Raw genomic sequence first — 72,089 nt, 5'->3', positions numbered from 1 at the left:
TATTGGAGTGGCAATCACAAAGCCCTGACTTCAATCCTATAGAAAATATGTGGCCAGAACTGAAAAAGTGTGTGCGAGCAAGGAGGCCTACAAACCTGACTCAGTTACACCAGCTCTGTCAGGAAGGATGGGCCAAAATTCCCCCAACTTATTGTGGGAAGCTTGTGGAAGGCTACCCGAAACGTTTGACCCAGGTTAAACTATTTAAAGGCAATGCTACCAAATACTAATTGAGTGTATGTAAACTTCTGACCCACTGGGAATGTGATGAATGAAATAAAAGCTGAAATAAATAATTCTCTCTACTATTATTCTGACATTTCACATTCTTAAAATAAAGTGGTGATCCTAACTGACCTAAGACAATGAATGTTTACTAGGATTAAATGTCAGGAATTGTGAAAAACTGAGTTTAAATGTATTTGGCTAAGGTGTATGTAAACTTCCGACTTCAATTGTAGGTAGGGGTAAAGTGACTATGCATAGATATATGTCAAATATTCCAGTATCCCTGCACATTGTACATTTGGTACTGGCACTGACTCTCTCTTATTTCTCATTTTTTCCTTTCTTTTTTTCTTCTATTAGTTGTACTATTTTGATATTGAATACTGCACTATTGGGTAGGGCTTATAACTTAAGCATTTCACTCTACTTGTGCATGTGACAAATACAATTTGAAACTTGAAGCCAGTGGAGTGTGCGGAGGAGTGGGGTGACATGGGAGAATTTGGGATGGTTGAACACCAGGTGGGCTGTAGCATTCTGGATTAGTTGCAGGGGATTGATGGCCAAAGCAGGGATCCAAGCCAACAGAGAGTTGCAGTAGTCTAGATGGGAGGTGACAAGAGCCTGGATTAGGGCCTGTGCCACTTCCTGTGTGAGGAAGGGTTGTACTTTATGGATGTTGTAGAGCATGATCCTGCAGGAACGAGTCACTGCTTTGATGTTTGCAGAGAATAACAGGGTGTTGTCCAGGGTCACACCAAGATTCTTTGCACTCTGGGAGGAGGACACTGTGGAGTTGTCAACCGTGATGGAGAGGTCTTGCAGCGGCCAGGCCTTCCCCGGGAGGAAGAGGAGCTCCGTCTTGTCAAGGTTAGGCTCAAGGTGGTGGGCCAATGTCTGAGATATCTGCTAGGCACGCAGAGATGCATGTCACCACCTGGGTGTCAGAAAGGGGGAAGGAGAAAAGTAGTTGAGTCCGCATAGGAATGATAGGAGAGACCACGTGAGGATATGACAGAGCCGAGTGACTTGGTGTATAAAGAAAAAAGGGGAAGGCCTAGAACCGAGCCGTAAGGGACACCAGTAGTGAGAGCAGATCCTCTCCAAGTCACCTGGTAGGAGCATCCTGCCAGAAAGGATGGGGCGGTGGCCGGGGCTTCACCATTGGAATCGTATTAACGCCCATTGTGTACGTTGACCATACTACATCAATAGGATGCGTGGTGCATTCTGGGCGTTTCTGAGACAAGGAGAGCTCTCCTTCAAGGAGTGAATGGGAGTCAATTGGGCGCTAGCTCAAAAGCCCAACATTAGCATAATACTTCAACAATAAGTACAACATTACGAATCTTTTCCGAGATGTGAGATAATTAACTTGTAATCTGTAATAGTGTATAGCTTTGGAACCATGACATTAAGTATTTTCGAGGAAAATAGGCATGTTTCTCGACATACCCTGAATTTGAGAAGGGATTGCGTGACAATTAGTTTAGCAACCGCGTGACGCAGCATGACAACGTGAACATGATTGGTCGACAGTCTGCTGGGTGTGGGCAATATACGTTCCTCCATTCGTTGCCCAATGGGAATCCTATCTCCTCCTTCCTAAATTGGCTATGCAAGGCGTAGGGTAGTACTGTGAGCGTGAGACCAGTAGACTCAATAGGCTGAGTGAATGAGGAACTAATATCATCAACCTTCTTTTCAGCACTGCATCTGTTCCTATAGGTCCTCATATTTAGCCAAAGCATCTGTCAGTATAGACACTAGTGCCATTTTGCATTTGCTTCCGCTGCCTGTCATTTGGAATATAATTGGCATTGCATAAGTTATCACCATTAGAGAAAGAAATAAGAGTAAATTGCTCAGCTTTAATGAGGGGTTATCCACAGGTCAACTCCACTCTCAACACTGTTCTCTGCAACTGTCGAGAGAGTGGCGCCAACGGCACCTGACCAGTAACATGCAAACAAACAACAACCAACCAACGTTCCTAGAAATGTCCCCCCTGTTTAAATCTTGACACTGTCCCACCAGAGGTTATAGCTCCAGAGGTTCACCAATATGAAAAAAAAAGAAAGGCTTAATGGATACAAATTCTATTGTACAAAAGGGCAAAGGAAAATCCAATCAAAACCTTGATACGCTATCATATGGCCCGCTACAGTTTGCAGTGATAGACAGATTAACATCAATCCAATTATCATAAAGTGCAGAACCCAAAGCCTAACTGCCTTATCCTTCCAACCGTCTGCTAACTGTCTGCTGCTATTGTGCAATAAATTCTGCAGTACTGTAACCTTTAAACCTTTAACCTTGCTTCGGTCAACTTCAAAATGTCATAACTCTTCAAATTCACACACAAAAAAAATGCATCTCTGCCACTATTTTATGAGACCGTAAATAGCAGGCAAAGCCAGAGAAGGAGCAGGTCCTTGCCTGTTTATGTCTTTGTGTTGCCTCTATTTTGGTGATGTGGTCTCCTCTCCACCTCACCTTAGGGCTATGAGTACACAGCCTGCCAAACAGATGGCAACAAAAATGTATCAAGACTGTCAATTAAAATAAGGAGGGATAAGGTTATCCACAGGTGACGTTGAACCTAGTGCGGGGGGGGGGGAGTTTACATACACCTTAGCCAAATACATTTCAACTCAGTTTTTCACAATTCCTGACATTTAATCCTAGTAAACATTCCCTGTTTTAGGTCAGTTAGGATCACCACTTTATTTTAAGAATGTGAAATGTCAGAATAATAGTATAGAGAATTATTTATTTCAGCTTTTATTTCTTTCATCACATTCCCAGTGGGTCAGAAGTTTACATACACTCAATTAGTATTTGGTAGCATTGCCTTTAAATAGTTTAACCTGGGTCAAACGTTTCGGGTAGCCTTCCACAAGCTTCCCACATTAAGTTGGGTGAATTTTGGCCCATCCCTCCTGACAGAGCTGGTGTAACTGAGTCAGGTTTGTAGGCCTCCTTGCTCGCACACACTTTTTCAGTTCTGGCCACATACAGTGGGGAAAAAAAGTATTTAGTCAGCCACCAATTGTGCAAGTTCTCCCACTTAAAAAGATGAGAGAGGCCTGTAATTTTCATCATAGGTACACGTCAATTATGACAGACAAATTGATAAAAAAAATTCTCCAGAAAATCACATTGTAGGATTTTTTATGAATTTATTTGCAAATTATGGTGGAAAATAAGTATTTGGTCACCTACAAACAAGCAAGATTTCTGGCTCTCACAGACAGAGAAAGAAGACTTATAGAAAACGTTTGACCTGTGTCATTGCCAACAAAGGGTATATAACAAAGTATTGAGAAACTTTTGTTATTGACCAAATACTTATTTTCCACCATAATTTGCAAAGAAATTCATTAACAATCCTACAATGTGATTTTCTGGATTTCTTTTTCTCATTTTGTCTGTCATAGTTGACGTGTACCTATGATGAAAAATACAGGCCTCCCTCATCTTTTTAAGTGGGAGAACTTGCACAATTGGTGGCTGACTAAATACTTTTTTCCCCCACTGTTGACCTTGCTTATCATGTCAGAGATATATTTGACAATCTAAAGTTTAGTAAGACACGATTCCTCTCAAACTCATAAAACACAACAAGCAGAGTTAGGCTTTATCTAGCCTCTGAGCCCACCTAGTTTGACGTTAGTGGTTGGCATGTGGTGTGGATCTGCAATGAGATGTTTATCTGATCCCTCCCTCGACCATGGTGTGGGCTTGTTAGCTCTCCTAGCACAGCTGCTAATGTAGCCAGAGTCTGTCAGTAACAGCTTATACAGATCTGTCTCTCTCTGGCCCTTCACACGCTAGCCCTCCCTCTACAAGGGCCACACCACCAGGGCCTATAGGAGAATAAAGAGAGGGAAATGATTGATACCCATTCTAAACGCTTTAGCTGTCTGTTATCACTCACCCTGTTATGACGCGGCCCCCATTCAACACTGAGGATTTTTTCTTCTCTAGAGAGGCTAAATCGTTTCCCTGATCTACCTCTCTCTCTGCACTTTACAGCAGCCTCACCTACAGTACAGTGCTGCTGCCTTCTTGGCAGCGGTTTCACCCCTTCCCCCCTTTTTATTTTTGTCTAAACATGAAAGAGGAGCCAAACACCGTACTCACGCAGAGGGCTTGCACGAGATGTACCGCTTAACCGCCATACCACAGTGCCCCTCCAGCATCCCCTGCTACCCTCCACCTCTCCACCCCACTATGGTTTCCTCCAGGTCGGGCAGAGGTGGACCTGTTTCTCCCTATGACTGGTTTAAACCAGAAAGCCCTGGAACCCTCTGCGCTGAAAGACTAATTGGCTTCTGAGATGCAACTGTAAAAAAAAAAAAAAATGGAATGCTGTTGTGTCAGTCAAGTGTATTTTTATACTTGTCACCTTTTCACCTATGCAAACAGCCAGGAGTACTTTTCTTTCTTTCTTTCTTTCTTTCTTTCTTTCTTTCTTTCTTTCTTTCTTTCTTTCTTTCTTTCCTTCCGTTCGTCGCAATGGGTTTTCAATTCCTACTCATTACCAATGGCTAGGTGCCCTTCGTCTGACTCAGTGACCATCTAGAGAAGATGTTAGTCATCTTACCTGGAGAAGTCAGTCATCCAGTATAGCCGACACAAGACCATATCCTACTCTTTTTAAATTGCAATGGGACCTAATCTCTTCATCAAGGACCACACACATGCAGCAACATAATCCTAACACTTTGCATGGTGCAATGCTATCCCTTCAATCAACACCCTTTACTGCACATTTACGTAAGTTTACTACATACTCCCTATGATCTGTTCGTGCCCATAAATAATCTTTACAATCTCCATCTTCCCCATCCATCACACAGTGGCAGGCTGGCGCCTCAAATAACTGCTTTCTAATTGCAGACTGACAGCACAGTCAATCGTCAGCGAGGGTTCATTCCTCTGATGTTAAATGAAACCGTTAAAACAAGGGAGGAGTGCTAATTGTTTAGCATTTGACTCCTTGACCGTGTGTGGTGGAGTTTTTATGTACTTCGTTGCAGTATTTCTGCAAGGTTAAGCTTTGACTGCTCTATTTAGAGTAGACTACCTTTGGGAGATGTACAGACACCATGTTCTTCTTCAACTGTAAATAACCTTCTCCCTTTGTTAATTGAAATTGTGGGTTTTGATACATTTTTGTTGCCACCTGCTTAACAGAGATCATGTACTATAGTTGACAGGTGAGGAGACCACATTACCAAAATATAAACTTCTTCCAGCCAACAACAGGCAAGGGCATGCTCCCTCTAAAACAGTTTGGTACTTTTCACTTGGGAGGGCATGAAAAAACTTGAACTTTGTTTACTGCTATCTACACATCATTACACTATATCAAAGCATTGTAAAAGCTCTTGTAAGCTGACTGTCACGATCGTCTGAAGGAGGAGACCAATGCGCAGCGTTGTGAGTGAACATGATGACTTTATTATTAAAGCAACCACGAAAAAACAACAAAAGACGATACGTGAAGTTCTATACTGAATACGACTAACAGCAACAAAGAAACAATAACCCACAACACAAAGGAGAAAACATACAGAATATATATGGCTCCCAATCAGAGATAACGAGCCGACAGCTGACACTCGTTACCTCCGATTGGGAGTCATCGACCAATCACCACATGACACAAACAAAATGAAACTCACCCATCCCCAACACCACCAAATGAAATACACCCAAACACATGAAAATGAACAACCCTGGCTCAATATAAACGTCCATAGAGCCAGAGTGTCACAGTACCCCCCCCTAAAGGTGCGAACTCCGGGCGCACCAACATCAGGACTAGGGGAGGGTCTGGGTGGGCGTCTGTCCATGGTGGCGGCTCTGGCCCCGGTCGTGATCCCCACCCCACCACAGTCACAACCTGCTTCGGTAGCCTCCTCCCAATGACCACCCTCCACCTAACCCCACCTGGACTAAGGGGCAACCCCGGACTAAGGGGCAGCACCGGGCTAAGGGGCAGCACCGGGATAAGGGACAGCACCGGACTAAGGGGCAGCACCGGACTACGGGGCAGTACCGGACTAAAGGGCAGTACAGGACTAAGGGGCAGCACCGGGCTAAGGGGCCGTACCGGACTACGGGGCAGCACCGGGCTAAAGGGCAGCACCGGACTAAGGGGCAGCACCGGGCTAAGGGACAGCACCTGACTAGATGGCGGATCCTGGCTGGCTGGCTCTGGCGGATCCTGGCGGGACAGCTCTGGCGGATCCTGGCGGGACGGCTCTGGCGGATCCTGGCGGGACGGCTCTGGCGGATCCAGGCTGGACGGCTCTGGCGGATCCTGGCGGGACGGCTCTGGCGGATCCTGGCTGGACGGCTCTGGCGGATCCTGGCTGGACGGCTCTGGCGGATCCTGGCTGGACGGCTCTGGCGGATCCTGGCTGGACGGCTCTGGCGGATCCTGGCTGGACGGCTCTGGCGGATCCTGGCTGGACGGCTCTGGCGGATCCTGGCTGGACGGCTCTGGCGGATCCTGGCTGGACGGCTCTGGCGGATCCTTGCTGGACGGCTCTGGCGGATCCTGGCTGGACGGCTCTAGCGGATCCTGGCTAGACGGTTCTGGCGGATCCTGGCTAGACGGTTCTGGCGGATCCTGGCTGGACAGCTCTGGCGGATCCTGGCTGGCTGACGGATCTGGCGGATCCTGGCTGGCTGACGGATCTGGCTGCTCATGGCTGGCTGACGGATCTGGCTGCTCATGGCTGGCTGACGGATCTGGCTGCTCATGGCTGGCTGACGGATCTGGCTGCTCATGGCTGGCTGACGGATCTGGCTGCTCATGGCTGGCTGACGGGTCTGGCTGCTCATGGCTGGCTGACGGATCTGGTTGCTCATGGCTGGCTGACGGATCTGGCTGCTCATGGCTGGCTGACGGATCTGGCTGCTCATGGCTGGCTGACGGATCTGGCTGCTCATGGCTGGCTGACGGATCTGGCTGCTCATGGCTGGCTGACGGATCTGGCTGCTCATGGCTGGCTGACGGGTCTGGCTGCTCATGGCTGGCTGACGGATCTGGCTGCTCATGGCTGGCTGACGGATCTGGCTGCTCATGGCTGGTTGACAGATCTGGCTGCTCATGGCTGGCTGATGGTGCTGGCTGGGAGACTGGCGGTGGAGGCGGACCCCAGCCTCGGATTGCAGTCATCACCTCCAGCAGGGCGGCTCCCATCTGCAGGAGCTGCTCTTTCTGGTCCCGAACCTGGGCTTCCAGTCTAGTATGGGTTGCGTCGGCTCCTGCTGATTCCATAGCAGGTGTATGATTCTGTCTGGCGGAAGGCTCTAGCGGCTCCTGTCTGGCGGAAGGCTCTAGCGGCTCCGATCTGGCGGACGGCTCTGAAGGCTCATGGCAGACGGGCGGCTTTGCAGGCTCAGTACAGACGGACGGCTTATGCAGCGCTTGACAGACGGGCAGTTCAGACGCCATAGGGCCGACGGGCAGTTCAGGCGCCGTTGGGCAGACGGCCAGTTCAGGCGCCGTTGGGCAGACGGCCGACTCTGGCCGACTGGTGACGCACCCCGTAGGATTCGTGCGTGGAGCAGGAACAGGCCGGGCTGGGCTGGCGACGCGCACCTTATCCCTGGTGCGAGTGGCCGGAACAGGCCGGGCCGGGCTGGCGACGCACATCGTGGACCTGGTGCGTGGAGTAGGAACAGACCGGTCCGTACCGGGAACACCCACCACTGGCCTTAACTGGGGATCAAGAACGGACCGGACCAGACTGGTAACACACTTCAGTCTCTCATGCCGTGCCACAACAACTTCCCTCCCTCTACTCGCCAATGGCTCCCGTAATCCGATAGCCTTCTCTCCAGCTCTACCTGTGGCAGCCTCCTGCTGCCCAGGCGCCCAAGCCATGTGCCCCCCCCCAAAAAATTTTTGGGGAGTAACCACGGGCTTCCAGCCTCGACTCCGCGCTTCCTCTTCATACCACCTCCTCTCGGCTGCAGCTGCCTCCAGTTCTTCACGAGGGCGGTGATATTCCTCCTCATACCACCTCCTCTCGGCTGCAGCTGCCTCCAGTTCTTCACGAGGGCGGTGATATTCCTCCGGTTGTGCCCAAGGACCCTTTCCAGCCCGAATCTCCTCCCATGTCCAAAATCCTTAGGAGGCGTCCATAAATCCTGCGTAGGTAGGTCCTGTTGCCGCTTGTTACGCCGCTTGGTCCTCTTGTGGTGGGTTATTCTGTCACGATCGTCTGAAGGAGGAGACCAATGCGCAGCGTTGCGAGTGAACATGATGACTTTATTAACTTAAAGCAACCACGAAGAAAACAACAAATGACGATACGTGAAGTTCTAAACTGAAATACGACTAACAGCAACAAAGAAACAATAACCCACAACACAAAGGAGAAAACACACAGAATATATATGGCTCCCAATCAGAGATAACGAGCCGACAGCTGACACTCGTTACCTCCGATTGGGAGTCATCGACCAATCACCACATGACACAAACAAAATGAAACTCACCCATCCCCAACACCACCAAATGAAATACACCCAAACACATGAAAATGAACAACCCTGGCTCAATATAAACGTCCATAGAGCCAGAGTGTCACACTGACCTTGCGAGTACTTATAGTACCAGTCAAAAATTTGGACACACCTACTCATTCAAGTGTTTTTCTTATTTTTACTATTTTCTACATTGTAGAATAATAGTGAAGACATCAAAACTATGAAATAACACATATGGAATCATGTAGAAACCAAGCAAGTATTAAGCAAATCAAAATATATTTTATATTTGAGATTCTTCAAATAGCCACCCTTTGCCTTGATGAAAGCTTTGCACACTCTTGGCATTCCCTCAACCAGCTTCACCTGGAATGCTTTTCCAACAGTCTTGAAGGAGTTCCCACATATGCTGAGCACTTGTTGGCTGCTTTTCCTTCACTCTGCCGTCCGACTCATCCCAAACCATCTCAATTGGGTTGAGGTCGGGGGATTGTGGAGGCCAGGTCGTCTGATACAGCACTCCATCACTCTCCTTCTTGGTAAAATAGCCCTTACACAGCCTGGAGGTGTGCTTGGTCATTGTCCTGTTGACAAACAAATGATAGTCCCACTAAGCCCAAACCAGATGGGATGGCGTATCGCTGCAGAATGCTGTGGTAGCCATGCTGGTTAAGTGTGCCTTGAATTCTAAATAAATCACAGACAGTGCCACCAGCAAAGCACCCCCACACCATAACACCTCCCCCTCCATGCTTTATAGTGGGAACTACACATGCGTCTCACAAAGACACCGCAGTTGAAACCAAAAATCTCAAATTTGGATTCCAGACCAAATAACAAATTTCCACCAGTCTAATGTCCATTGCTCGTGTTTCTTGGCCCAAGCAGGTCTCTTCTTCTTATTGGTGTCATTTAGTAGTGGTTTATTTGAAGCAATTCAACCAAGAAGGCCTGATTCACACGGTCCCCTCTGAACAGTTGATCTTAAGATGTGTCTGTGACTTTAAAATCTGTGAAGCATTTATTTGGCCTGCAATTCCTGAGGCTGGTAACTCTAATGAACCTATCTTCTGCAGCAGAGGTAACTCTGGGTCTTCCATTCCTGTGGTGGTCCTCATGAGAGGCAGTTTCATCATAGTGCTTGATGGTTTTTGCGACTGCACTTGAAGAAACATTCAAAGTTCTTGAAATGTTCCGTATTGACCTTCATGTCTTAAATAAATGATGGACTGTCGTTTCTCTTTGTTTATTTGTTCTTGCCATAATATGGACTTGGTCTTTTACCAAATAGGGCTATCTTCTGTATACCCCCCCTACCTTGTCACAACACAACTGATTGGCTCAAACAAATTAAGAAGGAAAGAAATTCCACAAATTAACTTTTAAGAAGGCACACCTGTTAATTGAAATGCATTCCAGGTGACTACCTCATGAAGCTCGTTGAGAGAATGCCAAGAGTGGGCAAAGCTGTCATCAAGGCAATTTGTCATCAAGGCAAAGGGTGGCTATTTGAAGAATATCAAATATAAAACATATTTTGATTTGTTTAACACTTTTCTTGGTTACTACATGATTCCATATGTGTTATTTCATAGTTTTGATGTCTTCACTATTATTCTACAATGTAAAAATAAAGAAAAACCCTTGAATGAGTAGGTGTGTCCAAACTTTTGACTGGTAGCGTATATTATAATGTAAGAAAATACAACACTTGGCTCAAAGACATCCAGAAGAGGTCTTATAAAGATCAGTGCTTGCCTTAAAAAGTGTTCTTAAAAACCAATACTTTTGGTTTTGGAATGCATTATCATCTAAAAGAACAACAACACCTGTTTCTATATACTGCGAACATAGTTACAAAATAGGATTCCAAATGTGCACAACAAAGTAGGACTGGGACCAATATGAAGAAACAGCCTCTATTGTAAGTCGTTATTATTACCAAGAGCACACAGACACACGTTTGTGCAAAACCATAAAGCTCCAGTCGAACATGAGGCACTGGAAAGGTGGTTTGAAAACAGTGCTGTCAAAACACTAATTATTGGCCGATGGAATATGTCATTAAGAACATGAAGGAATGTCTGGAATCACCCTGGAATTCCGAGTTCTATTTTGAGCCTTGCTTTTAGTCGAACTCCCCTCAGTGAAGTGATTCAGTGATCTTAATGCTCTCAGCCACGTAATCTTCGGCAAAACATTAGAACATCTACCCAAATTATCAACAGCGTCTCATGAAAAACCTTTTTTGTTGCTCAGAGGGATAGAGACACAACCCCTTGAGCTGAAGCTGTGCAGACTTACTGCTTGGCAGGTATAAGATCCTCAGATTAGGATATTTTTAGACAGGGCTGGGCAATTGGCTGAGACAGTTTACATTACTGAAATACTTATAAAGTCAACACTTTGAAAGGCTTTTCTAACTTTAACAGATGTTTCTAGATGGCCTGTGATAAACAAAATATACTGAATTTTCTAGTAAAAAACAATTATTTTACTCAAATTTTAACTGTGTAGCCTGTACAGTTCAATTACAAGATCCATTGGCATGAAAATACATTACGTGCTTATGTCTAATACATTTAGACCTAAGCATGTATGGGTATCACACATGTATTATGCCTTACCACACAATTACAGTCCACTTCCTAACATTGTATAATGGAAATGGACCAATCTCAATGGCCAATGGCCCAGACAAACAGTAACTGGCACAAGAGATTTATGTGGGGCCATTTAAAGCTCATGTTTTATTTGACCATATCCCATATCTGGGCCTCTTTATCCTCAACAAACACATAAATCCATCACTGTATTGTATTAACACTCAAATACATTTGAACCATTTGAATAGTCTAAAAATGTTCCTGTATGTTTGTTTGAAGAGCAATCACCATGTCTCAGAATTTGAAAGCAATGCACCTGTCTGTGACTGTGATGACCACACTATCTGTAAATATAGATAAAACAATTTGTAAAATAGCCACCCTTATGCCAGTTTCAAGCAAACAATACTTCACTCATTATTTCATTCCCATTGCACTGGTTGGCACATATGTCAAAAAGTACTACAACTGATCAAGAAAATTCAGGGGTTGATCATATTGACAGAACAAATTACAACATATATCTGCTTTTCAAGGAAGCAGTGTAAGAGAAATCATTCTTTCACCGACCATACATCTTGTCCTCTATACTTTCATCCCCTCCTAATTTCTGTGTAAAACCTGCAATCTGCTGAGAGTATAGTTGTTTATGTTTGGGCACTCCAATCCATACCCCAAATGACCAAGGCCCACTTTGTCTTTGGAAACAAACACAAAGACAGAGGGAAGGAATTAGAGGGAAAATGTCTGTGACTATTCCTCTTTATATGATTTACCGCTGAACCCAGTCAGAGTAGAGTTCTGCTGTAAACCAAACTAGGTTGTTTATTTGACTGTGATACTGAATGGTGAGGGGTTTTAGTTGGGTACTGTATGGGGCATTGATACAGGTATTTAATCATGTCTTAACACATCAGCGTTTTCTATTACAGAATTAAATCCTGCTGACCCAGACATACAAACAAATCTCTAACTTTTTACCTGAACATGCTGTACAGTGATGAAACAGATTGCAGCTAGCTACACTACCGGTCAAAAGTTTTAGAACACCTACTCATTCAAGGGTTTTTCTTTATTTTTACTATTTTCTACATTGTAGAATAATAGTGAAGACAAAACTATGAAATAACACATATGGAATCATGTAGTAACCAAAAAAGTGTTAATCAAATCAAAATATATTTTATATTTGAGATTCTTCAAATAGCCACCCTTTACCTTTACCTATTATTTCTCAAGTTCCTGGGGAGTTCAACAACACCATTCATGCATACACAAACACACAACAAACTCAGTCCCGGAGATAATGTTTGTGCTACTGAAGGATTATCCAAGATGGCCACCGCCACAACCCATCAGTTGCTCATCTCCCATTGGTACATTTGTTTATTTGTTCGTTCGTCGGTAGTTGTTTGGTAGTCATTCCTCGTCATCTGTGGCACCCAGCCCATGGTCCGGTCCAATGCAGTCGACAAAGGGGGGCGAGGAAACAGCAGTTCGACATGCTCTTCCTCCTCCAGCAGCAGCTCCAGAGTGAACTGCAAGCTCTACTTTAAGGAGCTAAGGAGCTAGTCAATGAGGCCCAGGTGTGGCAGATCTGGGCCAATTCTCATCTCCAAGGAGATCATCCAAGGGGGAGGAGTCTACAATTAGAAAACACGAGGGAGAAACACAGCAAACCATAATCATGCGAAATTAGAATAAGGCACACATAATATATACAGTGGGGAAAACAAGTATTTAGTCAGCCACCTATTGTGCAAGTTCTTCCACTTAAGAAGATGAGAGAGGCCTATAATTTTCATCATAGGTACACGTCATCTATGACAGACAAATTGAGAAAAAAAAATCCAGAAAATCACATTGTAGGATTTTTTATGAATTTATTTGCAAATGATGGTGGAAAATAAGTATTTGGTCACCTACAAACAAGCAAGATTTCTGGCTCTCACAGACCTGTAACTTCTTCTTTAAGAGGCTCCTCTGTCCTCCACTCGTTACCTGTATTAATGGCACCTGTTTGAACTTGTTATCAGTATAAAAGACACCTGTCCACAACCTCAAACAGTCACACTCCAAACTCCACTATGGCCAAGACCAAAGAGCTGTCAAAGGACACCAGAAACAAAATTGTAGACCTGCACCAGGCTGGGAAGACTGAATCTGCAATAGGTAAGCAGCTTGGTTTGAAGAAATCAACTGTGGGAGCAATTATTAGGAAATGGAAGACATACAAGACCACTGATAATCTCCCTCGATCTGGGGCTCCACGCAAGATCTCACCCCGTGGGGTCAAAATGGTCACAAGAACGGTGAGCAAAAATCCCAGAACCACACGGGGGGACCTAGTGAATGACCTGCAGAGAGCTGGGACCAAAGTAACAAAGCCTACCATCAGTAACACACTACACCGCCAGGGACTCAAATCCTGCAGTGCAAGACGTGTCCCCCTGCTTAAGCCAGTACATGTCCAGGCCCGTCTGAAGTTTGCTAGAGTGCATTTGGATGATCCAGAAGAGGATTGGGAGAATGTCATATGGTCAGATGAAACCAAAATATAACTTTTTGGTAAAAACTCAACTCGTCGTGTTTGGAGGACAAAGAATGCTGAGTTGCATCCAAAGAACACCAAACCTACTGTGAAGCATGGGGGTGGAAACATCATGCTTTGGGGCTGTTTTTCTGCAAAGGGACCAGGACGACTGATCCGTGTAAAGGAAAGAATGAATGGGGCCATGTATCGTGAGATTTTGAGTGAAAACCTCCTTCCATCAGCAAGGGCATTGAAGATGAAACGTGGCTGGGTCTTTCAGCATGAAAATGATCCCAAACACACCGCCCGGGCAACGAAGGAGTGGCTTCGTAAGAAGCATTTCAAGGTCCTGGAGTGGCCTAGCCAGTCTCCAGATCTCAACCCCATAGAAAATCTTTGGAGGGAGTTGAAAGTCTGTGTTGCCCAGCGACAGCCCCAAAACAGCACTGCTCTAGAGGAGATCTGCATGGAGGAATGGGCCAAAATATCATCAACAGTGTGTGAAAACCTTGTGAAGACTTACAGAAAACGTTTGACCTGTGTCATTGCCAACAAAGGGTATATAACAAAGTATTAAGAAACTTTTGTTATTGACCAAATACTTATTTTCCACCATCATTTGCAAATAAATTCATTAAAAATCCTACTTTTTTCTCATTTTGTCTGTCATAGTTGACGTGTACCTATGATGAAAATTACAGGCCTCTCTCATCTTTTTAAGTGGGAGAACTTGCACAATTGGTGGCTGACTAAATACTTTTTTCCCCCACTGTATATATATACAGTGAGGGAAAAAAGTATTTGATCCCCTGCTGATTTTGTACATTTGCCCACTGACAAAGAAATGTTATAAATTGATTTGTATTTTAATGAGGGAAATAAGTATTTGACCCCTTTGCAAAACATGACTTAGTACTTGGTGGCAAAACACTTGTTGGCAATCACAGAGGTCAGATGTTTCTTGTAGTTGGCCACCAGGTTTGCACACATCTCAGGAGGGATTTTGTCCCACTCCTCTTTGCAGATCTTCTCCAAGTCATTAAGGTTTTGAGGCTGACGTTTGGCAACTCGAACCTTCAGCTCCCTCCACAGATTTTCTATGGGATTAAGGTCTGGAGACTGGCTAGGCCACTCCAGGACCTTAATGTGCTTCTTCTTGACCCACTCCTTTGTTGCATTGGCCGGGTGTTTTGGGTCATTGTCATGCTGGAATACCCATCCACAACGGATTTTCAATGCCCTGGCTGAGGGAAGGAGGTTCTCACCCAAGATTTGACGGTACATGGCCCAGTCCATCGTCCCTTTGATGCGGTGAAGTTGTCCTGTCCCCTTAGCAGAAAAACACCCCCAAAGCATAATGTTTCCACCTCTATGTTTGACGGTGGGGATGGTGTTCTTGGGGTCATCGACAGCATTCCTCCTCCTCCAAACACGGCGAGTTGAGCTGATGCCAAAGAGCTCCATTTTGGTCTCATCTGACCACAACCCTTTCACCCAGTTCTCCTCTGAATCATTCAGATGTTCATTGGCAAACTTCAGACGGGCATGTATATGTGCTTTCTTGAGCAGGGGGACCTTGCGGGCGCTGCAGGATTTCAGTCCTTCACGGCGTAGTGTGTTACCAACAGTGGGCAAACGTACAAAATCAGCAGGGGATCAAATACTTTTTTCCCTCACTGTATATATATATATATAAATATATATACACAGTGGGGAGAACAAGTATTTGATACACTGCCGATTTTGCAGGTTTTCCTACTTACAAAGCATGTAGAGGTCTGTAATTTTTATCATAGGTACACTTCAACTGTGAGAGACGGAATCTAAACAAAAATCCAGAAAATCACATTGTATGATTTTTAAGTAATTAATTTGCATTTTATTGAATGACATAAGTATTTGATCACCTACCAACCAGTAAGAATTCCGGCTCTCACAGACCTGTTAGTTTTTATTTTTTCTTTAAGGCCCTCCTGTTCTCCACTCATTACCTGTATTAACTGCACCTGTTTGAACTCGTTACCTGTATAAAGACACCTGTCCACACACTCAATCAAACAGACTCCAACCTCTCCACAATGGCCAAGACCAGAGAGCTGTGTAAGGACATCAGGGATAAAATTGTAGACCTGCACAAGGCTGGGATGGGCTACAGGACAATAGGCAAGCAGCTTGGTGAGAAGGCAACAACTGTTGGCGCAATTATCAGAAAATGGAAGAAGTTCAAGATGACGGTCAATCACCCTCGGTCTGGGGCTCCATGCAAGATCTCACCTCGTGGGGCATCAATGATCATGAGGAAGGTGAGGGATCAGCCCAGAACTACACGGCAGGACCTGGTCAATGACCTGAAGAGAGCTGGGACCACAGTCTCAAAAAAAAACATTAGTAACGCACTACGCCGTCATGGATTAAAATCCTGCAGCGCACGCAAGGTCCCCCTGCTCAAGCCAGCGCATGTCCAGGCCCATCTGAAGTTTGCCAATGACCATCTGGATGATCCAGAGGAGGAATGGGAGAAGGTCATGTGGTCTGATGAGACAAAAATAGAGCTTTTTGGTCTAAACTCCACTCGCCGTGTTTGGAAGAAGAAGAAGGATGAGTACAACCCCAAGAACACCATCCCAACTATGAAGCATGGAGGTGGAAACATCATTCTTTGGGGATGCTTTTCTGCAAAGGGGACAGGACGACTGCACCGTATTGAGGGGAGGATGGATGGGGCCATGTATCACGAGATCTTGGCCAACAACCTCCTTCCCTCAGTAAGAGCATTGAAGATGGGTCGTGGCTGGGTCTTCCAGCATGACAACGACCCGAAACACACAGCCAGGGCAACTAAGGAGTGGCTCCGTAAGAAGCATCTCAAGGTCCTGGAGTGGCCTAGCCAGTCTCCAGACCTGAACCCAATAGAAAATATTTGGAGGGAGCTGAAAATCTGTATTGCCCAGCGACAGCCCCGAAACCTGAAGGATCTGGAGAAGGTCTGTATGGAGGAGTGGGCCAAAATCCCTGCTGCAGTGTGTGCAAACCTGGTCAAGACCTACAGGAAACATATGATCTCTGTAATTGCAAACAAAGGTTTCTTTACCAAATATTAAGTTCTGCTCTTCTGATGTATCAAATAATTATGTCATACAATGTGATTTTCTGGGTTTTTGTTTTAGATTCCGTCTCTCACAGTTGAAGTGTACCTATGATAAAACGTACAGACCTCTACATGCTTTGTAAGTAGGAAAACCTGCAAAATTGGCAGTGTATCAAATACTTGTTCTCCCCACTGTATATATATAAAATAACAATAATAATAATGGTCACTGCTTTGGGAAAAATACAAAGGAGGGCAACATGTGACATTTACCCCCCCTAAATTATGGTCGTCCCATCCACCTAAAATGCTACTGGTCATTCTACAAACCCTAAACCAGTCTGGGTGGGGTGCTGGGATCCTGCCGACTACGCCAAGTGTCAAAAACTGGTTTCTTTAATCCCAGGCTAGCACACTGACAAGGTTATTCAGGTTTTTAAATGTTCTTCATCTCAAGTTCTTGGGGATTACAAGTTCAACAACAACATTCACACATACGCACACACACATCAAACTCAGTTCCGGAGATAATGTCTGTGCTGCTGGAGGATTGTTCGTCGGTAGTCATTTGGCAGTCATTCCTCATCGTCCATTGTCCTCAATCGTCTGTGGCACCCAGCCCATGGTCCGGTCCAATGCAGTCGACAGAGGGGGGACAGGAAAACATGTATGAGCAAGGAGCCATTCTGAACAGAAGTATTCGACCAAACTCACACATGTATGGTCCACCTCTGGTTGCAAGGTAATTGGCAGAGGGGTGTGACATGGTCCCGGTGATGGTAGTGATGGTAGCGATGGTATCAGCGGTAGCGGCAGTGGCGACAGCAGAATCAACGTGGTCTTCCTCCTCCAGCAGCAGCTTCAGAGTAACCTGCAAGTGTAGCACACAGAGATTTGTGAAACTTACTCCTTAGCCTTAAGTGTTCCGCTTATGTCACCTCATTAGCTAGCTTTTGATATGGCGCAATCGGCTAAGGCGCTTGAGGGAGGACAGTCACGTGTGCTAGCAAAGCAGAGGTCTTGGGTTCTTGTCTCGGTGTTAGCCAAATCAGGAGGAAGTGGTACTCGCTAAGCAAGCAGCGTGACGTCCTTTACAATGGTGTCTAATGACTCTGACCTACAGTTGCACTCAGTTCAACACTGGGGTCACTGTTGAGTAAGTTTGAGGGGTGAAAGTAGCACATGGAGATTTGTGAAACTTACTCCTTAGCCTTAAGTGTCCCGCTTGCGTCGCCTCATTAGCTAGCTTTTGAGGTGGCGCAATCAGCTAAGACACGTGTGCTAGCAAGGCAGAGGTCAGAGTATGGGCCGAATCGGGGGGAAGCGGTACTCACTAAGCAAGCAGTGTGACATCCTTTACACAAGCTCCATTTTAAGGAGCACAGGTAGCTCGTTAGTCAATGAGGCTCATGCAAAATTACAATAAGGCACAAAAATTATATATAATAAAGGTCACTGCAAACTCAAATAAGTAAATACACACAAAATGTCCTGGTCTCCAATTTGGGGGAAATAGAAAGGAGGGCAACATGTGACAATAGCAGGTAGAAGAACCACCAGTAAATCACAGGTTTATTAAATAAATCAAAGGGTCAGACACCATGTGACTGGGGAGGGTGAAAGGGGACAACCATGACAAATTGTTGATGCTCTCCTTTCGTCGTCAGCTTACACAACAATTCAAACCCAAACACCCATACAGAGGCTAACAATTGTATAACCATGGCTACATTCATATTGACAACTAGGCTAACACACCGAGTCGTCCTGGTTTTCTATAGTGGCACTGTTCTATTCTATTCCATCACTGTGACTTTCACCTGCAATCTGACGTAGGTCGCAATGTGATATCTCATCATTACGGATCTATGTTGGGCTTACCCATCTGCCTTGCTCACTACCTCTCTCCAGTCCCACCTGCTGTAGCATGTCAGCCAAGCTATTATTAAGAGGATCAAGACAAGTATGAGTGCCTTCAGAAATTATTAATGCCCCTTGACTTATTCCACATTTTGTTGCTACAATCTGAGTTCAAAAATGTATTAAGTTGATTTTTTTCTCTCACCCATCTTCAAACAATAAATATCATATTATGATACAGTGAAAAAATGTTTTTAGAAATGTTTGCTAATTTATTGAAAATGAATTACAGACATATCTCATTTACATAAGCATACCCCTGAGTCAATACTTTGTAGAAACACCTTTGACAGTGATTACAGATGTGAGTCTTTCTGGGTAAGTCTCTAAGAGCTTTCCACACCGGGGTTGTGCAACATTTGCCCATTATTCTTTTCAAAATTCTTCAAGCTCTGTCAAATTGGTTGTTGATCATTGCTAAACAACCATTTTCAGGTCTTGCCATAGATTTACTGAACAAAAAAATTAACGCAACATGTAAAGTGTTGGTCCCATGTTTCATGAGTTGAAATAAAAGATCCCAGAAATGTTCCATACACACAAAAATATTATTTCTCTATTTATATAGTAGTATGTGCCAGGTGCACCGGCCACTAAAATGTGCAGTTTTGTCACACAATACAATGCCACAGATGTCTTAAGTTTCGAAGGAGTGTGCAATCTGTGTGCTGACTGCAGGAATGTCCATCAGATTTGTTGCCAGAAAACTGAATGTTAATTTCTCTACCATAAGCCACCTCCAACATTATTTCAGATAATTTGGCAGTACATCCAACTGGCCTAACAACCGCAGACCACGTGTAACCATGCCAGCCCAGGACCTCAACATCTGGCTGATGAAACTGTGGGTTTGCACAACCAATGAATTTCTCTACAAACTGTCAGAGACCGTCTCAGGGAAGCTCATCTGCATGCGCGACATCCTCACCAGGGTCTTGACCTGACTGCAGTTTGGCGTTGTGAGCGATTTCAGTAGGCAAACGCTCACCATCGAAGGCCACTGGCACACTGGAGAAGTTTGCTCTTCACAGATGAATCCCGGTTTCAACTGTACCGGACAGATGGCAGACAGTGTGTATGGCGTTGTGTGGGTGAGCGGTTTGCTGATGGCAACGTTGTGAACAAAGAGCCCCATGGTGGCAGTGGGGTTATGGTATTGGCAGGCTTAAGCTATTTTATCGATGGCAATTTGAATGCACAGAGATACTGTGACGAGATCCTGAGGCTCATTGTCGTGTCATTCATCTGCTGCCATCACCTCATGTTTCAGCTTGATAATGCACGGCCCCATGTCCCAAGGATCTGTACACAATTCCTGGAAGCTGAAAATGTACCAGTTCTTCCATGGCCTGCATACTCACCAGACATGTCACCCATTGAGCAGGTTTGGGATGCTCTGGAGCGACGTGTACGACAGCGTGTTTCAGTTCCCGCTAATATCCAGCAACTTCGCACAGCCATTGAAGAGGAGAAGGACAACATTCCACAGGGCACAATCAACAGCCTGATCAACTCTAGGTGAAGGTGTCACGATCGTTAACGGAAGCGGACCAAGGCACAGCGTGATAAGCGTACATTATTTTATTAAGTACACACACGAACAAAACAATAAACGATACGTGAAGTCCTAGGGTTAAACACAAACCTTACGGATCAAGATCCCACAATAAACATGTGCCAACAGGCTGCCTAAGTATGGCCCCCAATCAGAGACAACAAGCTACAGCTGTCTCTGATTGGGAACCACCCTGGCCAACATAGAAACTAAACAATCTAGAACACAACATAGAAAACTATAACATAGAAACTAACACCCTGGCTCAACATTAACGAGTCCCCAGAGCCAGGGCGTGACAGTACCCCCCCCCCCCCCAAAGGCGCGGACTGCGACCGCGCCAACCAAACACCACAGGGGAGGGGCCGGGTGGGCATTCCGCCTCGGAGGCGGATCCGGCTCTGGGCGTGACCACCACTCTCTCTCTCGCCCTCGTGGTCTGGCCCTGCTGGCCGGAGCTGGACTGAACACCGGTGGAGCGGATTGCTCTGGCTCCGGCGTGGAGCAGCTGACCGGTGCCAGACCAGGCACAGGTGGAACAGGCACGGATCGTGCCGGACTGACGACGCGCACCACTGGCTTGGTGCGGGGAGTGGGAACGGGCCGGACCGGGCTGACGACGCACACCACTGGCTTGGTGCGGGGAGCAGGAACAGGCCGGACCGGGCTGGCGACGCGCACCACAGGCTTGGTGCGGGGAGCAGGAACAGGCCGGACCGGGCTGGCGACGCGCACCACTGGCTTGGTGCGGGGAGCAGAAACAGGCCGGACCGGGCTGGCGACGCGCACCACTGGCTTGGTGCGGGGAGCAGGAACAGGCCGGACCGGGCTGGCGACGCGCACCACTGGCTTGGTGCGGGGAGCAGGAACAGGCCGGACCGGGCTGGCGACGCACACCACTGGCTTGGTGCGGGGAGCAGGAACAGGCCGGACCGGGCTGGCGACGCGCACCACAGGCTTAGTGCGGGGAGCAGGAACAGGCCGGACCGGGCTGGCGACGCGCACCACTGGCTTGGTGCGGGGAGCAGAAACAGGCCGGACCGGGCTGGCGACGCGCACCACTGGCTTGGTGCGGGGAGCAGGAACAGGCCGGACCGGGCTGGCGACGCGCACCACTGGCTTGGTGCGGGGAGCAGGAACAGGCCGGACCGGGCTGGCGACAAGCACCACTGGCTTGGTGCGGGGAACAGGAACAGGCCGAACCGGGCTGGCGACGCAAACCACTGGCTTGGTGCGGGGAGCAGGAACAGGCCGGACCGGGCTGGCGACGCGCACCACTGGCTTGGTGCGGGGAGCAGGAACAGGCCGGACCGTACTGGGAACACACACCACTGGCCTTGTGCGGGGATCAGGAACGGGCCGGACCGGACTGGTAACACACCCCAGTACCTCTCGCCGTGCCTCTACACTCTCCTTCTCCCTCGTGACCAGTGGCCCCCGTAACCTGGCGGCCTCCTCTGCAAACCTGCCGAACCGCTCTATCGCGGCCTCCCGCTGCCTCGCCGTCCACGGTGTGAGCCCCCCCCTAAAAATGTATTGGGCTTGTCTCTTCCCCGTGAACATGGCCTCCATGGCTCTCGCCAGACTCTCACTCTTCTCCTCCCAAGTCCATCCTCTCTCCTCTTCACACTGCTTGATCCAGTCATGGTGGGATCTTCTGTTACGATCGTTAACGGAAGCGGACCAAGGCGCAGCGTGATAAGCGTACATTATTTTATTAAGTACACACACGAACAAAACAATAAACGATACGTGAAGTCCTAGGGTTAAACACAAACCTTACGGATCAAGATCCCACAATAAACATGTGCCAACAGGCTGCCTAAGTATGGCCCCCAATCAGAGACAACAAGCTACAGCTGTCTCTGATTGGGAACCACCCTGGCCAACATAGAAACTAAACGATCTAGAACACAACATAGAAAACTATAACATAGAAACTAACACCCTGGCTCAACATTAACGAGTCCCCAGAGCCAGGGTGTCACGATCGTCGTTAAGAGAGGAGGACCAAGGCGCAGCGTGATGAACGAACATGTTTATTTATCATTAGCGATAAACACGGACAGTAAACAAAAACAACAAACGACTCGTAACGTCCTAGGTAACATAGACCAACACGGAACAAGAACCCACAAACACAAAGGGAAAAACAGACAGTTTAAATATGGCTCCCAATCAGAGACAACCAGCCAAAAGCTGACACTCGTTGCCTCTGATTGGGAGTCACTCAGGCCAACATAGAAATAAACAAACTAGAACTCCCAACATAGAAATACACCACATAGAAAGAACACACCCTGGCTCAACATATAGAGTCCCAGAGCCAGGGTGTTACAGTACCCCCCCCTAAAAGCGCGGACTGCGACCGCGCCTCAACTAGAGCAAAACAGGGGAGGGCTGGGTGGGCATTCCTCCTCGGCGGCGGTTCTGGCTCCGGCCTTGCCCACCACCCTCCAATAAACCCCCCATAGCGCCCCTGGTCCGGTCTGGCCCTGCTGGCTGGAGCTGAACTGGACGTAGCAGGAGCGGTTAGCTTCAGCTCCGTAGTGGAGCAGTTGACCGGTACCTTACCAGGCACCGGTGACCCAGGCACGGGTTGTGCTGGACTGACGACGCGCACCCCTGGCTTGGTGCGTGGAGCCGGAACGGGCCGGACCGGGCTGACGACTCGCACCCCTGGCTTGGTGCGTGGAGTAGGAACGGGCCGGACCGGGCTGACGATGCGCACCCCTGGCTTGGTGCGTGGAGTAGGAACAGGCCGGACCGGGCTGGCGACGCACACCGTAGGCTTGGTGCGAGGAGCAGGGACAGGCCGGACTGTGCTGGCGACGCACACCGTAGGCTTGGTGCGTGGAGCAGGGACAGGCCGGACCGGGCTGGCGACGCACACCGTAGGCTTGGTGAGAGGAGCAGGGACAGGCCGGACCGGGCTGGCGACGCACACCGTAGGCTTGGTGCGAGGAGCAGGGACAGGCCGGACCAGGCTGACGACTCGCACCCCTGGCTTGGTGCGAGTGGCAGGAACAGGCCGGGCCGGGCTGGCGACGCGCACCGTAGACTTGGTGCGAGTGGCAGGAACAGGCCGGGCCGGGCTGGCGACGCGCACCGTAGGCTTGGTGCAAGTGGCAGGAACAGGCCGGACCGGGCTGGCGACGCACACCGTAGGCTTGGTGCGAGGAGCAGGGACAGGCCGGACCGGGCTGGCGACGCACACCGTAGGCTTGGTGCGTGGAGCAGGGACAGGCCGGACCGGGCTGGCGACGCACACCGTAGGCTTGGTGCGTGGAGCAGGGACAGGCCGGACCGGGCTGGCGACGCACACCGTAGGCTTGGTGCGTGGAGCAGAGACAGGCCGGACCGGGCTCGCGACGCACACCGTAGGCTTGGTGCGAGGAGCAGGGACAGGCCGGACCGGGCTGGCGACGCACACCGTAGGCTTGGTGCGTGGAGCAGGGACAGGCCGGGCCGGGCTGGCGACGCACACCGTAGGCTTGGTGCGAGGAGCAGGGACAGGCCGGACCGGGCTGGCGACGCACACCGTAGGCTTGGTGCGAGGAACAGGGACAGGCCGGACCGGGCTGGCGACGCACACCGTAGGCTTGGTGCGTGGAGCAGGGACAGGCCGGGCCGGGCTGTGGAGACGGATAGGAGACCTGGAGTGAAGAGCTGCCACAACCCGTCCTGGCTGAATGCCTACCTTCACACACTCTGTGTGAGGCATCAGCACAGGACGTACAGGGCTGTGTACCCGTACTGGCATAACATTTACATTTAAGTCATTTAGCAGACGCTCTTATCCAGAGCGACTTACAAATTGGCGAAAGTCCTCAATGGCACTGCCAATGCTAAAACAGGCTTTTGGGCACTAGAGTCCTCAATCTCTATAGGTGAGACAGAGATATGAGCCAAGCACGTGACACTGGCGCAGGATATCCGGGACCGAGGAGAGGCACTGGAGACCACGAGCGCTGAGCCGGCACACTCCGTCCTGGCTGCATGCCCACCTTCGCACAACACGTGCGGGGTGCTCGCACAGGACGTACCGGACTATGCCGGACCACTCGTGGCACAGTACGCAGCTCCGCATACCCCGGAACCTGACCAGTCTCATGCTGACATGCCTGAGTATGGGGAGTTGGCTCTGCTCTCCATCCAGGCTCCGCCAACCTGCCTTCTGGCCCCCCAAACCCGGTGGCCTCCTCTCCAAATCGCCCTGTGGCAGCCTCCTGCTGCCCAGCCGCCCATGCCGTGTGCCCCCCCAAAAAAATTTTTTGGGGTTGCCTCTCGTCCGTCCGACGATGACACTGCTGACGCCGCTGCTCCTCTCTCGCCAGGGCCTTAATCCTAGCCCATGGCCCTTTGCCCCCGAGCATGTCCTCCCAGGACTACGATTTGCCCACCTGGGCCATCGCCAACCTCTCCATCTCCTTCCCCGGCGCTTCCTCCCATGTCCAGTCTGCCTGCTCCTGGACACGCTGCTTGGTCCTTGTATGGTGGGTTCTTCTGTCACGATCGTCGTTAAGAGAGGAGGACCAAGGCGCAGCGTGATGAACGAACATGTTTATTTATCATTAGCGATAAACACGGACAGTAAACAAAAACAACAAACGACTCGTAACGTCCTAGGTAACATAGACCAACACGGAACAAGAACCCACAAACACAAAGGGAAAAACAGACTGTTTAAATATGGCTCCCAATCAGAGACAACCAGCCAAAAGCTGACACTCGTTGCCTCTGATTGGGAGTCACTCAGGCCAACATAGAAATAAACAAACTAGAACTCCCTACATAGAAATACACCACATAGAAAGAACACACCCTGGCTCAACATATAGAGTCCCAGAGCCAGGGTGTTACACAGGGCGTGACAGAAGGAGATATGTCGCGCTGCATGAGGCAAATGGTGGTCACACCAGATACTAAATGGTTTTCTGATTCACGCCCCTACCTTTTTTTTTAAAGGTATCTATCACCAACAGATGAATATCTGTACTCAAAGTCATGTGAAATCCATAGATTAGGGCATAATGAATTTATTTCAATTGACTGATTTCCTTATATGAACTGTAACTCAGTCAAATCTTTGAAATTGTTGCATGTTGCGTTTATATTTTTGTTCAGTAGATTTAAGTCAAAACTGTAACTCTGAAATTCAGGAACATTCACTGTCTTCTTGGTAAGCAGCTCCAGTGTAGATTTGTCTTTGTCTTTTAGGTTATTGTCCTGATGAAAGGTGAATTAATTTCTCAGTGTCTGATGGAAAGCAGACTGAACCAGGTTTTCCTCTAGGTATTTGCCTGTGCTTAGCTCCATTCTGTTTCTTTTTTATCCTGACAAACTCCCCAGTCCTTAAAGATTACAAGCATACTCATAACATGATGCAGCCACCACTATGCTTGAAAATATGGAGAGTGGCACTAAGTAAAATGTTGTATTGGATTTGCCCCAAACATAACACTTTGTATTCAGGACCAAAAGTGAATTGCTTAGGTGCCCTTCTTTGTGAGGCATTGGAAAACCTCCCTGGTCTTTGTGGTTGAATCTGTGTTTGAAATTCACTGCTCAACTGAGAGACCTTGCAGATAATTATATATGTGTGGTACAGAGATGAGGTAGTCATTCAAAAATCATGCTAAACACTATTATTGCACACAGAGTGAGTCCATGCAACTTATTATGCGACTTGTTAAGCAAATGTTTACTCCATAACTTATTTAGGCTTGCCATAACAAAGGGGTTGAATACTTACTTACTGACTCAAGACATTTCAGCTTTTCATGTTTTATTAATTTGTAAACATTTCTAAAAACACAATTTCACTCTGACATTATGGGGTATTGTGTGTAGGCCAGTGACAAAACATCTTAATTTAATCCATTTTAAATTCAGGCTGTATGTAACACAAAAAAATGTGGAAAAGGTCAAGGGGTGTGAATACCCACATAAACACACACTAACACAAGCCTTTACATGTGAGGACGAGAAATCATACATACCACCTGAGCCTTAGGCGGTTGGATTACAGAAACCTATAGTCAACACAATCTCTTTAAAAACAGTGACTTCACACAGGATTGGGTATCACAGACAGCACAAACAGATTATCACACTGAATCTGCTCTGAAAACACACGGACACAGACTATGACACACACACACGTTGACATTTGTAGTGCTTCTTGCATAAACAAAGGGTGGAGGGCTTTGTGTCTGGAAGAACATGCGGGCATGTGTTGGTCCTTATGATGTCAACAAGAAATGGGAGAATTGTATTAATTTGCATAACTATGCATTCAATTTTGCCTTACTTAAATGCACTGTTGTCATTGAGTCTACTTTGAGAGATGGTTGCCAACCAATAAAACTATTGGCACAGGAGGTGTCTGCTGTACTCCTGTTATAGAGTGCCAACGATACAGGGCACAATAAAGGGCAACCGATGGGTTATCTGACTGCCACGTGAACCCGGCAGCGGCCCGTGCCGTGTGGTGCGGGGGAGGAGAATATTTCACATACATCTGGAGTAAACATAACAGGGATTCTGAGCTGAGGTGTGGTGGTGCTAAAGGAGACTCATAGCATAGGCATTAGCCATAGGAGGAATCACATTGTAAGTCAAGTTAACTCTGCTCTGCTAGAGCATGCCCTCAGTCTGCTATGTCCCGTTGGAAGAGGTTGGAGGAGGTTGATAGGGCATAGAGTGATCAACTGCCATGCCCTTTGATATGCCCTAGCATATCTCCAACCTCAAACCAACGACACTTTCTTTCTTGAAGCACTACCAATAGAATTCAGCATCCTCAAGACATCCATGGCAGTTCAGCTACATACAGTAAATACAGTCATATTCTAGGGTGTACAGTATGCGGCGGCTGGCTATTGTTCAGTACCATGATAAACAATACAAAATCTTCATGATGTGAGTCAGTTTCACAACCAGTGTTTTGCTAACCTTTTGGCGGTCATCCCCTGGATTAGGTGGCCTAACCAAACCCTGAAAACAACACCAGAGACAGAGACAGACAAATGCTTTTTCACGGTGACAAAACCAACAGTGTGATCTTCCTTCTCTTTTGCTAAACTGTGCATGATTCTGAGATTAATGCTTACCCAGCGAGCATTGGGCTTGCCTCGCTCGCTCTTTGCATATCTTCCAGAAACCTGTTCTATCATGGCTTCTAGCCAGACGCTCTGTTTTCACAGTTGTAGTGTCACCTTGGTATTATATCTGCATAACTTCCCTGTTCCTTAAAGTCATCAGAACCCTCAAGGGTATTTATTTAAAGATTAATTAATTAATACAAATGAGTGATTAATCAAAACAGCCTGCCAGTCAGTCCCTCAGCAACAAGGGTGAACAGGAATACACATGTAAATAGTCTAGCTCAGGGATGGCCAACTGGCGGCCTTTTGAAGGCCCTCTGATATTTAATAATTTTTGTTTAGGAACTTAGTCTGGGTCTTAACTTACTCTTGCGAGTTAGAATAGTAAAATACACACGGTGCAATTTAGAAATTTGGTCGTGCATCAGCAGTTTTTCCTCATTGATTTTGTTAGTCAGTCTCACTCAGGTGTCATATTGAAAACTGCAAACATTTCTCTCCACCCTATGGCAAAATGTGCAAAATTGCAGGAAATGTGCTGTAAAACAGCTCCTTTTCCTCTCCGCCCCATGGCCAGAATGAGGGGGGTACACAGACCCGCGAGCAACTGCAGCCCGTCATGATGAGTTATGATTTTTTGTGGCCCCCACACCGATCAAAGTTGCCCATCCCTGGTCTAGCTGATGCTGTTTGGGAAAGAAAAACTCAACAACACAACAACATTGGTCTTCTATGGGTGTGCTCAAGTTGGCATGAACATGCTTTCAGCTGCACCAAAACAAAGTGTGTTAATGTGGGATCATGAGAACACTTGAAAGCGTCACTTTGCACAATGAGACTATTTGTTTTTACTTTTTCTTTGTCGCCCTGACATTCACTAGTGTGAATGTTCTTCTTCAAGACATAACAACTTAACAAGACTCACCACTAAGAATTCACAATTAGTCCCCCACTGACCATAATACCCGCCTTGTGATTTCCTCTCTACACTAACCATAGTATGGAAATCGCACACACCTTCATAGGAAAACTGAATGTTCACTATTCATAATAGCATTCGTTATCAGTGGAGTCTTTTACAGTAACATGAGATGACCCCATGGTTGACACCTGAGATAGCTTTCATGTGTTTGATAGGATGCTGTTATCATTCACAGACTTATAGAGAATGCAAAGAGTAAAGAAACTGTGGGAAAATAATAATAATATTTAATTTGTAGAGCGCATTTCTCACGCTCAAATGTGCATAAGGTATAAAACTACAAAAGTAAAAAACAGCATCAATACTAGAAAAAGTAGAAAAAGTTATCACAATACATCAAAACATTACCTACTAATGCAAAATATAGACTTTAGGCAAATTAAGCAATCAAACATTTAGTTGTGTTTTAAATGAGGAAATTGAGGCTTCCTCCTTGACATGTACAGGTAGAGTGTTCCAGAGCTAAGGGGCCATATGTGAGAAGGTCCTGTCATCCATGCTGTGCAGGGTTGTGGCTGGTATGACCAGACTGTTTGAGTCTGATGATTATAGGGAGTGTGCTTTGCTGCTATAACAGCCTCCACTCTTCTGGGAAGGCTTTCCACTAGATGTGGGAACATTGCAGCGGGGACTTCCATTCAGCCACAAGAGCATTAGTGAGGTCGGGCACTGATGTTAGGTGACTAGGCCTGGCTCGCAGTCGGCATTCCAATTCATCCCAAAAGAGTTCGATGGGGTTGAGGTCAGGGCTCTGTGCATGCCAGTCAAGTTCTTCCACACCAATCTCAACAAACCATTTCTGTATGGACCTCACTTTGTGCACGGGGGCATTGTCATGCTGAAACAGGAAAGGGCCTTCCCCAAACTGTTGCCACAAATTTGGAAGCATAGAATCGTCTAGAATGTAATTGTATGCTGTAACATTAAGATTTCCCGTAACTGGAACTAAGGGGCCTCGCCCGAACCATGAAAAACACTCCCAGACCATTATTCCTCCTCCACCAAACTTTACAGTTGGCACCTTACATTTGGGCAGGTAGCGTTCTCCTGGCATCTGCCAAACCCAGATTCGTCCGTCGGACTGCCAGATGGTGAAGCGTGATTCATCACTCCAGAGAACGTGTGGCGGCACTGCTCAAGAGTCCAATGGCGGCAAGCTCTGCACCACTCCAGCTGACCCTTGGCATTGCGCATTGTGATCTTAGGCTTGTGTGTGGCTCCATTTCATGAAGCTCCCGACGAACAGTTATTGTGCTGACGTTGCCTCCAGATGCAGTTTGGAACTCGGTAGTGAGTGTTGCAACCAAGGACTAATTATTTTTACGCACTACACACTTCAGGACTCAGCGGTCCCATTCTGTGAGCTTGTGTGGCCTATCACTTAGCGGCTGCATTGTTGTTGCTGCTAGACATTTCCACTTCACAATAACATCACTTATAGTTGACCGGGGCAGCTCTAGCAGGGCAGAAATTTTATGAACTGACTTGTTGGAAAGGTGGCATCCTATGACGGTGCCACGTTAAAAGTCACTGAGCTCTTCAGTATGGGCCATTCTGCTGCCAATGTTTGGCTATGGAGATTGCATGGATGTGTGCTCGGTTTTATACACCTGTCAGCAATGGGTGTGGCTGAAATAGCCGAATCCACTAATTTGAAGGGGTTTCCAGATACTTTTGGCTATGTAATGTAATACATTCACTGCATAGCATCTTTATTCAAATATATATCATTTTTATCAGTGGTGGCTGCTTGTATCAAATTAATATAATAGGGTATTATTCCAGGTATCTGCAGACATATAATGGCCAAACTGAAGTATTTAAAGAATTCATATGCTATAAAAGATGATAAATCAGGTATAACTCTCCATAATGATTGTATCATGCGAGACAGAACGGATGGAACGGAAACGCACGCCACCTGTTGTCTCAGGTGAAGTACTCCAGCGGTGTCTACCTCCACAGCGAGATCGAGTTACACAGGTAAGAAATTTAGCCTATTCCTACTTGTCTTGTTATGCTGAAAACGGGAGGGTGAAAGGGCTATTCAACGCAATTCCATTGTCAAACAAATATTGAAATAAAAATAGATCATGACTGTTGTGATTTATGATGTGTCATAAACATTGAGGGTGCATGATATTCAGTTGTTCCAAAATATCCATGTAATTATCAAGCCCCGCCTCGTTGGGTTGGTCCTGAGGTGAGCCTGTTGCTATAAACAGCTCACCAGACAGACAGAAGGTGAGACGAGCTCTAGTGCTCCCAAAGGTATAATCAAGGTGACTTCATCGGGTACTTATACGATATTTTGACTGCAAGCGTTCTGCGCTTTGACACCTTTACCTTTTCCTCTGAGGCTTCAGCTCTTCTGACGACGTGCCTGTTTTTGCTTGGGCATCCGACAAACTTTGGATAGAAAACTCGCAGTAAAGGAGAAATAATAACAGACAACATGAAACTTGAAGTATTCTGTGGAAACCACCACTATGAGGTGAAATCTGTTGAGCTGTGCAGCGATGCCGAGAACAGCGTCCGCTCGCCTGTCTCCGGTGAGGAGGAGTTGGGTTCGGATGGGGACTGTGTAGCGCACAGCCCGCCACCTGTCACACCGGGCGCAGATGGCAAAGGCAAACCGTACACGCGGAGACCAAAACCTCCATACTCTTACATCGCACTGATTGCCATGGCTATCCGTGACTCAACGTCGGGGCGTCTGACTCTGGCGGAGATCAATGACTATCTGATGAAAAAGTTTCCCTTTTTCCGGGGCAACTACACCGGTTGGAGGAATTCGGTGCGCCACAACTTGTCACTGAACGACTGTTTTCTGAAGATCCTCCGGGACCCGTCTAGACCATGGGGAAAGGACAACTACTGGATGCTGAATCCTCACAGCGAGTACACCTTCGCTGACGGAGTGTTCCGACGCAGGAGAAAGCGAATAAACAAAAAGACAGGCAAAGAGCAAGACCTGTCTGACCATGCTACCGACGAGGACGCGCAACTCACCACAATACCCACACCACCAGCCAACAGTGCCAAGTTCTCCAGTTCCTTCGCCATAGACAGTATCCTCAGCAAACCGTTCAAGAGACAGGAATGGGCAGAGGATTCTCCCACCGTTGGTGCATTACCGTGGCCCAGTTACACTCAGCTGATGCCACACATTGTGAGAGGACCACCTGTCTCCTTACCACTTCACGCCCAGTCGATGTTCCATGTTGACTCATACGCTGCGCATGTCCTGAGGGCATATGGTGGTGGATTGTACTGAGATGGTAATCGAAAAGACAGTTTCGCAGCTCTGAAATTTACATAAAAGGGCTCATACATTTACCAGATCATCCCAGCAGTTGCAGCGCTGGCTACTCCAGGATCTGACGTTTACCACCCATTCAAAATAGACAGCATGCTGTCGTAATGAACTCGAGGGGTGTGGCAAATGGAATGAAAACACTGGGTTGGCATTTGTGTACTTTGACAGTTATTGTGTACCAACAAAATGCATTTTATTTCATTGCCTTATATTTCGACAAAATCACAGAGCATGGTATTTTTTATATAATCTGGAATTTTTTGTATGGAATCGACGCACCCTGTGGGGAGGAGTAGGCTTTATTTCGTTGCTTTGAGGTTCTATGGTAATTTCCCATTAAACAATAGCATTTTTGTGCTATACAGTGTACATACAGTTGATGATGTATAGATTATAGGCTATTTATGTTGTTGGTTTGTTGAAAATGTTGTTAGTGAATTTTCGAATCACTTGACCTTCAAATCATGCTGTTTAGGGTAACTTGGGGTTAAACAACCCCTCCTGTAATTCTCACAGAAACCACTTTATGTCACAAAAAAAAGTAAACACTTTCCCTGGATGCCAGTAGTCTTGCTCAACTAAAAATGTAATGTCTCATCAACTTTTTTAGTCACTCCAACAAAACGATTTTGAGTTTTATTTAATTCTGCCCGCTTATTTCCCTTCAAAATGTGTTTGCCTAAGGATAGCCAATATGCAAATATCTAAATATTACCAAAACTTTGCTTTTTTTCTGTCAGAAAATAGACATTTCCATTAAGGGGGTGTTTCCCTCCAAGTTACCCTACAATACTTGTGATCAAGTCGAGCAGTTTGTATATGTTTTATTTTTTTTAAACACAATACATATTTTTAATAAAGAGTAACTTTTACATTGAAATTGTGATGTGTTTTTATCTTTACATATATTTTGCATTGAATTCATATCGTATAGAATAGATTGTGAACAAACAAGATATCTGCGCTACAAGTTTTATTCAAGACAAACTGCAAAATGCCAATATATCATCACAAACACTGACAGGTGTATGGTGTAGGCCTGCAGGTGTCTGATCACTCATTACATTCCCCAATATCTAACCGCCTCTTGTAGCCTACTACTTATGCTACTGAATTAAAAATTGCCTTATCAACTTGGTGTAATATCCAACTCATTTCAAAACACTGCTTTACTATTACTACCAAGGTGACATATAGGCAGGCCTATTAGGCGCTTCTTATTCTCGCGCTTTCACGTTGAAATTGATTGGGACATGCACGTGCGGTGATGCGTAAAGATTCGTTGGCGAGAGCTGTCAGTCAAAACGTGTATGTCTATCATTGTGAGCACTCAAATAGTGGATGTGCTGAATGAAGCACGTTGATAATGTTGTAAATATTCTTAATATTCAATTTACAGTATAGGCTAGTATCGTCTCTCCTAGACTATATCTGTATTAAATAGCCTAACCAAAACCAAAGGGGATGAGAAAGGAAGTAATGGAGGAAGAGGCCAGACAAGGGAAAGAAAGAAAGAGGGCAGGATAAAGGTAAGAAGAAGGGACTGACGTGACGAAAAAGGTTGCGAAAAGGGAATGGTATATATCACATCTCACATTGATCAAATGAGAAGGCCTATAGGCCTAACACTAAATATAATCCAATAGCATTAGTTTTATGCATTCAAATGTTTCACATTTGTCACACACGTTATTCTAGATTTAAGATAACATTGTTACCTAAAGGTCCATTAGTAGCCTACTCTCTCAAGATGAATATATTGTAATCAATATTAACTGCAACTCTACAAATAGGCTATCACAGTAGGCCACTTCATATTTAGGCCTACTACTGCGTTACAATAATTGTTAATAACCATCGTTATTGGCAAAATTGCTTGGAATAATAATAATAAAGCCATAATGTTGTAATAGAAATGATGTGTATCACAATTAGTGTGGCATATATCTAATTATAAATTGGTCCCTGTATTGGGGCAGAAATACGGCATTTATTTTTCTGTGTCTGAGAAGCTCGCTGTGAGCGGATGCAGACATTCAGTATTTATATTTTCTGTCTGGAGCTACAAATAGCCGTCGCCTCAAGTCGAGACACATGAGCAGGGGAGAGATAATCACGAAATAGACTATACAAGTGGATTTCAGTCCACATTAAAAGCTAAAAAAAATAACAAAAAATAAAGACGTTATGACAGGATCTCTGGTTCTGTGTGTAATATTTTCAAAGCCTTCCAAGCATTCTTCTGTGGCTGAGAAAATAAAAGTCCTTTAAACCAGCTGTGCATCCTGAAGGCAGCGGGGTTATTAGTTTTGATGTTGCCGGAAATTCTGAGGAGATTATGTTCTTTACCTTTGTTTTTATAAGGGAAAATGATTTTATCTCGACATCCTTGTTTGGTTAAGAGTTTGAGCTTGTCGTTTATAATCGTTGCATCAAAGCCATTGGGTTAAAATACCTTACTGTTATTACACATTCAACGGGTACGTAAAATTGGTAAAACCACGTCTCTAAATAGCTTCAATTTCGTCATTAAATCTTTGACTTGATTGTTTTTGTGATTTTCCTTGTATTGCCTTATAGCAGCAAGTAATTAATGAAATGCAGAGTTGGGTGAATTTAAAAAAATCAATATATTTGTATTTTATACATGTCTCAGTTTCCCTCGATTATTTGTATTTAGTTTATCTCCTGAACTGACTTAATTTGAAATGAGACTTATCCTGATCAAGAATTGGGAGAGGCTACACTTGCAACGAGTTTTCGTTAGACCTTTTGTTTTCCAAAACATCATCGCCTTACAAGCATTATGCATGCATTACGCATGGCACAATGTTTCTGCTTTTACATTATAAGAAGTAAACAAATTTGTTTAGCTTCTGAATAATAATAAACTCAAAACGGCAGAGAACAATAACAACAAAATAACATCAGAATCATCATCATAAGCTACTATAAATATGATAAAATTGACATGTTTTTCTAAGACCTCATTTGGATCTGTGTAATTAATTCAGCTCTCGAGGGTATGATCCATGGTTCGAGGCGGTAAACTGACACTCGCGCGCTGTGTGTGGTATGCTGGCAGCGCCTGATGGAAAAATCATGTTTCCACTCGTGTCAAAGTACTATCCTGAACTGCCCCCAACAAATGAACACGACAACTATGGACTGTTATTTCTCCATTACCTCTGCTAGACAAAACCACAAGCTCTAAGAAGCGCTGACTATTCAGCATAATACCGTTATCTTTAGTTATCTAATCTCCATTGATTTTTTCCATCCTCAAGTACATCATAGGCTGTATACATCATGGCCTGTATATATAAATATACAGCACCAGTCAAACGTTTGGACACACCTACTCATTCAAGGGGTTTTCATTATTTTTACTATTTTCTACATTTTAGAATAATAGTGAAGACATCAAAACTATGAAATAACACATATAGAATCATGTCGTAACCAAAAAAGTGTTAAATAAATCAAAATATGTTTTAGATTTTAAACTCTTCAAAGTAGCCACCCTTTGCCTTGATGACAGCTTGCACAGCCTTGGCATTCGCTCAACCAGCTTCATGAGGAATGCTTTTCAAACAGTCTTGAAGGAGTTTCCACATATGCTGAGCACTTGTTAGCTGCTTTTCCTTCACTCCCAAACCATCTCAATTGGGGTGAGGTCGGATGATTGTGGAGGCCAGGTCATCTGATGCAGCACTCCATCATACTCCTTGGTCAAATAGCCCTTACACAGCCTGTAGGTGTGTTTTGGGTCATTGTCCTGTTGAAAATTAAATGATAGTCCCACTAAGCGCAAACCAAATGGGATGGCATATCACTGCAGAATGCTGTGGTAGCCATGCTGGTTAAGCGTCAGTTGTCAGAGCACCTTACCGATCACTGCACCTGTACACAGCCCATCTGAAATTAGCCCGCCCAACTACCTCATCCCTATATTGTTATTTATTTTGCTCATTTGTACCCCAGTATCTCTATTTGCACATCATCTCTTGCACATATATCATTCCAGTGTTAATACTAATTGTAATTATTTTGCACTATAGCCTATTTTATTGCCTTACCTCCATAACTTGCTAAATTTGCACACACTGTATATTATATGTATTTCTGTTGTATTTTTGACTTTGTTTCGTTTTACCCCATATGTAACTCTCTGTTGTTGTTTTTATCGCACTGCTTTGCTTTATCTTGGCCAGGTCGCAGTTGTAAATGAGAACTTGTTCTCAACTGGTTTACCTGGTTAAATAAAGGTGAAATAAAAAAATATATATAAAAAAAAGTGTGCCTTGAATTCTAAATCACAGACAGTGTCACCAGCAAAGAACCCCCACACCATCACACCTCCTCCTCCATGCTTCACGGTGGGAACCACACATGTGGAGATCATCCGTTCACCTACTCTGCATCTCCCAAAGACATGGCGGTTGGAACCAAAAATCTCAAATGAAGACTCATCAGACCAAAGGACAGATTTCCACCGGTCTAATGTCCAATGTCCAAAGTCTCTTCTTCTTATTGGTGTCCTTTTATTAGTGGTTTCTTTGCAGCAATTCGACCATGAAGGCCTGATTCACGCAGTCTCTTCTGAAAAGTTGATGTTGAGATGTGTCTGTTCCTTGAACTCTGTGAAGTATTTATTTGGGCTGCAATCTGAGGTGCAGTTAACTCTAATGAACTCATTCTCTGCAGCAGAGGTAAATCTGGGTCTTCCATTGCTGTGGCGGTCCTCATGAGAGCCAGTTTCATCAGAGCACTTGATGGTTTTTGCGACTCCACTTGAATAAACTTTTAAAGTTCTTGAAATGTTCCATATTGACTGACCTTCATGTCTTAAGGTAATGATGGACTGTCGTTTCTCTTTGCTTATTTGAGCTGTTCTTGCCATAATATGGACTTGGTCTTTTAGCAAATAGGGCTATCTTCTGTATACCACCCCTACCTTGTCACAACACAACTGATTGGCTCAAACGTATTAAGAAGGGGAGAAATTCCACAAATTAACTTTTAACAAGGCACACCTGTTAATTGAAATGCATTCCAGGTGACTACCTCGTGAAGCTGGTTGAGAGAATGCCAAGAGTGTGCAAAGCTGTCATCAAGGCAAATGGTGGCTACTTTGAAGAATCTCAAATAGAAAATAGATTTTGATTTGTTTAACACTTTTATGGTTACTACATGATTCCATATGTGTTATTTCATAGTTTTGATGTCTTCACTATTATTCTACAAAGTAGAAAACAGTAAAAAAAAAGAAAAACCCTTGAATGAGTAGGTGTGTCCAAACTTTTGACTGGTACTGTATAAATATACCTAAAACTAGAATTCTACTAAATAGAACAGGCCTACGTTGTGTTTATGTCTCACTCATATATAAGCAAGTGTCATGGTTAATTTGGAACCATTGCCTTCATCGTTTGGCGTGTTGCACTGTTGACTTGAGTGTCTAAATGAGTTTGATAAATGGTGTAATTGCGTGTATTAGAGTTGTGAGGAGTGGGTGGGAGGAGGTCTCTGTTAGTCTTCTACGCTGTGCTGTGATGTGTATGTGTGCCTCTTGCTAGAATTATGTTTGGACCGGGGCCAGATCTGGGAGGGGGTGGGTCTCGAGTTCCTGGCGATTTCTTGGAGGGATTTAGCCGGGATCTAGGGGGCAGAGAGAGATTTAAGAATTGATAGGTGGTCGAGTTTTGTTTGGCCGAGTGGATATGCGCAAGAAAGTCGAGGAGCTTTATGTTTCCCCTCTTAAAGGATCATTGCCAGCGATGGCCACAGTGAGACGGAGGAGGAGCAGCTGTCACACCGATACTCAGCTGGGGTTCCTGATTAGAACAGCAATAAACGCGCAGTGAATCGCCACTGGACACTAACCTCTCCAATTATCACATTTGGAAACATCTTTTTAGAACGTCTGAAGGAGTTATGCTGACTAATTGACTGAGGTATTGGGTGTAGGATACTGCTCTCATTAGACATTTCAGGTCAGTACAAAAAGAGTCGAGTAAAGCGTTGGTCATACTCTTGGTTATAGGCTACAGATACTCCTCTGTGTCCCATCTCTAATTTGGGCGCAAACATGACAACTGAGAACTCACAGCAACATCTGGAGTCGTCTCATCCTCTGAGATCCAGCCCAGCAGCCGGAGTAATGCACGCCACTCTGATGAGCGCACAGCCAGTGGCGGAGAGCTCACCAAACGGGTCAACCAAAGGGAAAAAGGGCAACTCTGGCTTGAGGCGTCCTGAGAAGCCGCCCTATTCATACATCGCCCTTATTGTAATGGCTATCCAAAGCTCCCCGACAAAGAGGCTTACTCTGGCTGAAATCTATCAGTTCCTTCAGGCCCGTTTCCCGTTCTTTAGGGGTTCTTACCAGGGATGGAAAAACTCTGTGAGGCACAACCTGTCTCTAAACGAATGCTTCATAAAACTGCCCAAGGGACTCGGCAGACCAGGCAAGGGACACTACTGGACCATAGACCCGGGCAGCGAGTTTATGTTCGAAGAGGGGTCCTTCCGTCGCAGACCTCGCGGATTCCGTAGGAAATGCCAAGCACTGAAACCCATGTATCGAATGATGAATGGCATCGGCTTTGGCACGTCGATACTGCCCCAAAACTTCGATTTCCAGAACCCCTCCGCGTCCTTGGCATGTCATAATGGTTACAACTTGGACGTGATGGGGAACACGGTGCCAGGGAGCTACGACGGGCTGGGTGGAGGGCATCATGTTCCTCACATGTCGCCAAGCCCCGGGTCCACCTACATGGCGGCCTGTCAAGTGTCCTCTAATGGAGAATACTGCCCAGACAACAGTAGTAGCCCTCTGCACTCCTCGCCGGCGGCGATGGCAGCAGGCACCTTGGACTGTCACTCTCCCTATGCCAGTGCCCCCTCACACTGGGCATCACCAGGTGTCTCCCCATACATCAAGCAGCAATCCCTGGCCTCAAACAGTCCCACATCCTCCGCCTTGCACTCGAGCATATCCCCTTACTCTCTGGAGCAAAGCTATCTCCATCACAACGGAAGAGACTCATCTGATATTTCAAGTAGGCCTGTTTACTTTCCTAATAGGCAAACACAATCTTTAATTGCATGGGCACACTATATGGCCAATTATAACATATGCAACCCATTAATAAATATTCTGCTCTGATGTAAAGTTTGCATTAAATAGTGCGTATTTATATCTACTATTTTATTTGGAAGTAGGCCTAGTCGAGATGGGCAGTTGCTGATTGCGAATCATAGGGAAGAGGACATTGGGACTAGTTAGGCAACACTGACATTGTTCTGCTTGTCCATTTATGAATAAAATACAATTGTAGAACTATGACAATATAACTAAAAACATAAATAATTAAGTAATTTTAATATTAAAGCAAATTCTACTGCCAAGATGAACATAATAATTCTCAAGGAAGTTAAAAAAAACTGTAGCCTAGATTTTATTTTCAAGGCTATAGGCCAGCTCAGCCATAGACCGAGTTACAAACACCGATATGTGGCATGACAATAATTTGTCAACACCTAATTATGTGTATAATAATACACAAAAATATACAAACTTCCTTTTGATTGTTTTGGGGGGGACTATCTGTTGTTCCATGTACTGAAGCTGTTATTCGATGCGTTTGTATGGGCTAATAGCAGTAAGGCCAAAAACTGTAGCCTAGATTTTATTTTCAAGGCTATAGGCCTAATTGAAAATGCGCCAAACACCAATATGTGGCATGACAATAATATGTCAACACCTAATTATGTGTATAATAATACACAAACATACATCAGTAATGTCAACACCCAATTATGTTTCCCTATCCATAAATATGGTTTATTCTGGGCATTGTGAAGATAGAACTGCCTGTGACCTTTGTGCGCAATGGTCTCCATAAGAAAACACATAAATGCTAACAATAATTTTACTGAATGAAATAGTTTAATTAGAAATACAACTGCTGTTTCGAAAATAATTCAACACTAAATAGAAAGCAAAGTATTAATGACAAATATCAAGGACACATTTCCAGGAGAACATTCAAAACATTTGGAAATTATAGCCTTATATTTACAAAATGGTCTATTATTTTCACATTGTAAAAGTGATGTAGCCTATATATATATATCTACAGTACCAGTCAAATTTTGGACACACCTACTCATTCAAGGGTTTTTCTTTATTTTTACTATTTTCTACATTGTAGAATAATAGTGAAGACATCAAAACTATGAAATAACACATACGGAATCATGTAGTAACCAAAAAAAGTGTTAAACAAATCAAAATATATTTTCTATTTGAGATTCTTCAAAGTAGCCACGCTTTGCCTTGATGACAGCTTTGCACACTCTTGGCATTCTCACAACCAGCTTCATGAGGAATGCTTTTCCAACAGTCTTGAAGGAGTTCCCACATATGCTGAGCACTTGTTGGCTGCTTTTCCTTCACTCTGCGGTCCAACTCATCCTAAACCATCTCAATTGGGTTGAGGTCGGGTAATTGTGGAGGCCAAGTAATCTGATGCAGCACTCCATCTTTCTCCTTCTTGGTCAAATAGCCCTTACACAGCCTGGAGGTGTGTTTTAGGTCATTGTCCTGTTGAAAAACAAATGATAGTCCCACTAAGTGCAAACCAGATGGGATGGCGTATCGCTGCAGAATGCTGTGGTAGCCATGCTGGTAAAGTGTGCCTTGAATTCTAAATAAATCACAGACAGTGTCACCAGCAATGCTCCCCCACACCATCACACCTCCTCCTCCATGCTTCACGGTGAGAACCATACATGCAGAGATCATCCGTTCACCTACTCTGCGTCTCACAAAGACACAGTGGTTGGAACCAAAAATCTCAAATGTGGACTCATAATGTCCTTTGCTCAAGCAAGTCTCTTCTTATTGGTGTCCTTTAGTAGTGGTTTCTTTGCAGCAATTCGACCATGAAGGCCTGATTCACACAGTCTTCTCTGAACAGTTGATGTTTACATGTGTCTGTTACTTGAACTCTGTGAAGCATTTATTTGGGCTGCAATCTGAGGTGCAGTTAACTCTAATGATCTTATCTTCTGCAGCAGAGGTAACTCTGGGTCTTCCCTTCCTGTGGCGGTCCTCATGAGAACCAGTTTTATCATAGCGCTTGATGGTTTTTGCGACTGCACTTGAAGAAACGTTCAAAGTTCTTGAAAGTTTCCGGATTGACTGACCTTCATGTCCTAAAGTAATGATGGAATGTCGTTTCTCTTTGCTTATTTGAGCTGTTCTTGCCATAATATGGACTTGGTCTTTTACCAAATAGGGCTATCTTCTGTATACCCCCCTACCTTGTCACAACACAACTGATTGGCTCAAATGCATTAAGAAGGAAATACATTCCACAAATTAACTTTTAAGAAGGCTCACCTGTTAATTGAAATGCATTCCAGGTGACTACCTCCTGAAGCTGGTTGAGAGAATGTGAAGAGTGTGCAAAGCTGTCATCAAGGCATAGGGTGGCTACTTTGAAGAATCTCAAATATAGAATATATTTTGATTTGTTTAACACTTTTTTGGTTATTACATGATTCCATATGTGCTATGTCATAGTTTTGATGTCTTCACTATTATTCTACAATGTAGAAAATAGTAAAAATAAAGAAAAACCCTTGAATGAGTATGTGTGTCCAAACCTTTGACTGGTACTCTATATGTTTCATGAATTCATTTGTATTTTGCATGTATGCTCTAAATGATCTGCATGCATTTGTTTTACGATAAATGTAGCCTACCATTTAAGAAAAATAATTGGAGTATATTCCATTTGGATAAATACAACGTCCATATATTGGCGCGTATAGGCCTACACACATGCGCCATGGAGTTCATACATTTTTTGTATTAGAACAAGTTGGTTTTGTATTTTAAAAGCTTTGTGTTTGACTGTCACGTCTCTTCCATCTGTTTGCAGTGGGATTATCTCGATACTCAAGCCATTCATCGCCAGTGTGTGACAGGAAAGATTTTGTTTTGAACTTTAACGGAATCTCTTCATTCCACCCGCCAACTGCCAGTGGATCGTACTACCACCAGCTACATCACCATCACCAGAGCGTCTGTCAGGATGTCAAGCCATGCATCTTGTAAAATCAACGCATTAAGACCACTGCCATCTTGGATGAGGATCACATCAACTATACAACTACTATATACAAGCCATAAACTTCCTTGTCATTTGTCCCAGATGCCAATACCTGTAAAAAAAAAAAAAAAAACGTTTAAGATTAAATGGGGGGATGTAGGCTATATACAAAATGTCAGTCACTCTGTGAGAACTTCCATGCCACGACACCTTCCCGGAGAAATGAAAAACTTTGGGACTGAGTGCACGACGTAAAAATGGAAAAACTGCATACATGTAGCCTATTGCCATCAAGGACGGCTCAGAAAAGCTCTTGGATATAGTTGAAACTCTGTCACCATGCCATGATGCATTCAGGAGTATGCAAATTGTGTCATTTCATTCATATTGTAGGCTAGTGTTTGAGTATAAGTGATCGACACGGATAAAATGCAATAAAACCACGTGAAATGTGTTTAATGAAAAATACATGCACATTCACCTTGATTTATCTTCACCTATTTGCACTTAAATCTAATCCCTTGAGTTTTCGAAAGATTTCGCTGCAGCAAGTCAATAAACTGTTTGGGTTCATTCTTATTCAAGGATAGGCTAAATGTTTATGCTATGCAGCATATCGCAAATCCTATAGGGATTTTATACAGCGTGAGAGACCTTTTGGGACTACAATCGCCCAAAATTGTGTTTGACCTCTTTATGACAAATTAGGTGTTTTATTATATTGTTTTTTGACATTATACACCGTAATATACTGTTATTAATACAGATGGATTGTTATTGTTATAGCCTACTATTTGAATTAAACGAATGCACTGTTGACAAATAAATGACAAATACATTTATGCATCTAATGTATTATATTCAGCATTTACAAATGCAATTATTACCAATTTGGGGTCAGGAATGACCCCCGTAGGAGCTTTTAAGATACACTTATGTTGGTGCTTTTAGGATGAATTTCCATTGTGATCGAATATCTAACATGCTCATACTAATATTAACATATTGTTACATATTTGTTACAGGATAAATTTGACAAATAATCATAAGGGCATTACATTTGAGATAACCCATTGGTTAAATCTGTGAAATATGGACTTTCAAAATGCTAGCTAGCATCCACTACAACCTTTTGAACATACTTAGGCCTACTATTCAACCAAGAATGTTTCTTCTCTAAATCCTGATTTTTAAAATCTGATTCTGAGAAATGACTCGTGTGTGAACATACATTTTTAGTATAATTATTTGTTAGATATCACCTGGCTTGACCTGGTTATACAATAATAAACGTGTACACATTTGGATGGAATTGAGCAGTGACGTGAGGTGAGGTCAGTGGCTGGGTAGGAACTGGCTGTTATTAAAGCCAGATTTACTCACAAATAAACTTTGATGAAGCAAAAATCACCATACAACAGATAACTCCAACAACCAGAGTGACATAAGCTATTAACCGAAATTGACAAGAACAACAAAATCCTCAAATGTAAATACTAATGTAGCCACGATACACAAGGATAGCCTCCGATGGTGGCATATTTCATATCATCCAACAAAATGACACACTGATCAACTCAGCTCAGCCATAGACCGAATTACAACTGATAGGTTGCACTAAAATACCAACATATGGACACATTTCATCCGAATAATTCGCAACGCAAACTCCATAGCCTTTCACAATGGATGTACAAATCTTCCCAAGCACAGCGTGCTGCGCGTGCAAACACACACCACATAATAATATTATTATGTGAAATATTATTACACACACCTACTGTATATAATAAATATGGTTCTAACAAAATCTCCATATCAATACTCGAAATGACTGAAAAATGCAGTTCAAAATGTAAAACATGTATCTCATCTAAATTAAATTCTACCTTAATAAATCAAATGCATCAAAGGGATATTGTCTATTCTCATATTCATTCAACAGTAGCCTAACCCACAAATTGCAAAGGAAAATGCATTTGGGCCTCTATTCGTCTGTTCTTCAGGGTGAACCCCTCTTCTCATCCTTGTAGGGCCAAGGATGACAAAATGATCAAACCTGTCTTTCATTTGAACACTGATATTGTCAAACATTTTGTAAAAAAATAATCTCATCGCTAATCATCTGTCTGCTTCAGGTTTCAGTGTCTGTCAGGCTGAGTGTGGTTCATTTGATCGGATATTTTTCTGTCCCTTCCTCTGATGAAGGTCAGGAAACGCCGATGTTGGTCTCCCTCTCTGAACTATACCAAGTTTTCCTTCAAAATCAAACTTGGAAAATTGTTTTAGGTGTTCATTGGTCAGGTTGTTTTTGCTTGCCAACTAGATTCGTTCAGTTTAAGGGATGCGAGCGCCAAATTATGTAAACACGCCCACATGTGCAGAGTCTACCCCAGGTTTACCCACACAATATGATGAGTCAATACTTATGTGCAAAATAGGAAATCGTCTCAATGCATAAATTAAGCTATAGGCAAAGCAGCGAGGCCTATGCTGACCCTATCCAAACAGTGACTGTATGGGAACGGCCTCGCTCGTTTTGATGCCGTTTTAGCCAATTTTGAAATGTTGAGTATAAAAACCACCATAATCAGATTTTTAATTAGACAATCACAGGGTAAGCAGTGCCTGCACTGCCTACCCTGCCTACCCTGACTGCATGTCACTGGAATTGAGGCATAGCTGTCTAGAGAGGAGAAAGAAAGAAAAATAGATATAAGGTGGAGAAACATACATGATTTTCCATTGTGAAATGAATTGTAGCTAAAAGGCATAAATTGTGTAGCCTGAAATCTGAATACCTGAAAACAATAGTGAAACTATACTCAAGTTTGGGTTTCAGGTGATTAGTCGTGCATACAAGTTGCTCACAAATCCATCTATTGCAATGATGTAACGATGCTGGCTGGGCTCCCTGCCTGTGCCATTAACCCTCCCGTTGTCCTAGGGTCAAAATGACCCGCCACTGTGTTGAACCAACTTTATTTAATTTTTATATTTTTTGGATCATTTGTGAGAAGGAGGCAGTGATACTTTCTTTAAAGTCTCACTGCCTCCTTCTCACAAATGATCCCAAAAATATAAAAATTAAATAAAGTTGGTTCAACACAGTGGCGGGTCATTTTGACCCTAGGACAACGGGAGGGTTAAACCCCTACAACTTATCCAGAATGCTGCAGCCCGTCTGGTGTTCAACCTTCCCAAGTTCTCTCATGTCACCCCGCTCCTCCGCACACTCCACTGGCTTCCAGTTGAAGCTCGCATCTACTACAAAACCATGGTGCTTGCCTACGGAGCTGTGAGGGGAACGGCACCTCCTTACCTTCAGGCTCTGATCAGACCCTACACCCAAACGAGGGCACTACCTTCATCCACCTCTGGCCTGCTAGCCCCCCTACCTCTATGGAAGCACAGTTCCCGCTCAGCCCAGTCAAAGTTATTCGCTGCTCTGGCACCCCAATCGTGGAACAAGCTCCCCCACGACGCCAGGACAGCGGAGTCACTGACCACCTTCCGGAGACACTTGAAAGCCTACCTCTTTAAGGAATACCTGAAATAGTATAATAGTAATCCTTCTACCCCACCCCCCCCCCCCACCACCTCCCCCCCACCCACCCCTCCCCCACCACAATAAAATAAAATATAAAAGGGAGTGGTTGTCCCACTGGCTATCTTAAATTGAATGCACCAATTTGTAAATCGCTCTGGATAAGAGCGTCTGCTAAATGACTTAAATGTAAAAATGCCTCCACCTAGTGGTAAAGAATTACCTGTACACCTACCATGGACAGAGAAATGGTGAGAAGGATATACACTACCGGTCAAAAATTTAAGAACACCTACTCATTCAAGGGTTTTTCTTTATTTAAACTATATTCTACATTGTATAATAATCGTGAAGACATCGAAACTATTAAATAACACATATAGAATCATATAGTAACCAAAAAAGTGTTAAACAAATCAAAATATATTTTATATTTGACATTCTTCAAATAGCCACCCTTTGCCTTGATGACAGACTCTTGGAATTCTCTCAATCAGCTTCAGTTGGAATGATTTTCCAACAGTCTTGAAGGAGTTCCCACATATGCTGAGCACCTCTTGGCTGCTTTTCCTTCACTCTGCTGTCCGACTCATCCCAAATGATCTCAATTTGGTTGAGGTCGGGGGATTGTGGAGGTCAGGTCATCTGATGCAGCACTCCATCACTCTCCTTCTTGGTCAAATAGCCCTTAAACAGCCTGGAGGTGTGTTGGGTCATTGTCCTGTTGAAAAACAAATGATAGTCCCACTAAGCGCAAACCAGATGGGATGGCGTATCGCTACAGAACGCTGTGGTAGCCATGCTGGTTAAGTGTGCCTTGAATTCTAAATAAATCACAGACAGTGTCACCAGCAAAGCACCCCCACACCATAACACCTCCTCCTCCATGCTTCACGGTGGGAAATACACATGCGAAGATCATCCGTTCATCCTCACCGCATCTCACAAAGACACAGCGGTTGGAACCAAAAATCTCAAATTTGGACTCCAGACCAAAGGAGAAATTTGCACCAGTCTAATGTCCATTGCTCGTGTTTCTTTCCCCAAGCAAGTCTCTTCTTCTTATTGGTGTCCTTTAGTAGTGGTTTCTTTGCAGCAATTTGACCATGAAGGCCTGATTCACACAGTCTCCCCTGAACAGTTGATGTTGAGATGTGTCTGTTACTTGAACTCTGTGAAGCATTTATTTGGGCTGCAATTTCTGAGGCTGGTAACTCTAATTAACTTATCCTCTGCAGCAGAGGTAACTCTGGGTCTTCCATTCCTTTGGCGGTCGTCATGAGAGACAGTTTCATCACAGCGCTTGATGGTTTTTGCAACTGCACTTGAAGAAACTTTCAAAGTTCTTGAAATGTTCCGTATTGACTGACCTTCATGTCTTAAGGTAATGACGGACTGTCGTTTCTCTTTGCTTATTTGAGCTGTTCTTGACATAATATGGACTTGGTCTTTTATCAAATAGGGCTATCTTCTGTATACCTTGTCACAACACAACTGATTGGCTCAAACGCATTAAGAAGGAAATAAATTCCACAAATTAACTTTTAAGAAGGCACACCTGTTAATTGAAATGCATTCCAGGTGACTACCTCATGAAGCTGGTTGAGAGAATGCCAAGAGTTTGCAAGCTGTCATCAAGGCAAAGGGTGGCTATTTGAAGAATCTCATATATAAAATATATTTTGATATGTTTAACGGTTTTTTGGTTACTACATGATTCTATATGTGTTATTTCATAGTTTTGATGTCTTCACTATTATTCTACAATGTAGAAAATAGTAAAAAGAAAGACAATCCTTTGTAGCTCAGTTGGTAGAGCATGGTGTTTGCAATGCCAGGGTTGTGGGTTCAATTCCCACGGGGGGCAGTATGAAAATGTTTGCACTCACTAACTGTAAGTCGCTCTGGATGAGAGCGTCTGCTAAATGACAAAAATGAAAATTCCTTGAATGAGTAGGTGTTCTTTAACCGGTAGTGTATATTATTTAAAAACTTGTGAAATTCACAAAGATGTAAAACAACTCTATTATTGAGACGATTGAATCATAAAGTCAATATTGGCATTTAACTACCCTAAATAGTAGTTAGAGCAACCTGCAGCTTTACCACATCAACGATGGCTCTCTGATGTCTGGAATGGGAAATGGTTCAAGTTCAATACAGCATCTACAATGGTGACACTAGTGATTCTTTCCTGTTTCATGGACATGATGCGTACCAAAGCATATAGACAAGACTCTGGAGCCTTCCCTCTGCCTCACTCATTACCAGGCTTACAACTTTTCTATATGACTGGGAACAACTGACTTCCAAGCTTAGATTGGACAGACAGATATCCAATTATTCCAAGTCAATCTGACCCTTCTATTAGGTCTATCACAAACTTTTCATAAATTGGACATGTGGTTCCTGTGTTGAATCTTCAGTTGAATATCAATTGACCTATCATGAACGTAAATTGTATTGGATTATTCTGTGTAGTGGATAAAAATGCAATTTGAATCAAAACAGCCAGAGGTTTGTAATTATAATAATATAATATAATATGCCATTTAGCAGACGCTTTTATCCAAAGCGACTTACAGTCATGCGTGCATACATTTTTGTGTATGGGTGGTCCCGGGGATCGAACCCACTACCTTGGCGTTACAAGCGCCGTGCTCTACCAGCTGAGCTACAGAGGACCACAATTACAGAATAGTATATGGGGTCTATGGGGGCCTCGCGCCGGGGTCTATTTATTGTGAAAGGAAGAAAACAAGATAAATAATTTCAAAGTACAGAATGTGTAACAACACAAAGTTATGCAGCTCATGGCAGTTACTTATTAAGAAACCTACAGAACCCTTTAATTCTAATCGGAATGTAGATCATGTACAGTATTAATTATCATCAACATCATGAAAAATGCCCACCGAACCACAAGAAAAATGAAGAGTGGTAAAAGCGCTCTTTCATCATCTGCAGTCATTTTTCAAATCTAAACATCATACTTTCACTAACAGCATCAGCAGATGTGCATGATACATTGCGTGAGAGTGTAACATTTGGAAAATACTGACATTTCAGAAATTGAAAAACAGATAACATTTTAAACATTTTATTTAACCTTTATTTAATCAGGAAAAATACCCTGGAGGTTAGAAACATGTACATGTAAATGCATAATAAAGTACCCCTTAACACTGTAGAGATCCTATCCATATCACATAGATCAGCATTGCACCAGGTTATGTTAAATCATTAATAATCTGGAATGGTCCTGAAAGGCATCTGAATCCACTGCAGCTATGAAATGTTTAGTCCAGATTTATATGAGCTATTCAGAGATTAAATTGGATACGTTTTTCTTCCAACTGACTTGAGAAAGCTGGTGGTTGATTGATTTGTTTGCGCTCAAAGACCGGGCTTGATAGATACATTACATGCATCTCTCTCACAATCGGATATTTTTCTGATGATGTAATGTGTATGAACTGTGTAGTTCAACCTGGCTATCAATACTACTTTCAATGCTGTTTTCTATTCCTTCAACAACAACCACAACCACCAGAAATGACTAGCACCACCACTACATATGTTTATGATTCACAATCCAATATAAGTCTATTTCCCTAAACTGCTGAGGATTTTTCATAGCCAGAGAGCAGTCCTACCGCATTAATCATGCATCATGTCTTATTAGTGAAGCACCTCCTCATAAGAAGCTCTGACATTATGATTAGATGCATGTTATGTATGATTGATGATGGATAGATTCAGAATTCAGCCTGCCCATTCGATCACTTCAGACAATACATGTCTCTTAAACATTTGATTCTGGAGGGTAAGCTTGCTTGGCTCTTCTGGAAGGTTACTTTGCTTTAGAAAATAAATACATCTTGGACTGGGACGTCTATTGGTGCAGCTGCGGCTGGGTAATTCCACTTTGGTCTAATGGTCAGCCATTACCTGGCAATGATCCCCAGACTCCATTTTAAACACTGGGTGTGCTCGAGCAGTAAGCCTAATGAAGACGACTGTAGACGAAAGTCAGTGAGTGAAGTCGGGGGAGGTGCATCTGCAATAGCAGAAAGTCGGAAACTGTAGTGGTTTTCCAACAGCAAGGCTCAGATCAACATTGCAGTGTGAACATAGCTGCTATTGTTTATAAAAGTTTTTCTGTATAAATGTCTAAATAAACGTTTCTATACCCCCATATCACACACTCACAAACTGAAAACATAACGTGTGTGCAATTAATTGGTTACAGGGATATCTCAAATATCACCTTCATTCTTCTTCGATGAGGTTTAACGGCGGTTGGCATCCAATAAATGTTGCATTACCGCCACATACTAGACTAGAGTATAACTCCCTTCATTTTTTCATTTTTATATAAGAAATCAACAAATACCCCACCATCCTACTCTACTATTTAAATCTATCCAGTCCTACCTCACTCCAACAGACTGAAAAGAGAGGACGCCACCATTTAACTCCTCTGATGTCAAGTCTCGTACACCCAAATTCCTCTCTGCAGCTGCCACCACAACCTAACTTTTCTGCAACTTACGTTCCATCCCTGCAGTTCAATTATATTTTAGTCATTTAGCAGACGCTCTTATCCAGAGCGACTTACAGGAGCAATTAGGGTTAAGTGCCTTGCTCAAGGGCACATCGACAGATTTTTCACCTAGTCAGCTCAGTGATTAGAACCAGCGACCTTTCGGTTACTGGCACAACGCTCTTAACCACTAAGCTACCTGCCACAATAGTTGATAACTATTGCTATAAACGCTAAAAATCAAATCTTACTGAAGCATATATAGTATCCTAACATTGCTTTGTAGGGCAAAGACTCAACATCAAAACTCAAAAGAACAGACAACGACTGTTCTGTTTCACCACTCACGCCACCCTGTCTGTGTTGCACCAAACAACGAGCATCACAAACATCAGGAATCTTCCCGTTCAGTTGGTCAACTTTCACATTTACCGCTACCCCAGTAATCACTCCTTTCAATGGAGCCCTTTTCTTGAGAGCAAAACAATTCACATCTCTTGCCCCCATTCGTTTAACGAGGAGCGCCTGCTCCCTCTGACGAGCAGAAACACAAACAATTATCACAAGACCACTTCTGGTTACCTTCCCCGTTTCCACAGCACCCAACTCTGTTTTCACACACCCTGAAACCATAAATGGATCAGCCAAAAGGCAAGGGTCCACTCTTTCCAAAAATGTCACTCCTACAGTCTTGGACTCATCTTTATCCTGACCCTCGGTGCAAGCCTCGGGCTACGAGAAATTCACCACACCTACCACCTCCGATACTTCGCCCTCACTCACTTCCATTTCTTCTCTTCTCTTTCATCTGGCGTACAGCTCACTCTGCTTACACTTTCTACCATTCTTCTTTAACAAACCACCTCCCCTTTTCCCGCCATTTTAACCGATTCAAGCTCACCCTCGTCCTTTCTCTCTCTCTTCGACCTCCTCTGCCTCTCTTTTCCCCTCCATTCATCCTCCGTAATCCAAGTAAACATCTCCTTATGATAATGCTGCACTTCTCCTGTCATACATCTTGTTCTTGCCCTCTCAAGGGATGCCATTTTCCACCCTCTTACCAGTATACTTGGCTAAGTCAACTTCCTAAGCAGCAGAGAAATCTCAAAATATAGATTTAGCTCACTTCATAAATGTATACTGCGCAAAAAAATGGAGACGGGCCTTCATTCATTCTCTTCACGTTCATTTGTATCCCCTGTAGCTTTTGAATTGTGGCAAAGTTGGTTCCTGTTTCAGTCACATCTTTGGCCACATTCACGTGGGTCAAACAAAAACACCCTAATGATTGGTTGACAAATGGTGCCTCCCACAATGCAGGTGATGGCTGCATGGTGCAATTGGTGAGAAGCAACTGCAGCGACTTGAAGGCAACTTCATCATAAACTGCATGACCTTTGATCACATGATTTCGAAAGGCAGCTAGCCTAGCGGTTAAAAGCATTGGGCTAGTAACCGAAAAGTCGCTGGTTTGACTCCCCGAGCCGACTAGGTGAAAAGTCTGTTGATGTGTTGAGACACTTAATCCCTAATTGCTCCTGTAAATCGCTCTGGATAAGAGTGTCTGCTAAATGACTCAAATGTACACAAAATGGTCACCGACTTGACAAAAATGATCTGCTCGAATGAGCACTTTGAACCCCATATTACCATTTGCCACAGCTAAAATCAATGTGAGGGTTTGAGTGGTAAGGCAAAAGCAACCGACTGTAGACGAAGTCGAGAAGTGAAGTCGGGGGAGTTGCATCTGCGACAGCTGAAAGTCGGACACTAACGTGGTTTTCAATAGCAAGGCTCAGATCAACATGGCAGTATTGCCATTGTTTATAAAAGTTGATCTTTATAATATCTAAATAAACATGGCTCCAACCCCATATCACACACTCACAAACTGAAATCATATGTGTGTACATTGTACAGTCGATCAGTGAGAGAGAACATCAAATATCACATTAATTTGTATACATCCACTGTATACATGAATTGCGTCAAAGTTGGTTCCTGTGTCAGTCATATCTTTGGTGACATTCGCTTGGGTCAAACAAAAACACCCTAATGATTGGTTGGCAATAGAACTTCGCACAATGCAGGTGATGGCTGCAGGATGGAGTTTGTAAAGAGCAACTGCAGAAACTTGCAGTCGATTACAGTCACAACTTCATGACCTTTGATCACAGGATTATTGTAAAGTTCATGTAGTCGACATGTAAGGGCAAGTCAGACAATTATTAACCCTATAATGCAACACACTTTGAAAGGCTGGTAGCCTAGCAGTTAAAAGCCTTGGGCCAGTAACCGAAACATCGCTCGTTCGACTCCCAGAGCCGACTAGGTGAAAAATCTGTAGATGTGTTGAGACATGTAACCCTAATTGCTCCTGTAAGTCGCTCTGGATAAGAGTGTCTGCTAAATGACTCAAAGGTACACAAAATGGTCACTGACTTGACAAAACTGATCTGCTCGAATGCGCCCTATGAGTCTGAGCGCTTTGAACCCCATATTACCATTTGCCACAGCTAAAATCAATGGGAGGGTTTGAGTGGTAAGGCAAAAGCAACCGACTGTAGACGAAGTCGAGCAGTGAAGTCGGGGGAGATGCATCTGCGACAGCTGAAAGTCGGACACTAACGTGGTTTTCAATAGCAAGGCTCAGATCAACATGGCAATATTGCCATTGTTTATCAAAGTTTATCTTTAGAATGTTGAAATAAACATGGCTCCAACCCCCATATCACACACTCACAAACTGAAATCATATGTGTGTACATTGTAAAATCAATCAGTGAGAGAGAACATCAAATATCACATTAATTTGTATACATCCACTGTATACATGAATTGCGTCAAAGTTGGTTCCTGTGTCAGTCACATCTTTGTCATGTTTGCGTGGGTCAAACAAAAACACCCTAATGATTGGTTGACAATAGAGCCTCCCACAGGGCAGGCGATGGCTGCAGGAGGAAGTTGGTGAAGAGCAACTGCAGAAACTTGCAGTCGACTGCAGTCAAAACTTCATGACCTTTGATCACATGATTTTTGTCAAGTTCATGCAGTCAACATGTAAGGGCAAGTCGGACAATTTTTTAAATCCATAATGCAACACACTTTGAAAGGCGGTGACCAATGATGGTAACCGACATGACAAAAATGATCAGTTCGAACACGCCCAATGTTATCTATATATTTGTTTTAGCTAAGATAGCTAGAAAGCTAGCGTCATAAGTTTGTCTCGAAAAATGCGGCGTGTTGATTAAATTTGACACTTCGTGGCCACAAGAGTTTGACAAGTGACTACAGTTTGCCTTGAATTGTGGGTCATATCAACCCTTCAAGTGATCATACTGGGCATGTTTGAGTGGGAAGGCTGAAGCAACCGACTGCAGACGAAAGTCGAGGAGTGAAGTCGGGGGAGGTGCATCTGCTACAGCCAAAAGTCGGACACTGATGTGGTTTTCCAACAGCAAGGCTCAGTCCAACATGGCAGTGTTGCCATTGTTTTATTTTTATTTTTTTATGTTGAAATAAACATGTCTCCAACCCCCATATCACACACTCACAAACTGTAAATATATGTGTTGTTGTAAATATCAGTTGGGGAGAGAGATCCTCAAATATCACATTTATTTGTACATATCCACATCCACTGTATACATATGAATCCTGGCAAAGTTGAATCCTGTTCAGTCAGGTCTTTGGTCCCATTCGCGTGGGTCAAACAAAAACACTCTAATGATTGGTTGTCAAATAGTGCCTCCCACAATGCAGGCGATGGCAGCAAGTTGCAGCTGGTGAAGAGCAACTGCAGTCAAAACTTCATGACCTTTGATCACATGGTCGTTGTAAAGTTCACACAAGTCGGACAATTTGTATCCCCATAATGCAACACACTTTGAAAGGCAGTGACCAACGATGGACACCAATTTAACAAAAGTGATCCGCTCGAATGCTCCCACTGTGAATCCCAAACCACCCCCTCGCCCCTACCTACTCGCTCGGAAGGCCCTCCGTTGTCACGTGTTGCTGACGAAACTCAGAGTGTGACTTCCAGGGAGTGGCGATGGGATCAATAAACCCATCAACTTCAGGACACACTCCTGACTTGAACGCTGGTCCTCTGTAGCTCAGCTGGTAGAGCACGGCGCTTGTAACACCAAGGTAGTGGGTTTGATCCCCGGGACCACCCATACACAAAAAATGTATGCACGCATGACTGTAAGTCGCTTTAGATAAAAGCGTCTGCTAACTGGCATATTATTATAATGATGCAATTCATGATCCATTTTTAAGTAATGAAATGAACATGAAATTCAAATGAACAAATTCCCCTGTCATTTTACAAGATATAAACCTCAGTAACAGTAAAAAAATTAATTAGGCAGGTATTTCATCTGTTACGTGTCAAGTCTCGAAATCAGACATATGGAACCTTGCTGGCTCGGTCGAAGTGGCTATCTGAGGGTCTAATTAGCCCCTACACCCTCAATAATGATCACTCTCTCAGCTTTGTGCAAATGGAGGGGCGAGGGGAAGGGGGTGATTTGGGATTTAGCCAAAGTTGTTCACTCTCTCCCTAGAGCTAAATCGAGGGCCGAGGAGGCAACTTTTGTGAATTGGACTGCACCTTAAGATGGCAATCAAACTGCATCTGGCTTCGATGGGGATTCAGGGATAGTGCAAGTGACGTAAAGTAGTTTGATATTTTCCATGTGAGCAACATCTGCCATCAAACGACTGTTATAATTAATGATGTAACCACTTCTGATGCTCTAAGGGGATCAATTATTAGGCTATCAAGAAAGGGTTTTGTTTATCATTTTTTCTTCTTCATTTTTAGGTCCTCCATTGCTTTATTCCCCTCTTGCCAAAACGACAAAACTTGAAACTTTACTTGAAAACCTGAAACAAAAGCAGCCAAGTTAAATGTAATATGGACATGAAACACATGGGGGCAGCAGCATAATTTCTATGAAACATCCCAATCATCAACAAAGCCAAAATCTAAGTGAATTAAAACTACTGTCAAAGAAAGCCTGTGGCATTTACCCACACTCAAAAAAACATTATAGGAGTAATAGGCTTTGTCTGTCACATTTTAAGAGGTTGTTGGTGCTGTTGTGGGAAATTGAGAACAAAATCTAGTGAGTTGGATAACTTTGGTGATCATTGATTATGTTGATACTAGCTTATACAATAACATATGGGGCAACTATAGTGTACATCCAGCAAGGACATATAAGCTACTCAGGTGAAGTAAGTGTTTAAGCACAAAAGCCAGGCAGGTCCTACTGAGATTTGAACTCACGTCGTTGGATTTAGAGTTCTAACCAGTACACCATGGAACCCGTCCCTTTAAGCCGTAGAACCCTAGGTCTGGCCTCTCAGCTCAAGGTATGGACCACAGCTGACTCCACGTGAACTACAATCCCGATGCTCTGTTTTAACGTTTAGAAACGTTAATACTCCTCGCTTGAGATACGGTTTTGGAAACAATACAATACAAAAGATATACTTGCTGTAGGCAGTTCAGCAAAGTTGCACCTGGCTGTTGCTCTCACCTTGCACTCCCATTTCCATTGGACCATTCCAGTCCACATTTCCTCTGGAAGCCGGTGCCCTTCAAAATACAGGCGGGTGCAACTTTACTCAACTGCGTATAGTAAATGTATCTTTTGTATTTGAAAAAAAGTATTGCTCATATTAAAGTTAAGTTCCAAATGTTTCCAAAACCGTATCAAGTGCTAGGAAATATTTTATTTTAGACAGAGCATTTGGCCAGCATCAGGCAGAGTCGGAGCGTCTGGGCATTTGCCTAGGGCGGTATGGTAAGTGGAATGTAATGTAATGCAATTGGAGTCATGATAAGGGCAAATAGAACCCTAGTGCCCTCAAAAACAGTTATCAGCAATTAGCTTCGCCCATGACTGCCTCATGTGAACTACAATCCCAACACTGTGTTTTAAAGTTTAGAAATATAAATAATCATCACTTCCAATACAGCTTTCGAAACACATTACCCTTATATTTCATCAGCGAGAAAGAATCCTTCAAATAAAAAATATACACTTACTGTAGCAGTTTTGCACAGATCCATACAGCTATGGGTGCCACTATCTGACGAAACTACATTTCCGCTACATTTCCCGAGTTACGCTTAACCACGTGTTCAGAGCATGCTAGATAGCTAATTAGCACAGGTGGTTGCCTCTTTTTCTGTTTGTTTTCCGCAAACAAGCGCTGGAACATGAAGATATCGCCGTGTGAGAACACTAACCATAACCCTATCAAGGTGTGTATCAATTTAACCTTTTGTTTTTTGAAAATTATTTATTGGTGATATGAAAGATAAGGTCCTTATGCTTCCAAATCCGTACCGCAAGCGATGCATGTTAATGTTCAGACTGAGCATTGAGGATCTTAACAAAACTCCCCCCTACATAAGATGCCTTCGTCCAATGACTTATGTGTAATGTAATGGAACTGAGAGTCATGTTCATGGGCTAGTACAACCTGTGCTGGTTAGTAAGGGACAAGGGTTAATAGAAAACCTTTCTTGGCAAGCAGGGCAGGTGTGAGTCTGAAACAGTAACAGTAGGCCCTAAGTGTGATGTGTGAGTCTGAATCATCAGTATCCAGGATCAGAACTAGCCATTTTAAACAATAAATGAATTAACTAAAATATGCAAATACTTAGACCTATGTGACTTATAGATGACGTACTGATGTACTGATCGCCAGGGGGCGCTAAGTCCACATGTGGTCGCTGAACGCACTTCATCAAGCATAATTAGCTCCCATCCTTACCGATACTGCAGTTCATACGTGGGGCCAATAAATATATATATCTCTCTCTCTCTCTCTCTCTCTCTCTCTCTCTCTCTCTCTCTCTCTCTCTCTCTCTCTCTCTCTCTCTCTCTCTCTGCATTGTATATTAACAGTTAGATTTTTTTTTATTTTGAGATAGTAACTTTTATTATGGTGTTATTCACCATATTCTGCTTTCTTTGTGCTGTAATCTCCAGGTATTCAATTATGTCTATTGTCTCTTCGATCTTTTATACACTTATCTGGAAAGCCAATGAGCCCTACCTCAAAATGATTTAGCCCTGGCACACAATTTTGAGGTAGGCCTATTTTTTTTTTTTTTCATTTGAGTCCGTTGTATATTAATGATATGTACATAGGGGACTTTTCCCCAATACTTTTCGGGTAGGCGATATTTACCAAAAAAAGTACACCACAAACGACCATGACACAACGAAATTGATGACACGCAAGGTTGTAGGGATTTAATGTACAGTCCCAGTAATGCTTCTAACATGTTGAGCTTCTTTATAATATTTTGTATTTTGTTAAAACAGATGTATGTATATTTTGTTGATAACTGTACTTGTACATGATTTCAGACTAATGCATTCATATCTTCAGTGATACGCATATCAAAAATAAATAACATATAGCCTTGGCCTACTAGTTGCTGTAATTTACAGAAGTCACTGTACATAATCATAATAGTAATAATAATAATAATTATTATTATAGCTATTATTTATTAACTTTTTTGTTCACTGATGATGGTCGCCGTTTACCATTAATACAGAGAGGAATGGGGGACTGGGTGGGCAGAGGCATGGGGTTTTAAGTAAGAGGCACGTTGTGAATTGTGTAAACAGCCCGGGGCAGTGGAAAAGTTCATGCCGGGGTCCCTGTAAAGAGAAACCGGCGGAGCACCAGGCCAGTGCACGGCCATTTAATCAAGACGACCTGGAGGGGATTAGGGCGATATTGTGACCGTAAATTAGCCTCACAATGACGATTAATACATATATATTCCATTTAGCAGACGCTTTCATCCAAAGCGATTTACGTGTACAGAATTTACGTATGGGTGGTCCTCGGGAATCAAACCCACTATCCTGGCATTTCAAGCGCCATGCTCTACCAACTGAGCTACAAAGGATCAATCAATAATTTCATGTTTTTGCCTCCTCTGTCTATTCTCTAAAAGTTAGCCTAGCATGTTTGGCAAAATATAATCTGTTGAGGAGCATCGTATTAATACTAACTAATTTGTTATAGCCTGTGTCGAAAGGCATTTAATATCAGTTGCGCTCCAATACAAGTTTGTGTAACTTGCATTCGTTTTTAGGCACATTTTAAGAACAATGGATTCCCTTAATTCCATTAAATATATTCATGATTACATTTTTGTTTTAATATTCCTGCTGAGGGGATAATACCTCTTGTAAATAGGCCTACTTTATTAATACAAAATAGCTAGGTATGCATGAAGAAATATTAGGCTAAATAAATATCAAAACGATAATATTACTTAGGCCTATATAGAATGGATGTAATTGTTTCGATATAATGCAAACCTGATCGTCCATAAATATTTCTGATGTAATTTTTATTTTGAATAGTGTGTCCCTGAGATAATATTGATTGAATATGTTTTATTTTAGTAATACAATTGGTCATCTTAATAACAATTTAAAACAGAATATCGTGGCGTCCACGTTTAGCAGCCTATAACATAGAGATGGTGAGAAGTATGAACGCGATATAGGGAATAGATAAATACAATAAAACGGGTCTGAAGCTTGTTAGATACCTTCAACTTGATACAATCTGTTTGAATTTAATCAATTATCTCTTCACTGAGCAAGTAGATAGGAGCTTTCCCATGCAACAAAAACTAACGGTATAGCCTATATATATATAGTTTATCTTGTCTAGCCTACATTACAATACCATTATTCCGTTAATATTCACAGGTTTTGACCACAATAATGACACAATTAGCTGTCTGACCACACCATTTGGTTCCTCGGTTCAATCTGCCTCTCACTTAGAGCAAACTTTCGCAACTTGACCCTTTCTCAGGCCAAACTAGTTTTAATTCTGCGGTAATGAGATCTCACATACCGCCCACTGAACGGAATGAGGAGCGCTCCTTGGAGCTTTGATCCGACGAGGCGTGTTAATTGAGACTTTTAACTAACATACCGCGTTAATAATGCTTCGCATTAAGACGCTAAACTGCAGGAAGCAAACACTGGGGATTATTGCCTCCTCTTAACGCGTATTGATTGCTTATTTGAAAACAGATGTGTGACAGGATTAGTTTTTAATGTAGTGATTCACCCAAACGGAGGTGATGGAGGAGTGTTTGTTCTCCATTTATTTCAGAATGAATATCAACATTTCACATTCTGAGTGAAAACTCTTTCGAAACATTATTGTAATAGCCTAATAATGAATGTGCTAAGTAAGGTCACTCCATAGAATTAGGAATTTAATAGGATCTCTATAGGTTACAAAATCGCCAACTGTCCTAATCATTAACAGCACATTAGTAGGCTTAAATAAAACATGTAGGCCAATAATCCCATACAGTAGTTAAATAATTTACAAAATACATTGGTATTTATTATTTATCATTCCACCTGGTGGTCTCACCAATGTGTTTGCTCATGTATGGAAATATTCTGCAATAACTAAGTCTAGTTCATAATCTGATTTTGTTCCTGAGCAGGCAGCGTGCTCACGACTGAAGCCCTGTCTTTGGCTGGAGTGGGCTGGGAGTTACACCTCCTCTCGTTTTTCTAAAGATGTGTGTGTGGCCAGGAGCTCGATCCATTGCTGCTCACTCTGCACTGCCTGACCTACAATTGGACAGCTCGGATTCTCTTTGGGAGGAGCATACTGGCAGCAAAAAGGGGGAAAGAAGTTGACTGCGCAAAAGTATTCTGTAGTGACGGATGCCCAAAGTTCATACGTTTTTCAATGCGCGCCTCAGCACACTGAGATGGAAACCGCTTAAACCCTATTAAGACCTGGTACAGTGCGTTCCTGATAATATTATTTGTCAAGTGACAAGACAGGAACTCCTGCTTTGAGCGCCTCAACTTTTCAGAAGGAAAAAGTGGAGCTCTCCGGCTGCATACTTTGGGAAGTTCGTTTTACGCAGGAGCATAGTTGAGCTGTGGGGAGAAGACATGCAGGCGCGCTACTCCGTCTCGAGCCCCAACTCTCTGGGCGTCGTGCCTTACATTAGTAGCGACCAAAGCTACTACCGGGCCGCGGCCAGTGGAGGATACACCGGGATGCCGGCCCCTATGAGTATGTACTCTCACGCGGCCCACGACCAGTACCCGGCTAGCATGGCACGAGCCTATGGACCGTATACCCCGCAGCCTCAGCCGAAGGATATGGTGAAACCCCCGTACAGTTACATTGCGCTCATTACTATGGCTATCCAGAACTCGCCTGACAAGAAGGTGACCCTGAACGGGATTTATCAGTTTATCATGGAAAGGTTCCCGTTCTACCGAGACAACAAACAGGGCTGGCAGAACAGCATCAGGCACAATCTCTCTCTCAATGAGTGTTTTGTCAAAGTTCCCCGTGATGACAAAAAGCCTGGTAAGGGGAGCTACTGGACCCTGGACCCGGACTCATACAACATGTTCGAGAACGGCAGCTTCTTGAGGAGGAGGCGACGGTTCAAGAAGAAAGACGCAATGAAAGACAAGGATGACCGGGGTACTAAGGAGACGCCGTCCAGACAGGGCCGGGACACGGAGCAGCCCGTGCAGGGATCCCAGCCAGTCCGGATCCAGGATATTAAGACCGAGAACGGGAACGCGACACCCCCACAGGCCGCCTCGCCCTCCCTGAGCACCGTGCCCAAAGTCGAGAGTCCCGACAGCAGCAGCAGCATGTCCAGCAATGGCAGCCCCCACAGCATCCCGTCCAACAGGTCCATCGGCATGGAGAGCTCCGAGCAGCACCAGCACCACCACCAGCACAGCCAGGCCCAGGCACAGGGCTTCAGTGTGGACAACATCATGACTTCCCTCCGGGGGTCCCCACAGGGTGCCACAGAGCTCGCCCCGTCTCTCATCGCCTCGTCCAGGACAGGTATAACACCGTCTTTGTCCCTGAACTATTCACCGAACCAGACGTCAGTCTATAGCTCACCCTGTAACCAAAACTCTATCTCCACTACCTCGAATGCTAGCTACCATTGTAATATGCAAGCCATGAGTTTATACGCCGGGGATAGATCTAGCCACCTAGCTCCGACTACCACCGTGGATGAAACTTTGCCAGATTACTCCATCACGACCACCTCCTCCCCTCTGGCCCACGGCAATCTAAACACTGGGCAGGAGGGCCACCATCCCCACCAAGGGCGGCTTCCCTCATGGTACCTCAACCAGGCCGGGGACCTGGGCCACCTCGGGGCGACCTACCCTGCACAGCAGCAGAACTTCCACTCCGTGCGCGAGATGTTCGAATCTCAAAGAATTGGCTTGAATAATTCTCCAGTGAACGGGAATAACAGCTGTCAAATGTCATTTCCCCCTAGCCAATCCATCTACCGCACTTCAGGAGCTTTCGTATATGACTGCAGCAAGTTCTGACCAAAGTATGTTTTCATTGTATTGATCTTCTTCATAAAAATATCGTGAGTCGTTTTACCCACCACCTGCCACGACGATGGACTAAAACGAAACACAACTTTAATGGACAGATAAAAAGATATGATCTTTGTTTGTAAAGAACAGTGTTACGGCAAATAACACGTAAGTCTCTTCTCGCTTTTGTGACATGTTTTAAAGATAAGGATATGCCAGTCTTTCATGGACATATTATTACGTGTAAATTGCATATAGTAATTTATTTCTAAACTGTAGCCGGATATTATGGACCAAACACCAAAAAGTGTTTCTAAATTGAAATGCCTTAATTGTCCAAATTTGTTCCATTATAAAAAGCGGAACTTGTATATCGTTGTAATCTTTCAAAGTTTATTATTTTGTTGAAAAGTATTCTGAAGGAATTGCATTGTTTGTTTAATAAATTGCCATTGTATTTGAGTTAAAGCTACGCCTGATTTCTTATAGACTATATGGCATTCTCAACACTTATCTTTTTTTGACAGTTCGTGTAATTTCACCAGATATTATTTCTTTGGCTTGTAAGCTATACGCTATCTTACACCTTGTTTCAAACTTATCGACGTGGGATCACTGGCAGTGATTGAGAAATCAGATTTTAAATCACAGTCTTTTTTTAGACAGGTTAGGTTACCATTCTCACTATACATTTTCACAGAAAAATTATAAATCTAGTCACGGAGTTTGGTCAGTTCGTTTAGGCTTGTCAACAAAATCGAGGTCAATTTGAAGAATCAATAATTGCCCAAATTAGCATGGAATCTTTCTAGAATAGGAATACATTTATTTCCAAAACGTTGAATTTCAATGCAAGTCGATCTAGTCAATTGAATGTTACGTGCGTAAAAGTTCTCCAAGAGGTCAGCTGCATATACAATCAGACATATTTATCATATGTGTTGATGATGACTTGAAGTGGCAGTGCATTTAGATGATTGTTTTACTTCATATTTAAAGCACAGTTCTCCTCTTGTCAGACACGGACGATCTGTCAACATCTTGACCTGGGGCCCTCTAGCCTCATAACAGTTCATCGATGCAGGCTAGTAGTCCACACAGCAAAACGGTCTTGTTTTGAATAGCCACGTGTGTTTACAGTCACATTCCAACGCTTAATTAATAACATACCACGCATGCCAAAGATAGTCCTTTAGCCAAACGAGGTTTGGGGACTGCGATCTATAAAGATGACTCCAACTTCACAATGCATCTCTAATAGGGAGATGAGAGCCACACTCATCCTAAAGCGCGTGCGCAAAGTATAGTAGCCTATATGGCTTTTGTTTTGTATTTATAGTTAAACAAATCACAAGGGTCTCACCTAATTTGCATCTTCTTTAGAAATTGAGAAATTCGTAAATAGGCCTATTGTAATTGGCAGGTCTACGTAAATTATTATTATTATATTTTATTTTTTCAGACAGCTGGTTTGCCTCGACTGGTTAATGAGGGGACATATTTTCCTTGTTGTCACATTTTTAAATTACAGAAACATGTTCCACTGCCTAAGTTTAAACCTTTGGGGACAGCATGATATGACAGCTGGTTTGCCTCGACTGGTTAATGAGGGGACATATTTTCCTTGTTGTCACATTTTTAAATTACAGAAACATGTTCCACTGCCTAAGTTTAAACCTTTGGGGACAGCATGATATGATGTATGGTTGAAGTAAATTAGATTAATTTGTTGAATTTGCCATGAGGAGAAACATGGGCTCGTAAAGCCATGTTGTGCGTAAATCCATGTATGTCTCTTAGACATTTATCCCTCCAGTTGAATAATGTTATAAATTAAATCTTCAGTTTATTACGGTTTTGCAAATGAAATATGCCAGAGCAAAATGGACATACATAGGCTTACTTTATTGTTTCCTGGTGTGACGGTAGGCCTGTGCGTAAAGTAGGCTTATGCCTAAACAAGGCCTACTATGCGTAAAGTGCATACCTATTCTCAAATTCCAGGAATAAAAGTCTCCACTAATTATAATAATATGAATTATGATAATTATAATATTACTATTATTTTAGTAATCATTTTGCACACTATTTCCAATTGCCATAACAACATACAGGGCCAAATGCAAACGGTTACCAGAGAGCAACGGATGTTTTCAAAGTTCAAGCATGTATAAGATATTTTCAAAGAAGAGGCGGTTACTGTGGTTAATTTAGCTGCTAATTGCCTAGATAGGGTCAACAAAGCACTTTAAATTTGCTTAGAACATCCACGGTTATAGGTTATGTTAATCGTTCAATTATTTGACGGTTAACTTTGCGTTAGTCTAATATCAATGTAATGGCATTGGTTGACTTGATGTTCTGTTCAAGCGGATGAGGGGTAACTGTTCAAGGAGGCCCTTGGGGCAAGTAGGGTCAAACGGGATATGATCATATGAGCATGGCAGCGTGTCGTGTATCCTCTGGGCCCAAACATAGGCCTGGAGGTTGCAATAAATGGAACAATTTACATTGTACCTTTTGTCTATTTGGCCTATGACTAGTCTAACTGATCGTGTGGGACGATAAGAACATTACCTTGACACAAAAGTTATAGGCTAGCTATAGATATTTCCTTTTACAAGATAAACAACTTCAACAAAAGCAACAAAACAAAACTCATAATAATAGCGAGGCCTATATCCAGTAAACACGCACTCGTTTGGCCGACGTATCAAATTGCGTATGGGAATGTAGTTTGGATAGCGTTTGCACATTTGGAAGACGTCGACGAAACACCAGAATATAATCTTGATGTCTGGCCAACGTATAAACGATGTAGAACTGTAAAAAATGTAGAATTTAGAATGTAGGCATTCTAAATACATCTGCAAGAGGTCTTGCCAATGAGCAAACGATGTCTAAACTGCATCTTCCCGATTTATCCTGTATACATCGTGCCTACGTATTATGAACTGATTATGAATCACACAGCAGCCACAATAAGGTTGACAACAGAATCACAGTGGAGCACAAAAATCAACTGTTCAGCAAAAATAATAGTGTTTAATTGAGCAACACTTTGGCCTATAAAAACTATCTCCCACCGTCGAATAGCTGTAATCAACCTCATAAAACTAAAAGTCATTACATCCTTTCCCAAGTAATAAACAACCGTCATGTTAGTCCCAAGATTGATGGCACCCTCACAGAACGGGCCAGGTCAGGAAGGAATAAAATTCAATCAGAGCGCTGGAATCATTTTTCATGGGACGGAAAAGGCAGAGAGGGAGACCGGGGTCAATGGGGAGGATGTCGGCCGCCGGAGCACCATCAACAATACCGCAGGAGAAAGCAAGGCAAGGCAGGAGAAAGAGAGTGTCCTGTGTGTGTACACAGGAACACTCCTGACTCTACAATTTATGTGATTTCTTTCCACTCTTGGGCCCCAATGCGCAGTTGGAACGTGAACTGCGACGAATGCTACCACAAATATCATAGAGCTGGAGAAATTCAGTAACAAAATGTGACATAATAATATTTGTACCCAGTTCCTAAAAGTAGCTACAGAATAGCATGCACATCGGTTGCACGCAAATCCTTATCCCTATCATGCCCTGAGTTGGTGCTCAGTTGGGCACACTTTATTTTATTCATTTGTATAGGACAACAGTTAAAATAAGTCAGTCTTTAAAATGCATAATGATAATAATATATTTATAAATATCATTATTACTATTATGATCCATATTCATATTCATATTATTATTTGTGTTATTATTATTATTATTATTATTATTGTTATTATTCCATAGCTATTGTACACAGATTATTATCTGTAGTTTCTTTCTTCTTGTTACTACTTACTATAAAATACTAGGCTACTAACTTAGCCTATAGGTATACCGCACTACTACAACAGATTGATCTACTACTACTACTACTACTACTACTATAGGTCTACTTCTACTATTAGGCTACTATATGAGATAGGACTATTTATATCGATGTTATTACTTGTGTGTGCGTGACCAATAGTTGTATATTAAGTACGCCTATTTACATTTCTTTACGGATAACAATCACCTGTTTTCTTCCTTATAAGGTCTCTATGAAAACGTGATTTTGACATGGGCTAAAGTTAGGCCTATTGATTTGAAAGCCTACACGTGTAATGCTATATAGGTGATTTCATATTGTACATTTGGCAAAACGTTGTTTTTCTAGACACTTTCTCCCCTCTGACTTCACTGTCCCCTCAATAGTCTCCCCTTTTCCTGAAACGTTCCGCTACATTCCTGAAATGCACAGTTTCACATACGCGTCAGCACGAGTCCTTCCCTTCTCACACTCTCTCCCACATTTATTTGGGTCAAATACCAAAAACAAAAATTACTGTGTTCTACATTCCTTTTATATTTAGCTCGTCAAAACAACACGATTTCAATATCCGTTTTAATTAAACAGAAGTTGACTACAAATAGGCCTAGAGAATATCTTTCCGAGACTTGTTTGGACAGTAGGCTATTTAAAATAAATGTTTAGATACATATATTCAAATGCAGTAGGCCTATGTGAACTTCACCTCCTTTGTTGATTTACTGATGATTGAGTGATAAATTACCAATGCGTGCTTTACCTGGGGCGGCAGGTAGCTTAGTGGTTAAAATAAGTGTGCCAGTAACCGAAAGGCCGCTGGTTCTAATCCCCGAGCCGACTAGGTGAAAAACCTGTCGATGTGCCCTTGAGCAAGGCACTTAACCCTAATTGCTCCTGTAAGTCGCTCTGGATAAGTGCGTCTGCTAAATGACTAAAATGTAAATGCTTTCCTATCATTTATATTTTCCTCACACAAATGCATCACTAGGTGGAAAATACCTACAATTTTATATCGCGATCTTAACAATGCAATCTGTGCCATATGTTGCCTAGGCTATAAAGGTAAAATCACATCCAGTAACGTTATTTATTTCGAACTTTAACTACTTTGTTGTGATTTGCTTAACTTCGATGCCATTTTTAGTGAAATATCAGAAAGAGACCCATTGACACCAGGAAGTTTTAACGAGGATTTAAAGACTTGTGGGTCAAAGTTCAATGACAAACAATTCGTAAATCACCAACTGATAAACATAATTTAAGACGTCCATATGTGCACCAGACTAACAAGAATGTGTAAGGCCATTTAACTAGATTATTGACAAACGATAAGGACTAACTTCGTTTTTCAAAAGATGTTGTCTTTTCAAACCAAGTTAATTGAGTAGTCAATAATAAAAAAGAAAAACACAAAGTAAAGTTATAGAAAGGTAATTGGGAACCGGAAAGGTATAGGAACAACAGTCTGATCACCGCGCGTGCTGTATGCACTGTCTTCTGCTGTCTCATGCCAAAGCCTGGGGCCCAGAGATCTCAACTCCTCTGACCTGCACACCAAGGAGAGAGAGAGGTAAGATCAGCTCGCTCAGTGTTAACCTTTGTTCGATTCTCTAATACCAATTTACAATTCTTCAAATAGCTTATTCTACACACTATCCTAAATCCAACAATTAAAAATGGCACTAAAATAAAAAATGAACGATATTTCTTTAAAAATATAAAGTATAGCCTATCCGTGAATTGAAATACAATAGACCTAACGCATTCCATCAGACTTGTACACAGTTGAATAGTATGTAAATAAAAATACATCTTAATCAACATTATATTAGCTGATAACTCCCCCAAATAAACTAAAGGTCTAATGAATTATGAATACCACAACACATAGCCAATATGCTACAATAACAACAACATAACGGTTAATAATGATAGCTGTTATGACAGATTTTTTAACATTGATAAATGACTGCGATTAAAACATATCAAATGTATTGGATTTCACTAATACACGAGAAGGTGCTATAACCTTACCAGTTGGCCTATTCGTTTTTGGTTTAGCTTATTCTGTGTAAAGTAGCCAAGCATATTTGATTGAATCAAACCGATAGCATTTCCAAACAGCGTTGTGGTTCCACTGTAAATGGAACAAATAAGTGAGAGGAGACTCGTTTAACAGCCGTCCTTCACTTTTACCATGCCCCTGAAACAGTGGTGTCACGCACGCATCACCCTGGACTGTGCACACTTTTTCAGAATAACTCAACCAATGTTCGTTTCCATTTTACCCAGAAAAGGGGGGCAGGGGTGAGGGGAGCGAGGGGCATACCGTGGAGAGGGGCACACCGTGGCGGTCCACTACGGCCCCGGGGACTGTGCACCTGTATGGCTGGGTGACCGGCTCAGTCAGCTCAATGGAAAACTGCTGTGTTTCAGCTCACAGTTGGTTACAAGGCTCGACCTCAAAGCGCCATCTGTTTATAATTAAGAGTCCACATAAACGCAGGCTCTGTTTGACAGTCATACTAGTGAAAGGCTCGAGGTCCAACACTTGTCTTTTAGAAGAAAAATGTATACCCCTTCCACGCCATTGCCTCTTCTCTGAAACCCACAATGTCCAATTAAAGCTCAATGTCAAAGGCAATCCTTAAATAGGCCTCCAGCTTTTCTCAGGTAAACTATTTATGTAAAAACACAAAATGGCCTATACCACAATATTTCTATAGGTAATTTTATAGTACAACAATATTTTCAAGTTGGACACCCTGTGCGCATAGCTGGCCGTATCTTAGAACCGCGTGCTTTCAAGGACCAAATCAAGAAAAATGGTACATTCAAGATTTTACTCCGCAGCACGTTTATGGCAAAGGTCTTGAAACCGCGTGGTTATTAACACAGACATCTTGCAGAAAAACGTTTAATATTAAACACATCCAAGCGCGCGCTCCAGCAGTTTTGGAACTCAATGCAAAGGGTGGAATAAAAGGAGTAGTGTGATTTCAGACCGAGAGGAAACGGCCGTGCCCGACGACCTACGGATAACCCGAGAAGACTGGCACCGAACGCAAAAACTACACACTGCCTTGCCTTTAAGTTGTACATTAAACCTGCTCTGCTCTGCTCTACTCGGCCTTGTGTGGAGACCGGAGACTGAGGCTAATTATAGCCGTTTTTTTACACACCGTGCTGGGCCCTGAATGTCTCGATTCTGCCGGTGTGACATACAGGATTTTATTGTCTCCAGTTTAAATTTACGATGATATTTTAAATGTCTCATACCAGACGTGTTGAGTATAGGTGTATTTTTCTGTTTTAATTATGCAACAAGGAGGAACACATGCTCACTTGCTACAGCTGTAGGCCTAAGTGATAAAATAATATCGACACATTTTATTTCTATTGCATTTTCTTTGGATTACTAATGTTTCCCCTCCTTATAACAAAGGTTGCCTATTTCAAATTGTCATACACTCATTACATCCACGGCCATTTATATCAAAGAGAGAAATAGGAAATTGTTCTTTGTGTATGAAATGTCAATTTATGTTGAATTATAATTCTGGATCTGAGATTCAACAAGTAGGCTAACATTGGGTCTGGTGCATGCCATGAGCGAGTATAAAGGCAAAACAATATTTACCTCAGATATGCATACATCTAGGCCTATATATCTAACAATAGGCCAATTATTCAAATTGTGTAATTACACATGAAGAGACAATAATTATTACAATATGTAATAAATACAAATGATTACATATATGCCTACTTCGTATAGAAGTTTAAATAATGGAAACCAAATGTAAATTAATGTAATAAATAAGCCTAGGCCTATATATACAAATAACCCATATTCCATTCTTATTTGACCGATAGCCTGTAGACTGATGTCAAACTGGAAAAAAGAACATAAAAAGAACAACAACAAAGGGCTGTTATTCTAGTGTAGAAAATAAACGAAAAATAATTAAATAAAGTTGAACACATTCTCTATACGTCCATATGTGCACCAGACTAACAAGAATGTGTAAGGCAATTGCTTTCTAGCAATGAAGCACACACATTGAACGAACTTGAACCCGTGAGCATGTGACATGATACATCAAAGTGTCTTGAGCCCTGCTATTTGAGCGACAGTAGCAGTTGTCTGTGTCTTTCGAAGGTCTCGCCCCATTTTACAGTCCTAGGCAGCCACTAGAACCACGTCAACAGCAGACTACACTGGTGATTAAACGGTCGACTGTGACTGTCTGGCTCTTTTTTCAAGGGATTGTTCAAATTTGGCGTCCTTATTTGACATATTTTTAAGAGTCATCTAACATGAGAGATAAACTATGGGTATAATGACTAATGATCAACATTTGTCATCTTAGAAGTCAAAAGGTGTTCTCTTATTCTTTGGTCTCAACAGAATAAGTGGATGGTCTTTATTAGTCAACATTGTAATATACATTTTCTGTGTGCTATTTTAGAATGATCAACAAATAGGTTTCAGTCAGTTTTTATTCACCATTAAAAAAATTCCCATTATCATGTTCATGAACTCCCAACACTTGCGATGGTGATATCCCTGTCAGTCAACATACACACACACACACACACACACACATGCACGCAAGCACACACACACACACACACCACCATCTTGGCTTCTTATCTCCAGACAGTGCACAGTGTGCTCCCCCTGTTCCTCACACCTTATAACTCCAGAGTCATGTCATCAGAGCAGATATCCAGAGGGTGCAGGGTCAGGCCGTCACCCATCACAACACAGGGGCCGGCAGGCAGGCCAACACAGCCCTGGTGAGGGCAGAATGGAGTGGGCTAGACAGGGACTGATAAAGAGAGACGGGGAGAGAGAGAGGGATGGACAGTCAACAAAATGAATCATAATAAACACTGTGATCTACATGAAGCGAAAGAGGGATGAGGTGAGGGAGAAATGATGGAATTTAAATATTCTCTCTTTCTTTCTCATGAATACCTATATGTGTGTGCTTATGCACACTGTTTCGCAAGGAACAGTATCATTCTATGTTCATGAGTATGTATATTTTTGTGTAGATATGCGCATGTATGTGAGTGTGTGCGTACGTGCATGTGAATGCATATGTGTGTGTTTGTGTGTATGTCGGGGCAACAGAGCAGTAAGTAGAGGTTAGAGAGTCCCATTGGCCATCAATCACAGGCAGCAGCGTCACCCCGGCCCTGACCGCCCCGCCAGCACCAAAAGATGATGAAATGAGGGGAGCTTGTGTACATTCTGTTCCTGCCCGCTGTGATTTGGGCTGTGCAGAGAAATCCTCTGAGAATGAGTCTGAGACCACCAAAACAGTCTGTAAGTAGTCTGCAACTTGAACAGGCCTCTTCCTATTTTTCTCTCTCCCCAGTCACCATTCTCTTTCCCCTTCTCTCTCCTTTCTGCCAGTCTCCCACTAGCTACAAAGAGGTACAGCTGCCATTATAAACTGGGTGGTTCGAGGACTGAATGTTGATTGGCTGAAAGCCGTGGTATATCAGACCGTATACCATGGGTATGACAAAAAAATAATTTTTACTGTTCTAATTACGTTGGTAACCAGTTTATGATAACAATAAGGCACCTCTGGGGTTTGTGGTATATGGCCAATATACCACGGCTAAGGGCTGTGTCCAGGCACTCCACGTTGCGTCATGCATGACAACAGCCCTCAGCCGTGGTATATTGGCCATCTACCACACCTCCTCGGGCCTTATTGCTTAAATATCACATGCATCTCAAGCAACAAAAAAAAGCTAAAGTAATCGTCATTTTTTTGTTGCCATTTTACAACATTGAGCAAATAATTAATTCTACAAATAACCATGAAGCCAGGAGAAAAATTTAGATTTTGCTTAATTTCTTACAATTACATGAATGCATACTTTTTCCTCAGGTCTACTGCTGAAGACAAAGTGTTAATTTTTTCAGAGGTGGTGATGATAGCCATGCAGAGGAAGCTAGAATATGACTGTGTGATAGTAATGGAACTGAACTGAGGAAAGCAGAGCAGCAAACAGGATAGTGGATCCAGATGATGTCACCAAATAGATAACCAATGTACTGCAGACAGAAGCCAGTGTTTCCCCCTCCCTCCCTGCCTACAAGTGATCCTGACAACCATTGTAGTGTGTGTGTGTGTGTGTCCATTAGTGTGTGTGTGTGTCAGAGAGAGAAAAGTGGAGAGCTTTGTTCGAGTGACAGCCTTGCGCTCAAGCATACTCCATGTTTCCACTTAGATTATTATGATCAGTCCCTGCAACCAGAAAAGCAGGAAGCAGGGATTTACCTTTTGAAGCAGAGTGCTATAAACACACACACCTACAAGGGCACGGGAACACACACACACACACACGCATGCAGGAATGCACACACAAACACACAGATGGACACAAACACATTGACACACACACACACACACACACTGCAGTGTCATGGAGGATTACTATGCCGGGGGGTCCGAGGTGAAAAACGGACATAGAAACCCAAGCCGGTGAAAATAATAACATTCACTAAACCCACAACTATTAGAATATTCCACTGACTAAGAACACTGAAGTAGATGCATGTTTCAAATAATTCAACAGGAGTTATGACCAGATGGGACAGCACATAATCATCATATGGATCCTATTTAGTCTATAGCGCTAACCTCAACTCACCACATATCCTATTTTATTAATGTAATCTGCACGTAGCATGAGAATGT

The 72,089-nt window shown here is 43.3% G+C and overlaps 3 protein-coding genes across 3 annotated transcripts; all 3 read left to right on the top strand.

The window, feature by feature from the left end:
* The first annotated feature begins 30,790 nt into the window (after window positions 1-30,790).
* LOC311146618 (forkhead box protein Q1-like) lies at window positions 30,791-32,728 on the top strand. The gene has a single exon (XM_084183148.1). The coding sequence runs from the start codon at window positions 30,994-30,996 to the stop codon at window positions 31,813-31,815; it is 822 nt and encodes a 273-aa protein (XP_084039274.1). The 5' UTR covers window positions 30,791-30,993; the 3' UTR covers window positions 31,816-32,728.
* A 5,220-nt stretch (window positions 32,729-37,948) lies between these two features.
* LOC311146483 (forkhead box protein F2-like) lies at window positions 37,949-41,992 on the top strand (the record flags this gene model as incomplete). Its single annotated transcript, XM_084182990.1, has 2 exons — window positions 37,949-38,924; window positions 41,817-41,992. The coding sequence occupies 2 exons, from the start codon at window positions 37,949-37,951 to the stop codon at window positions 41,990-41,992; spliced, it is 1,152 nt and encodes a 383-aa protein (XP_084039116.1).
* An 18,086-nt stretch (window positions 41,993-60,078) lies between these two features.
* Window positions 60,079-61,509, top strand: LOC311147195 (forkhead box C1-A-like; the record flags this gene model as incomplete). The annotated part of the gene is made up of 1 exon (XM_084183832.1): window positions 60,079-61,509. The coding sequence occupies one exon, from the start codon at window positions 60,079-60,081 to the stop codon at window positions 61,507-61,509; it is 1,431 nt and encodes a 476-aa protein (XP_084039958.1).
* Window positions 61,510-72,089: the final 10,580 nt, after the last annotated feature.

This window comes from Coregonus lavaretus (genome assembly GCF_964263955.1).
Source record: "Coregonus lavaretus genome assembly, chromosome: 19".
Taxonomy (NCBI): Eukaryota; Metazoa; Chordata; class Actinopteri; order Salmoniformes; family Salmonidae; genus Coregonus; species Coregonus lavaretus.
Note: the sequence above shows the minus strand (reverse complement) of the source record. Positions and strands in the feature narration are given on the sequence as shown.

Bases quoted from the DNA above. Each gene is read 5' to 3' on its own strand.
- LOC311146618 (XM_084183148.1), top strand. From the start codon at position 30,994: ATGAAACTTGAAGTATTCTGTGGAAACCACCACTATGAGGTGAAATCT.